This window comes from Oryza sativa, chromosome 8 (assembly GCF_034140825.1).
Source record: "Oryza sativa Japonica Group chromosome 8, ASM3414082v1".
NCBI lineage: Eukaryota > Viridiplantae > Streptophyta > Magnoliopsida > Poales > Poaceae > Oryza > Oryza sativa.
Genome location: NC_089042.1, coordinates 16,714,894 through 16,785,782, shown reverse-complemented (window position 1 = coordinate 16,785,782; position 70,889 = coordinate 16,714,894). Strand labels below are relative to the sequence as shown.

The following is a 70,889-nucleotide window of genomic DNA, read 5'->3' as shown; positions in this document are numbered from 1 at the left end:
TGATCTCGGATCTACAAGAAACCTTTGCGAGCATCCGTGCTTTCAGGATGAAATTAAACCCTGAAAAGTGCACCTTCGGAGTACCGTCAGGGAAGCTGCTTGGCTTCATGGTGTCTCATAGGGGCATCCAAGCCAACCCGGAGAAAGTTACTGCTATCCTCAACATGAAACCGCCAAGCACCCAGAAAGATGTTCAGAAGCTGACTGGATGCATGGCGGCGCTCAGCCGATTCGTTTCAAGACTTGGCGAGCGGGGGATGCCCTTCTTCAAGCTACTGAAGAAGACAGATAATTTCCAATGGGGACCTGAAGCACAGAAGGCCTTCGAAGATTTCAAACAACTCCTCACCAAGCCACCGGTCTTAGCCTCACCACATCCGCAGGAGCCGTTGTTGCTGTATGTATCAGCCACCTCCCAGGTCGTGAGCACAGTCTTGGTTGTCGAGCGTGAGGAAGAAGGCCATGTCCAGAAAGTTCAGCGACCAATCTACTTCGTCAGCGAGGTCCTGGCCGACTCCAAAACGAGGTACCCTCAGGTTCAGAAGCTGTTATATGGTATTTTAATTACTACCAGGAAGCTGTCTCATTACTTTCAAGGTCACTCGGTAACGGTGGTCACATCATTCCCACTCGGCGATGTACTACACAACCGCGAAGCAAATGGGCGGATTGCTAAGTGGGCTTTGGAGTTGATGTCTTTGGACATATCATTCAAGCCCCGCACTTCAATCAAGTCTCAAGCGTTAGCCGATTTTGTCGCCGAGTGGACCGAGTGCCAAGAGGATACCCCCGTGGAGAAAATAGAGCACTGGACCATGCATTTTGACGGGTCAAAAAGACTTTCAGGCACTGGAGCTGGAGTGGTTTTAATTTCCCCGACTGGAGAAAGATTAAGTTATGTGCTTTGGATACATTTTTCGGCGTCCCACAACGTCGCCGAGTATGAGGCGCTCCTTCATGGGCTACGGATTGCAATTTCCCTAGGGATAAAGCGTCTAATCGTTCGAGGTGATTCACAGCTGGTTGTCAACCAAGTTATGAAAGAGTGGTCTTGCATTGACGACAACATGATGGCATATCGACAAGAGGTACGCAAACTGGAGGATAAGTTCGATGGACTTGAGCTCAGCCATGTTCTTCGACACAACAATGAAGCTGCCGATAGACTTGCGAACTTTGGATCCAAGCGCGAGGCGGCGCCCTCTGATGTTTTTGTCGAACACCTTTATACGCCGACGGTACCTCACAAAGATGCCACTCAAATTACGGGCACCCATGATGTCGCTATGGTTGAAGCCGACTGGCGAGAGCCCTTCATACGATTTTTAACTTCTCAAGAGCTCCCTCAAGATAAAGATGAAGCCGAGCGGATTTCAAGGCGGAGCAAACTTTATGTTATGCATGAATCTGAGTTATACAAGAAAAGCCCTTCAGGAATTCTGCAACGCTGCGTATCTTTAGAGGAAGGGAGACAATTGCTGAAAGACATACATTCTGGGATATGCGGAAACCATGCTGCTGCGCGCACCATTGTCGGCAAAGCTTACCGGCAGGGTTTTTTCTGGCCTACTGCAGTGTCCGACGCCGACAAAATTGTGCGCACATGTGAAGGTTGCCAATTTTTCGCCAGACAAATTCACTTACCAGCTCAAGAGTTGCAAACTATCCCGCTGTCTTGGCCGTTTGCGGTTTGGGGGCTCGACATGGTTGGCCCGTTTAAAAAGGCAGTCGGCGGTTACACGCACCTCTTCGTGGCCATCGACAAATTTTCCAAGTGGATCGAAGCTAAGCCTGTTGTCACGATTACAGCAGATAATGCTCGAGACTTCTTCATCAACATTGTGCATAGATTTGGAGTGCCCAATCGGATAATCACTGATAATGGCACACAATTCACCGGCGGAGTTTTCAAAGACTTTTGTGAAGATTTCGGAATAAAGATTTGTTATGCCTCAGTAGCGCACCCAATGAGCAATGGACAGGTGGAGAGGGCCAACGGCATGATACTTCAAGGGATTAAAGCTCGAGTTTTTGACCGGCTTAAACCCTATGCCGGCAAATGGGTGTCACAGTTACCATCAGTACTTTGGTCTTTGCGTACTACGCCCAGTCGGGCCACAGGCCAGTCACCTTTTTTCCTTGTCTACGGGGCAGAAGCAATGTTGCCGAGTGAAGTCGAGTTCGAATCTTTGCGCTTCCGTAATTTCCGTGAAGAACGCTATGAAGAAGACCGAGTGGACGACTTGCACCGACTGGAAGAAGTCCGCGAAGCAGCTTTGATTCAGTCAGCTCGGTACTTGCAAGGGTTGCGACGTTATCATAATCGCAATGTTCGATCTCGTGCCTGTCTAGTCGGCGACCTGGTTTTACGGAAAATTCAAACCACACGAGATCGGCACAAGTTATCTCCTCTATGGGAAGGGCCATTTATTATCTCTGAAGTTACCCGGCCAGGTTCATATCGACTCAAGCGCGAAGACGGCACTCTCGTCGACAACTCTTGGAACATTGAACATCTTCGTCGTTTCTACGCTTAACTTTATCATTGTATTTCCCTATTTTGACTGTCAACATCAAGTTTTCTTCTTGCCGTTGTCAGTCGGGGGCTATTATCATAATAATGGAGTGTGATTTTTTTTATCAATTCAGTTTGCTTACTTGGTTTATCATTGCCTTGTTTGGTTTTTCTACTTAGTTTGAGAGGACTGAAAGTTTTTAATAGCTTCTTTGGGTTTTAGGCTCAACAAAGCTTAGCAAAAACTTTTAAGAAATCAAAAACTTTGCAAGAATCATCAAGCACAGCATAAATACACCAGTATTGTACAAATTGAGCCTCCATGTATTACATCCAAACTCAGTCAGAGTCAGTCCTTTCATCATCAGAGTCATCATTACTCGGCTGGAGGTCGTTGTTGCGAAATTGCTCCACAACATCACTCGCTATTTTGTCAGCCGCAGTTTGCGCACTACTGATAAGATCAAGGGCAGCTTCTTCACTTGTCCCGTCTGCAAATCCATCAATGGTGTCGACTTCAATTCTCGGGTACAAAGATTTTGTCATCGCCAAGGCCATGCCAGCTCCCATACTTCCAGCTTTCTTGATATTTTTGAAATATACTTCCGGAGCAACACTCAGCTTGTCAAATATTTCGGTTGCGTCGAGTGCACTCGGACCACCGTTATTGAGGAACATGGCTTGGATAATTGGTGCAGCGGCATTGGCGACATCATCCCTTGCTCCTTCAAGCCTCTTGATCTTACCAACCAGGACGTCAAACTGAGCTTGAGATTTGATCTTGCGATCTACAAAACACATTTATGATGAGCATCTGTTGCATTATAAGGAGAGAAGCTCAGATTGTTGGCTGGCGTTACCTTCGACTTCCTTCAAGGCTGAGTCCCTTTGCGCAGCCAGTTCTGTCTTATCTCTCTCCAGGGCTTCAATTTGCTTTGCCATCTGTTCCATCCTGGCGGCTTGCGCTGTTTTGAAATTCAGATGGTTGAGGATATAGTTATGCCAGTTTAAACTGATGAAACTGATCTAGAGATTACCTTTTGATGAACCACTCAGCTCATAATTTGACTCTTGGAGCTGAGCAATTCGGTCCCTTAATTCTTTCTCCGTCTTCTTGGCAAGCTCCTTGGTCTCATGCAGCTGGTCCCTAACTGCTTCTAGAGTTCCCAAATGAGGAACCAGCTTTTCCAAAGTTGTGGTCTTGGCCTCATTGCGAAGATGGATTCTCTGCATGATGGATCATGGTTCAGTTCTGCTAAAAAGAAAACAAAGTTACTGAAGGCTGTCGCTCGGAAGACTTACATTTACAATACGAGTGGCCTCTCCAAGCGCTTTCTTCAGCTGGCACACTTCTTCATCTTCTTTCTGACGGTTTATGACTATACCGGCGGCTTGTGAGTTCTCGTCCCACCATTTGATCAAAATAGGAGGACGAGAGTCGTCGGTTGCCTTTATGCGAGGGATTTCTTCTCCGTCATCACCTGACGGTCCTGATGTGTTTCCAAGACATTAGACGGATACACTGAGGTTATTTAAATCGCCATTATTTGAGAAGACAACTAACCTGAAGATGTACCTAGCTGAGCGTGAGGTGATCTTTGTTCTTTACCTGAAGACCCAGCTATCGAGTCGTTACCAGCCTCTGGTCCTTGTGAAGCCGTCGTCTGCGCTCCTACTTCGGGGATCTCCTGATCAGGGCCTGCGTCCGACTGGTTTCCAGTCGGGGGCTCTTGAGTTGTTGCCGTTTCAGTTGTTGCCGACTGGTTTCCAGTCGGCGGCAGGTCACTCGGATTGGCCCTATCTCCCGAAGCATGGGCGCCAGTCGGCTGGCTTTCAGCAGTCGGCTGGTTTTCAGTAGTCAGCTCGGGGTCCTTGGATATATTCTGCTCTGTCATGGCAGGATCGGGGTCTTTTCCAGATGGATCTATATCAGATGGTTTCCTGCAAAGTATTCTTTCAGAATTTAGCATCATTTTCATGAGAGAGCTTACCAAAGTGAAATCATACCGAGAGGTCTTATACCTGGAAGATGTTCTAATTTTTGGCATTGCGCGGCCGGCCAATTTTTTCCTGGGCATGGTGCGCTTTGGGGGTTTGTTAGGCGAGCCCTTATCCCCAGATTTATCATCGTCGCCTTCATCATCATCAAGCACCAGTTTCCTCTTGCGAGGACCCGTCTGACCAGTTGATTTGGAGGTCTGAGGTTGCGGATCCGGTCTGATCGTTGGCCCTCCACCTCCCTGAGCAGTGTGTTGGCGAGGAGACCGGCGCTGAGTGACTGGTGGATCTGACTTCATCAGTGCATATTCCTGAACCAGATGCTTCCATAGTTAGTCAACTCAGCATGAAGACAAAATTATGTTCTGATCATGGTTTGAGGATTTTCGATACATACCTGTGGAGGCGGATTGAACGCATTATATGGCACGACTGGCAGCTGGTGTGAGTAGCTGACGACGATTGCATTTGAGAAGATTTTATACATCCTCTCCTTCATGATTCTGAAATCCAGAGAGTCTGATTCTTCACGGTTAGGATCATACCTGCCGTCGAACTCGAATGCCGTGCGAGATCTCTCCTTGATTGGCGCTAGTCGGCATTTGATGAAGTGCCGAGTAATCTGCTCTCCTTGCAAGCCTTGCTCTTTGAGCTTTAACATGCGATCCAACAATTCCAAGGCTTGGACTGCTTCGTCTCCGATTGGAAGGGAGTTCCAGGTATCTTGGTATACTGGAGGAAGACAAGAGTACCCGGGAAGAGCAGGCTCAGGATTTTGGACATAGAACCAGTTTGCGTGCCAGCCTTTGTTCGAAGTCTTGAAGGGCATGGAGAAATATTTTTGGCTCAGAGTTCCCCTCAGTTGGAATCCTGCCCCCCCGACTACACACGGTTTGTTCTTGTTTGGTTGGGGCTTGAGGAAAAAGATCCGGCGGAATAGGGCAAAGTGAGGCTTGATCCCCAAAAAGGCTTCACAAGCATGGACGAAATTGGCAATATGTACGATGGAATTCGGGTTTAGGTGATGTAAGCTGATTCCATAGAAGTTCAAGATCCCACGGAAAAATCTTGAGGTCGGAAGAGCAAAACCACCGTAGAAGAAATGCGAGAAGACTACAATTTCATGCGTATCTGGAGATGGAAATGCCTCACCGTACGCTGGCCGCCACCCGATGATCTCTTTGGCTGGGAGAACACCATGCGCCACCATCTCCTTCAGATTCTCCTCTGTCGCATCGGACGCCGCCCATTGGCCTTCAAAGCTTTCTCTCTCTTCCGCCATCGATTTTTCTCAAATGTGCTGATTTGATTCGAGGGATGGCTTGAGAGAGGTGAGGAATTGAGGTGGTGGATCACGGGAAGGATTTTGATGCACTTTTCGGAGGTGGATTTGGCCGGAGTTGTGAACCCTAGTTCGCTGGCGCAGCTTTGCACTGTAGCAGGGAGTGGGGAAAATGGCGAGAGTTCCGGCGGGGAAGACGAAGCGTCGCTTGGATATCGGATTTTTCAGTTAAGGGTATCGGAGGTGCTAATGGGCCTAGGCCTGAACAGTACTTCAGCCCAATACTTTTAACAGCGTGGCCCATTGTGTTCCTTAGGGACTTAGGCATATTTTGCTTTGGCAATATTATGCGCACAACAGTGTTGCCCAATGCTGATGAAATCCTTTTTATGCGGTCATATAATTCTTTGGAATTATTGCAATGCAAATTAAAAAGGTGCCCGACAGAAAGGCGTTATGCTGTTTTTGCAAGCTTTTTTAGGCTACAAAAGCTGTTTGGGTTAACTAGGGATGACTTGTTTTTATTATAGTCATTTCCTTGGCGTGTTATATGCCTGTTTTCATGGTAAATAGTCATTGCCTAGGCTATTCGACTTATTTATTACCATAATCTTTATAATGCTTGATGGGTAATCTTTAGAGTTTTTATATTCGGATGCCTGTCAAGTGTGTTCATTCGTGAACCTTTTAGAGTGTAAACCACTCGGATTTCTTTTATTGTGGCTAAAAAGCAGTCGGCTAGCATGCCTATTTAGGCGCCGCGTATGCTTTTGTCATATAATGCACAATTGTGTTATTATTTTGTCTTTCAACTATATGTTTAGTTTGTTAACTAATCACATAGTTGGGGGCTACACCTAATTAGGTGCATCTATTCGATGCACCATGTTTTTTATCTTTTCGCCCTTTACAGTCCACTCGGCAGGCCTTGGCATGAAAAGCTTGAAGCACTTGGATTACTATCTTTGAGAAGGCTATGATGGTCGACTGCAAAGGACTCGGGGGCTACTGTGGAGATTATGGGTATCCCATATCTACACGGCGACGGTATTTGGATTGGGTACCGGATACTTAATGTAGATAGAATATCTTATCTGTATCTCGGGTTTGTTTCTTAACTTGTGTATCAAGGAAACACCCTGAGACTTAGTCGGTTACGACTGTATTTTACCTCTATCTTCATATTCCGTTAGGAATATAGATTATCTTTTGTAATCCGGACTCCTTCCCATATATAAGGGGGGTCCGGGCGCCTCTAGGGGCATATGCTGATTTTTCCCAAATCATACAATCAATAATACACTCGGCGGATTCATCCCCGGACAGGAGTAGGGTATTACTTCTTTTATAAGAAGGCCTGAACCTGTATAAATCCTTTGTCTCCAAACCCATACACTTTTCTAGCTTGATAGCCACCCCCTTTTATTATTGCCGAAATCTAGTTTCGACACTCCGTTTTAAAATGTTTGACACCGTTGACTTTTTAGCACATGTTTGACAGTTCGTCTTATTCAAAAACTTTTGTGAAATATGTTAAATTATATGCCTACATAAAAATATATTTAACTATGAATCAAATGATAGAAAAAGAATTAATAATTACTTAAATTTTTTGAATAAGACGAACGGTCAAACATGTGCTAAAAAGTCAACGGCGTCAAATATTTCGAAACGGATGGAGTAATATTTTGTCGGATCAAATACGTTGTACGATATACTCCCTCCATCATATAAAAATGTAAGGTACAGTCACCGCAAATGTAAAGATTAAAAAAAATTATCACTTTTTTAATTGCCTCAATAGAAACACGCATATACCCAATATAATTAGAGATTTTAAAAGTGGAGGATTTTTAAAAATGAATTTAGAGGAGAGGAATGTGCTAGTTAATTGTATGCATATATGTGCGCTGAAAACATTAAAAAGGAGGGTGAGATTGTACCTTATATTTATGTTGGGATATCGATGGAGGGAATATATACTAGTTTGCCCAATTCTTTCGAAATGATGCAATTCCTTCCAAGAGTAGTTAGTCACTAGTTTGGTACTATTTGATAAACAATTAAACAAACTATGGATGCCTTTGTACATTTTTTTCGGTAAGTATACAGTAGATGCTTTATTTTTCACATTGTCATCATTCTTTTCTTTTCAATTACACTACTTGCAAGTTGGCGATCACGCATGCATGCATATGTAGTTACTAGGATATAGGTTACTTTACTAAAAGCTATATGTGATGGGTTCAGTAATTTAGTTTTCATGCTGATTGGTGGAAGGCTATAGTGGTATTTAGATTCATGACGTTCTTGACTGATCGGAGTGTTCTATTACCACAGGCAAATGCACGTGCATGTGCCACCTGGTCTTGAAGATGTCAAATTGTGACTTGATTGGCCTCTGACTTGTTCGTATGCACACGTGCATGCAGACTTCTAATTAGGTAATCGGCGCAAATAAGCTACTACTCGGGCACCTCCAATGTTTATGACCATAAGTAGCATTAAGGTGGGTCCCACTATTCTTAGGGTTATTACCACAATGTTTGAAGCAAGAGTAAACTTTAAGATGGGTCCCACAATGTACTATTCTAGTAATTTTTTTATCAGCCGTACCAATTTTTCATCCTCATATCTATTTTACCCCATTATTTTATTGCTTGTGGTCAAGCCATAAGCTTAAAGCTTTCTTTTGCATTTAATGACTTATGACTTTGTTTCACAATGTATATGGTCACTATAAAACCTTATGGCCTCTTCTTATGGCCACATTGTGGCTGCCTAGGGACATTTATATTTATACTAGAAAAATGCCCGTGCGTTGCAACGGGTGAAGTCTATTTTAATCTTATTATTGTTATATGGTTAAGTTAAGATGAAATTTAATGTGGAATTTCGCTTGGATATATATTTTTAGAAAATCAAGAGCTCCAATTAGTAGTTCGATCTTCTCAAGTTAGCATGCGAGTTTTTTAAAACATATTTTTTATATGATTCCTTATGTATTAAAAACCGATCTTAAAAACCGACTCAAATACGGATATGTATTTTCAAAAGCAAACAAACTTAAAAACTGACTCATACACGAATGACATACCAAAATATCGGCAAAAACATCTTTAATTTTTATAATAGTAGAGATAGAGATATCCTTTTTAGAAACATAGTACAAACATCAGCACTCACTATGTATGCACACTTACCCTTACGAATACATACACATCCTATCATTACGAGCACATCCGAAAAATTAGACCGTCCGGTATATTTTGAGACCGATGAAGTCACTATGGGTACCCTGCCATGGACGGGTACATCGCCGATCACTACTACTATAAACACACATATACAAACTATATTCTTATGAGCACCTCTAAAAAATTAAATTAGGCTGGTACATCTTTGAGTGCCTCCTGTTGACAAGTATGTCATCCACCACTAAAAAAATAAGGAAAAAAATCTAAATTATCCCTGAACTATCATGGCAGAACAAATTACCACCTCAATTCAAAAACTAGACATTCTTTACCCTCAATTTTTTATACTAGACGAATTATCTCCTGACTGACTCCGGAACGGTTTTGGTCTTATGTGGCGCACATGTGGAAGTCTAGTCAGCATAAAAAATAAAAAATGATGTGACCCACTTGTCAATTTTGCCTCTTCTCTCGGTCACTAGATGTGAGCCCTACCTTTTTTATATTTTTTATTACTGACTGGACTACCACATAAGTTTCACGTAGGACCAAAACTGCTCTGAAGTATATCAGGGGGTAATTCGTCCGGTATAAAAATTTGAGGGTGAAGAATGTCTTACACTAAACTATCTGGTTTAGTATCTGGTTTTTGAATTGAGGGGGCCAGATAATTCGTACCTTCACAATAATTTAGGGATTAATTCGGCCTTTTTCAAAAAAAAAAATGTAAATGCGAGCACCTACGTCAAGTTATTGAACCAGGTGCAGGTACATTTTATTGTATTTTGAGGTGCGCACATACATTTTATTTTACTTCGCTTGAATTTATTTTGAGGTGCACATACATTTTATTTTAACCTTTTTAATACAAATTTTATTTGACAATGAACGATCAACAGATAGCTTATTTTGAACATAACCTTTAGTAAGCCACACCGCATGATAAGATGACGCATCAACTCACACTGGTGAAAGAAGAATGCCATTTTTGGCTTTTCAGAGTGTTTGCGTTGTACTATGTAATTCTCAAAAAAGAAAAAGTGAAATAAGTTGTAATTCTGAACATGAAATCCTTTACAACAAACCTAGGTAAGCTAGCAATATTGGTGTAACAACGGTAACATTTGTTATGAAAAAAAACTGGATATATCTATCTGATATTGTCAAAACTTATACTTTAAATGAAAACTATATACCCTGTCCGTTTTCTAAGTTGATGACACCGTTGACTTTTTATATGATGTTTGACTATTCTCATATTTAAAAAATTTATATAAATATCAGTTATTTTGTTGTGATATATATGTTTTAACATTAAAGGAAATTTAGGTGTGATACTTTAAGCATATTTACACAATTTTTCTAATAAGATGAATGGCTAAATATTATTTTAAAAGTATAATAGCATCATCTATTAAAAACAAAGGTATTAGATTGCCGTGTTTTAACTGTATACATTGTATATGTTGTCATACATTTCTTTTCTGACCATAGAAAAGTATTGCTTCCTCCATCCCAAAATATAATAACTTATAGCGTTTAAAAGTTGTAATAAAATATAAAAACTTATATATACCTTTCTCAACCAATCACAACTTTCTACCTTTCGAATTAATTTTCCACCAATTTCCTTTTCCCAACTATTCACAACATTCTCTTATTTAATTCTACATACTTTCTTATAGGCATATTTAAACCTAAAACTCTTCGCATTTAGGAAAGAGGTGGTATTAAGCAGCTAATGATATATATATGTGTAAACAAGTGTGAGAAGAGCCACCAGTTTCAGAAGACACCAGCCGACTACAGCAGCCACAGTGAATCGAACCAGAAGAAATTAACTAGCGCTTCTGATGCATGCACAGTGGTGTCGTCGATCGATCGATCTGCCCAGCCTCCTCTATAAATAACAGTACGTAGCAACAACACATCTACACCCCTCCAGCTGCTACCTCGATCATCATTTGTGCACTATAGCTAGAGAAACATATTGTAACCAGCTAGGCCAGCCCAATCAATGGCGTCCGCCGCGGCTAAGATTGCCGTCGTCTGTCTGGTGGTTTTGTCCGTGGGGCAGTCCATGATGATGACGGCGGCGGCAACTACTGCCGCCACCGGCGCCACGACGTGCAACTGCGACACAAGCGGTTGCTACAATTGCATGCTGGATGTCGTCACCAACTGGTGCAAAGGCAGAGATTTCAACTGGATGGTGTTCACCGCCTGCTTGATCAAATACTCCAAGGAAAACCAGTGCTTCAGCAAGTAATAGACTTATCGGAGCTAGCCGACATACGCCGATCTATCGTTTGACGCGTACGACATATATCTATTTCTATTATCTATTATCTATTTCTATTATCTATTATCTATTATCTATCTATTCTATTATCTATCTATCTATCTATCTATCTATCTATCTATTCTATTATTTATATCTATTATCTATTTCTATTATCTATTATCTATTATCTATTATCTATCGATTTTGCTATATATTTATCGACAAATTTTTCCCCAAAAATTTGACGGATGTAATTACAGTACAATCGTAGTGTAATTACACTGTAACTTGCATGTAATTACACTGTAACTATAGTGTAACTTGTATGTAACTTTCAAAAATCTTTCCGCAACATGTTATTTCGGTAAAATGGAGGTCGTGGGAACAAATTCTTTCATATATGTGTGTGCTATGATTTGTTTTCTTCCTCACCAAAACAAATCTTGTGATAGATCTAACGATTCAAAATTATGTGAAACTTACAAGTCACAGTGTAGTTACATGCAAGTTACAGTGTAATTGGATATAAGTTACAGTGTAATTACGTTACGATTGTACTATAATTACATCTGTCAAATTTTTGGGGAAAAATTTGTCGATAAATGTATAGGCAGTCCCATTATCTATTACTTCCTCCGTATTTTAATGTATGACGCCGTTGACTTTTTGACAAACGTTTGACCTTTCGTCTTATTAAAAAAATTATGTAATTATAATTTATTTTATTGTGACTTGATTTATCATCAAAGGTTCTTTAAGGATGACATAAGTATTTTTATATTTGCATAAAATTTTTGAATAAGTCGAGTGGTCAATCATTGGTTAAAAAGTCAACGGCGTCATACATTAAAATATGGAGGGAGTATATATATACTACTTAAAAAGTATAAGATGCTTCCTTCGTCCATATAATAAAAAAATCCGCTTCTGATTAAAAAAACACCGTTCATAAGAAAACAGCGTGAAAAAAAAGGCCTTCTAGAAAACGGCATCGGTAAAAAAACCCCGCAAAAAAAGTAACCCCCACACGCGGCAAAACGCCGTTAGGAAGAAAGACGGAAAAAAGAAAAGAAATTTTGATTCCGATTTAAAAAAAACCGTCCCCAAGAAAACGGCGAAAAAAACATCTAGAAACGGCGTCAGTAAAATATCCGGCAAAAAAGGAAAAAAAAAAAAGGCCAGAACACTATCAGCAAGAAAAACGGCGGAATAAAAGAAGAGAGAAAAGCAAAAAAAAAATAGACAAAGAGAATCTTAACTAATTAAAAATTTGGTAGCTTTCGATCATCACATCGATTTTTAGTCCGTACTACCATTTTCCGTCCGTTCGCAACATCGCGCGCACCTTTTCTCCAAATCCCACATAATCAAAATCCAAGTCCAACCAAAAACATAATCTCAATCCAAATCCAAATCCAAATCTAAATCGGAATCATCACAAAATCATCCAAAATATTAAGAGATGTTGAGAGGAGATGGAGGGGCGAGCGGGAGGCCACCGTTCCTCCTCCGCCGTCCCGTCATTGCATCGGGGATCAGCCGAGCCGCCACTGTGTCGCTAGGGAGCCGGGGAGTAGCCGCGGTTGCGTTGGGAAGTCGCTGGCTCGCCTCTGCGCCAGGAAGATGCTGGGAGGGAGAGGGAGGAGCCAATCCTGAGCCACCATGCCGCCGGGGAGCCACCGACTTGCTGGATCTGGCGAGGAGTGGGATGGCAGCAGCACCCCGACGAGGAGGAATTAAAGGAGCCAATGGTTAGGGGGGGAGGGAGGGGGAGCGGCACCGCGGGAGAAAGGAGGGCATGGAGAGGCACCACCGGTGGGGGAGGGGCGTGGAGAGGCGCCACCGGTGGGGAAGGGGCAGCTCGCGGTGGGAGGAGTAGCGTCGTTGGTGGGGAGAGAGGAGGGGCGCCGCTGGTAGGGGACAGAGGCGGCCTGCGGTGAGGGGAGGGAGGGGAAAATGAATTAGGGTTAGGGATTTTTTAACCGCGACGATTTTGATGGATTCAAAATCGATCTGAGCCGTCCATCAAAACGAACGGCTCAGATCGATCCCGTGTTGGGCCAGCCTCCATCTTTAGGCCGCATCACTGCTACGCAGCACGCTGGCCGGCTGGTCCAACAAAGCACTTAGGTTGGACTTTCGGTTGGGGGCCACACGGCAATGAGAGGAGGAGTAGGGGGAGCCAAATTACACTTCCTGTTGGGCCGAATGCTTTCCTACAGGTTGAGACGGAGGGGAGGAGAAGGGATAAAAGCGGGCTGAAAATGGCCTAGAGACCAAGGTTGATTTTTTTATTTAAATAAATGCTGAAATAATGCTTGTACTATCAAAATTAGCTATTAAACTCTAGAAATTTCAATAAAATTCCAAATATTGTAATTAATCATGGAGACTTCAATAAAATTAAATCCAACTATATAATTTTATTTCGCACACTAAACTAATTTAATTATATATCTACCTACTTAAAAAATACCAAATATTTTCGGAAATTTATATTTCAATTAATTACATAATACATATCTTTCTCAAATTTTTCTCAATTTTCTAGTCTTTACAATTCCTGTTGCAACGCACGGACACTTTTACTAGTAAATATATATATATATACATGCGTGTGTGCTTGTATAGTTCTGCAAAAGAATAAACTCGATCACCAGCGTGCGGTGTGCGCTTATATACACACATATATATATATATATATATATATATATATATATATATATATATATATATATATATATATATATATATATATAACTACAATAGGGCACCTTAAGGTGCCACGGATTAAATGGCACCTGATACAACCTCACAACCACTCTGCCCCACATACCGCCACCGACCACGCAGCCCGCATCACACCAGATTAATAGTACATAGTTAAAAGTTAACTCAGTGTTGTACAACATCCATCACATATTTTACAGTGTCGCTATTCTCAATTAAGCAAAATTTTAACTTTATTTTTTTTCTTCAGGCATCATTCAAACCACACACTAGCGGGCGTCGTAGCACAGATCATTAGATGGGGTTATTTTTAAACTCAACAATCTGTTTTTGATTTATTTATTTTTAATTTTCCGACATTTATTCTAAATGTTTAATTAAATGTTTTCCATTTTTTTATTATTTGGATTCAAACACTTTTTTTTATCATGCACGACAAGACAGTTATTATTTAAGTGGAAGGGATTTAGGCATTGTGTGTTTCTTTTTTTTCGGTTACAATGGTGTGCACACATTGAGTTATTATTTAACTCATCGAAGCAACTAGATCACATAATGAGTTTTCAGTTATATTTTAACTGTTAGCGACTTAGGCATGGGTTGTTTATTTAATAATCGATGCGGATGCACGGCGAGTTATTTCTTAACTCGACACGCAATGTATTGTTATTTACGATTCCTTTTTTTCCCTTGCAGCTACAGTGCGAATAGCAGCGAATCTTCAGGGTCTAGTCTTTTCAAACCATCGGAGTTATCGTCTTCCCCACATTTTACGGCCAGTTCTTTCTTCTCCGTCGACCAAGAAGAACTCTCCCTCCTCTCTCGCCGCCTCTGCCCCGGAGATCGCCGGCGCCGCCGGGATTGATTCCCACTGATTTTCTTCCACAAGTCGGCCACAGGTAAATGTGATATCCCCCGATTTTTATCCGTTGTGTTATGGATGCTGGTTTCGTTTCCCCATCCCAAATCGACCGCAATCTAGGGATTCTTCCTAATGTATCGTCGCTCCCTTTAGGAAGGGTGAAGAGGATTCGGTTCGCCGATTCGCAAACCGCGTGTGAAGTTGTGTTCCACAGGCCATGGTCAGCGGCGCAACTTCTTCATCAATGGCTGGAGATGAAGCAACACATAGGAAGCCAAAAAGGAAGCGGCGGGCTAAGTCGGCCGATGAAGACGCATCAGGCGATGAGGTTAGTACAAAACTCAGTCAATCTTTTGCTACCTTTTTTTCCAGTGACTATTTTGGGCATATGTTAATTGATACAAATTTACTCATGTTGGGGATCCATACCGCAACAGGGGAGAGCAGGGTGTGCGTAGTTTGCGTGCACAAATCCATCATACGCGATTATAAGTTATTTCTTTTTACTCTTCTTTGTGTCACAATTTCGGATACCCTAGGTGTATCTATCTACAGCGCTCTGCAATTGACTTACCTTTAATTTGATCAGTCAAGCGCATGGGTATGTGTTGTTATTTTTCAGTCAAATTAGCGATATCCTTTATGCATCAATAGCTTCTTTTTTTTTTTACTATAATGTGTTATGCAGTATATTTCGGTTTTCGTTTGATTCCCACGACCCACCCACGGGCTCGTGCCGACTAGAATGAGGATTGGTCCATCTTTTTGGTTGCAAATATACGATTCTTTTGTTTTCAGTTCTGTCTCGCATGTATGCGAGTAATATACTATATTCACAATTTTTCCTTTTCAGTATACATAACAATAGGCAAATTGATTTATGTGTTTGTCATATGCCGTTTAATTTTTATTTTCATACATGTCAGTGTTATGCACACCATCTTGTGTGTATTCTTTTTTTTCTTTTTTTTGCAAACACTTCATAACACTGCCATTTATAGCCTCGTCTTTCCAGTGAACATATCAGATAAAAAATCACATCCTTTTATTTTTATTTCTAGTGTCGGCATTGATATACTAGCACCATTTTTTTTGGATTTTTATTATTCATGCTTAATTTCAATAGGTCTATATTTTTGTTTGCAGCCACCCGAATCAAAGGGGCCCAACCTGACATGTTGCAGCGCCACGTTAGCGTCGGAGGCTTGTCGTGTGCTGTCCAATACACACCACGAGAAATTGGGGGAAATCGGGCTAGACGCCGTGGCTTGCATGACACTTGAAAGTCTCAAGAAGACCAACCCCGACACAATGTGTCCTTCCATTGATGGTGAACGGAAGATTCAGATCACCCCTCGCACCGTGAAGCTTGTGATGGGGACCCCATTAGGCGGACATGATATTGTAATCCCACCTAACAAGGTTGTGCGAAGCGTGCACGACAGGATCACACAAGAATTGGGAATTGCACGGAATGGTCGGATCTCAGCTAAAATGCTGATTGAAGTGATCAAGAACCAGAAAGACAACCCCTCGGCAGTTCGTTTCTTAGTCATGGTTCTTATGTCCAAGCTCCTACTCCCAACAACCGACTTTTACATACCCAAGAGTGATGTATGGGTTGCCGCTGACCTCGATCGGGTCGCTGCCATCGATTGGTCGAAGGCAGTGTTCCAAGCACTGAGCGATACCATCAGATGTTGGCGACAAAAGCCCACATCGTCAATCACATCTTGTGTTGTATTTTTGGTGGTAAGCTATTCCGTTAATTTCATCTATTTTACTTCTGTTTCTAACAATTTTATTCATTTTATGCATACAAACCTAGGTTTATACTTCCGTCATGAATTTTTTTTATTCTCCATCATGATACTTCTTTTTGTACAGGTTCGGTTCTGTATCTTGACAACATCCTCGACGTCCGAATCAGGTGGGTTGAGGTCATCAATGTCCGATGGTGGAGATGGGCGTGGAGTTGACATGTACCCAAAATCTTCAGCGAACATCGTGTCATCTGCTTCCATCGAGGGCGACAGCAGGAATGGGTCTGGGGAAGGCGGTGGTGGCTCCGACACACGAAACTCTTCGGGGGAGTTCACATACCTCCTCACGGTGCTCCGACGTGGTATTAACGGACGGAGCTGGAACATGTTCTTCGGAATTAGTCGCTTTGGCGGTAGATGTTTGGGCAATCTCATCCATGGGATGAGTTGGGTCTGTGTTGGGCACTTGTGCAGAAGCCGTGATAGTCAAGTTTATAAAAGGGAATGCAAACCTTGCAAACAGAAATCACGGGATCTGATCCGTGCTAATCCAGGGAGTAATCGAAGATATTTTCTAGCGGATTAGTTAGCTTGTACGTACGTACAATCCCGAGATTCGTGGCTACGCATTATCACACAAATTAGCGAACCCCTAATTATATTATAGTTAAAAAAACATCCATCGAATCATGCAGGGTACAAATCAACAAAGTTATTTTTTAACTCAATAACCTATACACCAAATCCACGTCACAACCGTGTATAAGTCAAATATTAACTCCATCACCATACCATCCTTTTAAAAGTAAAACTCTTATCTAACATTAACTAAAAATAAGTAAAAATTTAACTCTTCGCGAACGGAATCATAACCCACCTCCAAATGTACATAAGTTAATTATTAACTTCACACTGGGTTGTTTGCTCGATGGTGGGATTTTCCCACCGTGAGTCGCGTCACGTTTCTTCCTGGCGCGCAGCGGCTGTGAGTAGCGCTAGGTAGCGCTACCGTGTGTGTGTCTATATATATATATATATATATACACACACACACACATGTGTAATATATGTATATATGTAATATATGTATATATGTATATATATATATACATACATATATGTATATATGTATATATGTATATATGTATATATGTATATATATATACATATATGTATATATGTATATATGTATATATATATGTATATATGTATATATATATGTATATATGTATATATATATATATATATATGTATATATATATGTATATATGTATATATATACTCTGTTCGTGTGTCCATGTACCACTAGTCTTGTGTTTAGTTTCTTTTTTTTTAACAAATCGTACGGGACAGTGAAAGGTTTTATATTGATAGTAATCATGCACGTAATAACCACTGTGAATTAAACCATCCATATTGCACTTGCAATGCAAGTTTCCCATGTAATAATGAACACGTATTCACATTTAAAATTCAAAAACCATTATAAAAAACATAAATCATTAACTGATACTATATTGAAATGTAGTCTCGATATACAAATAAATAAATCATACGCCGTCTCCCCCCCCCCCCCCTTCCCCGGTCGCCTTCTCCTCCTCCCCCTGCCCCAGGCCCCAGCTGTTGCCGCCTCGTGGCGAACGCGCGGGTAGGCGTGCTCGCTGCCCCATCCTCCTTCCCCGCATCGTCGCCTCGTCCTCCCTCCGCCCTGTCGTCCCCGCCGGCCGCCGCCACCGCCTCCCAGCGCGGCCTCTGGCGCCGCCTGGCCAGCCCTCCCCTGCGCTCCCCTCTCCCTCTCTCTCCAGGTGTTAAATATGTTATTCGAATTTTAGGCATACAATATATTTGGATAAGTTTTCTAGTACGAGTCTTTCCCCGGGTTCTCTGTTGTTCTGTCAGTAGCAAAATTTCCGGTATTTTTTGCAGCGTGCACATATCCAAATATCAGGAGTCAAGCTTTGCATTGTAGCTATTCTGTTCAAGTGAATTCAATTTCACGTTCAAAAGTGCTACATTCACCCGAGGTTGTGTGCCATGAGATTTTCAGATGTTGCTACGCACACACAATTTTGTGTATATGAGGTTTGTACGGAGTTCAAGATACTTTGTTTTATGCACCCAGGCGTTTCAAGTGGTTCCCAACTCCCCCTTTCGTTTTCCACGTGCACGCTTTTCAAACTGCTAAACGGTGCATTTTTACAAAAAGTTTCTATACGAAAGTTGCTTAAATAAACCATATTGATTCATTTTTTTAAAAAAAATAGCTAATACTTAATTAATCACACGCTAATGGACCGCTCCATTTTCCTTGCGGGAGGGATTAGTTTCCATCCTCCTAAAACGAACACAGCCCTGGAGTTCTGATAAATTTACTCTTTACTACCTTAGAGCATCCCCAGGAGATCCTTCATCCGGTCCTCCATCCGATATATGGTGTACGCGAGATGAAAATGGACCTCCAGCAGATACGGCATCCAGTCCGCCAAATATGGACGATGCGCCAAAGCGAGCAGATTTCGGCCAAATATAGCGATTCTCTCTCCTCACGCCATATCTCAATGCCCACATCTCCTGCCCACATTCGGACTTCCGTCGCGACCTCGCCTCCGTCGTCGCCGTTGCTGGCCGCAAGTTGCTGATGCCAAGTCGTCGCAAGCCGCAAGCTGCCGCCGCCTCTTACCAGCCTGTCGACCGCCTGCGCTGCTCGCCGTGGAGTGTGGAGAGGAGGGTGTAGGCATGGAGAGGGAGAGTACCAAATCTAGAAGGAGCCGTGCGGCCGCCGCCTGCCGCCGTTGCCTCGCGCGTTGTCGTCGCCTCCTGCCGTCGCCGTTGGTGGGGGCGAGGACGGAGCGAAGAGGAAGGGCGGCGCGAGATGCAAGACGGCGGGGGCGAGGTCGCGAGGAGCCAAGGAAGCGAGGACGACAGGCCAGCGGTGGTTGGTGGCGCACTCTAGATGCGCCGCTCCGCCGCCGGCGCCTCTGGATGGCGATGCGCCGCTCCCGGCCTCCCTCCCGATCTGTCTGACTTCTCTCTCTGCACTCTCTTCTCTAGGGTTAGCAGCTTGGGTTGGGCCTGCTGGGGACTTGGGGAGGGATTATGGACTATTGATTGGATGGGCCTTTTTAACTTCAGAAATTCCGAGAAATTTTCCGGAATGTTTCCGACCGATTCCGAGTTCTGACGGAAACTGCGATTATCATATTCGATTCCGTTTCCGAGAAATTCCAAAAAATTTCCGACCGGCTGATTCCGTTTCCGAAAATAGGTCCGGAATCCGGAAAAATTCCGTACCGTTTTCACCCCTAGTAAAGAAGAGGAAATAGGAAATAGGAAATAGGAATAGAGTGAAAGGAAAAGAGTAGTAGTAGTAGTAGAGAAGAGGAAATAGGAAATAGGAATAGGGTAAAAGGAAATAGGAAATAGGAATATTTTTTGCTGTGTTTTTATGTTCATTTCATTTTATGGATGATGGTACGAATATATAAAAAAATGTTTCCCTCAATTCAAATATATCAATTAAAAAACTATCCATTAAAAATATATCCGTTAAAATTTACTCGTTTCAAAATATTTTCGCGATAAATAACACCGTTAAAATTAAGTTAGTTGGAAATATACCCTTAAAATACAAATGTAAAGTTAGTTGGAAAGATATTCCTAAAATATAGGATGATGAGATATGGATGATGTAATATGAATGATCTGTTGGAGTTGGAAGGGATATCTTTTTTGGATGATACTCCATATGGACATTTGGAGGACCAAATATAGATGAGCGGCTGAGGATGCTCTTATGTTCTGAAGGCGGTGGTCTCTGAATCCGGCAGAAGTATGCGCATGACGTCATTAGCAGTCTACTTGTACAACCCAAGAACATTGTCTTGTCACTTGTGCAACATCAGATCCTTGAGAAGCAAAGAAGCTCACCCTCAACAAAATAACCTCAAATTTCAAGCAAATGCCGCAAATTTCACTTCATAATCAACTCAGTAATTTCCAATCTGAAGAGTAATTGACATTGACAGTGCAATCAATGACGGGCCTGTTAGCAACCCATATTGAATACAGCTCTTTGTTTGGTGGAGAACATAAGAAGAAGAAAAGAGAGATAAGTTCTATAAGGGTTCTAGAACTACAGGGGGTGGAGGTAGAAGTTGAGTTTGAGAAGGAATTGACAAGCAACCCATTGTAGTACTACAATCACGATTTTCACGTGCGTTGGTTCCGCCCGTCTAGAACCCAGCGTCTGCGAAAGTCACGATTTTTTCGTGCGGGAGAGGCACCCGCACGTGTGGGCGCTTAAGCCACCCACACGGGAAAATAAAAAATCAAAACAAAAAAAACCGTCGCCGCCGCCGCCACTGCCATCGTCATCGCCCGCTTCCCACGCCAGATCCGCCGCCCGCTCCCGTCGCCGACCGAATACACCCTTCCCCTCCGCTGGATCTGCAAGGGGAGGGAGGGGAGGGGAGGGAGTGGCCGCACGCCGTCATCGTCACCCGCCGCTGACGCTGTCGCCTCCGCCTGCGCCCACCACCGGATCCGCCGCCCTCATCCCTCCCCTCCGCCGGATCTGCTAGGGGAGGGAGGGAAGGGGAGGGGAGCCAAAGGGAGAGGGAGGGAGGGGCCACTCGCCACCATCGTCGACCGCCGCCGGATCCACCGCCCCCATGCCTCCCCTCCGCCGGATCTGCAAGGGGAGGGAGGGGCCGCGCGCCGCCGTCGTCGCCCGCTATCGCCCGATTACGCCCACCACCGGATCCGCCGCCCCCATCCCTCCCCTCCGCCGGATCTGCAAGTGGAGGGGAACAGAAGGGAGAGGGACGGAGGGGCCGCTCGCCACCGTCGTCCACTGCCGTCCCCATGCCTCTTCTCCGCCAGATGTGCGAGGGGAAGGAGGGGCCGCGCGCCTTCGTCGTCGCCCGTCGCCATGCTGTCGCCTCCGCCTGCGCCCGCCGGATCCGCCGCCCCCATGCCTCCCATCCGCCGGATCTGCAAGGGGAGGGAGGGGAGCTGAAGGGAGAGGGAGGGAGGGGCCGCCGCGCGCTATCGCCCGGCACCGCCGCTGTCGCTGCTGTGAGGAGAGGAGAGGCCGGGAGGAGAGAAGGAGTGGGAGAGTTAAGGAGTGGGGATGAGGATTATTTTTGCGTGCGGGGCGAGTAAAGAGGCCCGCACGGCATTTTCGTGAGCAGTTGAGTAAAGTGGCCCGCACGGGATAATGTGTTTTCCCGTGCGGGCGACAGCCTGTTGCCAGTCCCCCGATTATCCCATGTGGTGACAATTATGGCCAGCCTAGAAACAAACAGGTCTAGCGTCCAGGAAAATATTTCATGTAGTAGTGTTGGCCTCTAGGTCGCCGCCGCCGCCACCGCCGCCGCCGTCGTCGGTTCTTCTGTTGATCAATGCCCCTCGATGGTTGCTGCAGCTTTCGTTTTGTATTCTCTTGATCCAAGCCTCCACGGGGCATGGGGGAATTTATACAAGACTCGGTGCTGTTGTTGCACTTCTCCCATCACATACACCCAATGAAGCCATGCTACTCTACTCATTCAATTTCAATCTTAAAAAAATAGTAATTAAGAATGTATTAGTACATGAGGATATTGTAGGCTGCGATAAACACATATAGTACACGGATTGGATAAGTTAAAACACTATTCGAAGGTATGAGCGGTGCTCGGGGTTAACTACTTAGCTATGGGAGGGACGGACCGGGTATTGCTTGGGGTATGAAGCGTGATGTAGTTCCAATTGAAAACTAATACCCTTCTTCTAGCATAGTACATCATTCAATAGAATACTTAACAATGAGCCTAGATGGTATCAAGCATTGTGAAAGACTAGATGATGCCCCAGCGCTTTGCTGTGGGATATATGTTAGATATTGGAGAAATGATGGAATGATTTGGATTGAAATATTATAAAATGATTTGAGAATGATGATTTAACATGTGTATGATTAGTTTTAGAATGAAATAAATTGTAGGCATAATTATTATATTCTTGCATGTTAAGCTTTGTGTGCTTAATAGGTTGATGTGGCACGCTTGCATGTAGGTTTTAGGAGTGATAATAAATACTATGCTTGCATGTTGAGCTTTTGGTGTTTAGTGGGCATTAGCTTTATTGAAAGAAGTGATTTGAATAAACAATAGCAAAATAAATGAATCACACCTTATAATCTTCATGGACTATGTACATTGTTGATACCATTACATATCGTGTTTTGTTAATTTGCTTCCAGAGTATATATACTATATCTAAAAGATAGTGGTGGAGGTGACCAATGACATGTGGGTCATGATGTCTGATTACATATCGTGTTTTGTTAATTTGCTTCTAGAGTATATATACTATATCTAAAAGATAGTGGTGGAGGTGACCAATGACATGTGGGTCATGATATCAGAGTACTTAGCTATTTTTTTCCTTACTTGTGTAGAGTAGTTATGTAGTCTGTAACTCGATTGATTAATCTTGTTTCAACCAAGTACTTCCTCCGTTTCATATTATAAGATTTTCTAGTATTGTCCACATTCATATATGTTAATGAATCTAGACATATATACATGTTTAGATTCATTAACATCTATATAAATATTGGCAATGTTAGAAAGTCTTATAATATGAAACGGATGAAGTAGAAACTAATATTTTTTTAACAAGGACATTACTGCTGTCACACACAGGTATTTAGCTAGCGTTGCATATAAAACATAGTTTACAATGATAGTCCCAAAAATTTTGCAGGTTTGCCTTATGGAGGGCAGTCGGGTGTCGTTACTCATTCTAGTTGCAGCACAGTGTGAGATCGTTTTGTATTCGAACTAGCATGTTTTTTTCCTATTCGATCTAATCTATGTTTGGAACACATGAATTTCTCGTAGAATTTATGGAAACTTTCATTTTAAATAATCCTACTGGACATAACTAATAAGAAATTTTCAACGATCTGATGATGCCATCGTAGTACTAGGCAGAGTAGTTATCATTGATAGGTCACAGGAGTGCTCAATATTTCGACTCTAATATGTTAGACTACCGTTGACAAGATGTAGAGATCAACCGAATGAAGCAGCCATTAAAAAAAGGGAATATGTAAAGCGATTTAAAAGCCTAGGCTTACACTACAATGGAAAAAAAAACATCTCTAAATTCAACTTTCAAGATTCAAATTTGGTCGCGGTTAATAAACCAACAACCAGATAATGAGATCCACAGCAAAACCAAGACAAGTTCGTCAAAGGAGTATAAGTTTGGATTCACTCAACATAGAGCCTTGCCCTTGCTATGGTATATTGTTGATGTGCAAGTGAGCTGCACATTCTCTCAACATCTGGCATAGAAACCACCTTTGCGCAACTACAAATTGCCACTGCCTTTGTATCCTTCACCTAGCTGAAAAGGATATGAAAATAATAGGTTAATCCCCTTCCATAAGATGTTTCTAGTCCACTCCAACTCGGTTTGCACTAAGAATTACCTGGTTTTGACACCATACTTCCCTTAACTCTGTTCTTCGCAAGGGATGCAGACCATCTTGGCGGATGGGGATATAGACTAGTTCCAATAGCTTCATCTTGGATTGTGCGAAAGAAAAGAAGCCAATCCACATCTTGACTATCGAACGAACAAACTGGAGTACCATTTACAGAAGCAATTCCAAGTGGAACCAGGCTTTTGTAAGATGTTTCTTGAGCAAGATATTTCAAAACCTACACAGTTCAAACGATTTTTCAGTCAGTGATGAAGAAGGGTATAAAACACCTTATGTTTTAGTTTAGTAGTGGATAAACTGTCAGTATATCACACATATTACCAAGCTGTCTAGTCAATATCATTCAAACTTTTCAGAAAAAAATTAACCTGTGCTGCCCACTTAGGTAAGGTCATCAAGACTTCAAAAGTGGAAGCTCCAGAAGCCACGGACATTGAAGTCAACGGCTCAGCTGAAGATGGCCCATCCTCGCTAACCGAGACAACACGAACTAACTGGCGGCTCTCAATAAGTTCTTTTTTAATATGCTTCTCCAAAAGCTACATAATGCCATGAAACAACATATGACATTGCAAATATCAAACTGAAGACTAAAAAATGCTCCATAATTACAAAAACAATACCTTATCATCAAAACAGGTCTGTGGACTGCCAGAAAGAAGCAGTGACACATGGGAAGAACTAGATGTTGTGATATCACAACATATTGTAACCATCCCGTCCAACAGAGTTGAATCAACATGAAGAGGAGGAGCAGCGCTGCAAAGAGAAATGTTGTGAGCAGAAACAAGCTAAAAATTTTATAGTAATCGTGCAAGCAACCATGCATAACTGCAAATAAGAATAAGAAGCATAACTTTATAAAAGTTAAAATATGATTACAAAAGGATACAGGTTAAATACTCTACGGCACTTTAGTTTACATTTTACAAGACACACCAATAAAAGCATTTATAATTTATGTTACCATTAAGTTTTGTCTTTAGTCTATAGGAAATGTTACCTCAGTTAACCTTTAAATTATACTAGCAGCAAAATACAAGTTAGCTCACTGAGACAACATCAGTTTGAGCTTTAAATATTTCTGTGGCATAGAAAATTATGATATGATTACTGAAGCAAGGACACAGGCACAAACATAACACACACATGAGCAATAGTATTTAAGATACAACAGGTTGTGAGATATTGAATATGTATTATATAGCAGCGGAAGATACCTGACTCTATCCTGGAGTTTGCACCATCGAAACTGAAAAAAGGAGAGAAGAAAATCAAACATTAACAAGGCCCTACCAACAATTTTACTACTTGCATAATTTTTCTTGTCCAATTTAATAGAAAAAAATGGACAGAGAATATGAAAAGTATGTGCCATATTATCTTGTTCCTAAATTCATGGTACATAAAATTTACATACAATGGTACTAGCAAAATACCATTGTATTGCAAAAATCAACAAATATACAAGTTCCAATTTTAAAATTTGTATATATTTCATGAAAAAACAAATACATTTGCAATCCTACATCAATCAAAAAATAAATCCACAAATCAGAAGATCCTACCAAACAAAATAGGAGGTGGTGGGAAGGCACACCCACCAGTCACCACCACCACTACTAAGTTTTTCGATGTGGGTATGCTGCATAGTCTAAAATGAATATTTACAACTCAGAAAGTGAGACTCCAACTAAACTACATCGAGCTTCATTCCATCACCATACAAGTATGGACTTTAGAACCTAGCCCCGGCCCACCAGCTTGTATAAGGTGCTTAGCAATACTGGCCGGTGGCCACTAGCATGTTACTTATGATGCAGCAGTATTTCTGATTTGTAAGTTAGCATCATGTACTTCATTACTCCAATAACCTAGCACTTCTACAAAATAGGTCTTTGGGGTAATACTCTATTTAGAACTCAGCACTAATTAATTAGACATAGAAAATAAAAGGCAGCAACACATGGTAACTAGAAGAGGATTTGACACATACTTCAATATTGAGAAGAGCATTCAAACCATCCTCTAGTGAGTTCAATAGAGATGAATCCTGTAAAAGAGATGGAAGTACAATCATTGATTTGGAATAAGAAAAATGCCATATTTTAGAAGAAAAATATAGGCATGATCGCTTAAACTTACAAGGGTGCAATGTGCTCCACAAATAAGAAGCTTCAAGTTCACATCTTCATCATATATCTTTATGTCTGGAAAATATTCCGAGGTATCTTCTTCCTCGGCTATTTCGTTTCCAGGAGGGGTGATATATATCCTTGGAGCATCCCCAAGTAGATGAGGCCCAAGCATAAGACGTTGCACCTCATTATTTCTTACACAATACAGTTGAAAAGTAGCATATGCAACCTGAAATGCATCCCATGCATGGCTACAGGAGCTACAAACAGGAATACACAATTATTGGATAAAGAAACAAAACTTAATGGCTTACAATATATTCAACAAATGCAAGACGGATATGATACCTCTGAACAACTGACATCAAGGAATGGCGAAAATGAGATGCTGCATACGATGATAATGAATATCTCCAATACATTATATATGAAATACCCTAGCAATGAAAGAGTGTGAAAATTGCAAATCTGAAATTAGAAATAAGATTCCGAAGTATAATAGCACATTAGGAATTGTATTTTGGGTGGGGGGGGGGAAAGCTTAGTAAAACTACCCAAAAAAAATGTAAATTAGTAATCAGAATGTGGAAAAATGGACAGTGATTGCAGACATTAAAAGCATGTAATTATATAAAATTTCCATCAATAGAACCACACTATGCCAATCAAAACAAGTTATAACACATGCAGTTTAGTAGTAATTGTTTTATGGAAACTAATCTCTATAATACTCCACAAGAAAATGATTTTTTAACCAATAAATAGGGACATTTGGATATCGCATCGCAACAAGCAGATACCCACCTGTGGCAAAAGGAGATTTGCAGCAATAAGCAATCTACAAGCTCAAACGTAAATAAGAAACAGCTAATTGAAAATATCATAAAACAGACTACCTTCGATTGAAGAGATTGAGCAATCTTTTCTCCACTTGGAACTTCCAAATAAACCTGTATTATAGCTTAAAAGGTAATATGAGTAGCTACAAGGAAGAAGACTAAGGAAAAATTGGAAAAAAAAAACTTTCACTAAACTAAACAGGAAAATAGGCAGAGAGGAAGGTTAAAAAGAAATTTAATTGTTAGTAGCTACAAGTCAGACAAATATATCTGGAATATATAAACAAGGTTACAAGAGTTAAAAAAAACAAAAACCAAAATATGTAATTTTAAAGGGCCAATTAGTTAATCTCTAAATTGGCCCTTAAAACACAATCAACCTCAATAACAAAGGGAGCCTGGATGCATGCATTTATGAACTATTCCCTCTGCATAACTATATCGGCCGTGTATTTTTCTCGCATTAAACCAAGAAACCCAATGAGATAGCCTAAATGCCCATATTTATGGCTCCATAAGAGTATTGATGCAATTGTTGCCTGGCTCTAATCCCAGCTGCATGCATGCATGAATTAATCGTATTATCGATCACTCAATTAAAAGATCAATACCGTATGCTAAGAGCAGTGATAACTACATTAGCAAGCACTCTAGCACCCAAATTATACAAATTGGCAAACTTCATCAGCAAACACTAATAACTAAAATGGATCAGTAAACCAAACATGTAAAGAAGCATATTGGCTATATAGACTGCAGCGCTAAAAGAAGCATAGTCCAGGTGCTATTGGGAGCTGAAGCACCAAGCAGCCAAACATCAGTGCTCTAAAAATCGGTGCTAGGCGCCTATTAGCCGCCTGGGATTAGGCATTACATTGTGTACTAGACGGCTAGCCATCCTTAGGTGCTCTTGTGCGATCTAATTTAGTGTTGTACTGTCTAATTTTTATGTAATATGCTTGCTAATTTCCTAGGCGCCAGCCCTGCAGACACTCTAGGGCTATTGTATTGTCTAACATTTGCTAGTTTAAGTTAGACATGATAAAATGTATAGTACATAGAAAATCAGCAGAGTTTAGTGCATACAATGGTAGGAAAAGGCGGACGAATGAGTGAACTAAGTATCTGTGGATCAGATACATCAGCATCGCGCCAGACAAGTGTACCAATTTCTTCTTCGTTGTCAAGCTGCTGACCCCGGAGGTACATGAAGCGGGGTTGCAAAGCACGTTGTGCCTCCAGAAATTCATCAACTGTAGGGTTAATCAGCGTGTGCACCTGCATGCCCAGCTTTCCAAGTTCAGAACTGACAAACAAAATATATGTACTTAAGAGCAAGTTTAATAGTAGATCTAACTACTAGATATAAGCTAATCAAAAAGTAGCATTAGGGCTCACATGTGTAACAGATTAGTTATAAGGTTGTCTCTAATTTTCTTCTCTCTCTTTTTCTCATTTATATAATTAATGCATTTATCGTAGACAGGGGTGGAGCTATCAAAAATATCATTGAGGTCACTCTTCACATACCATGGTGCAAATGCCAATTCTAAGAGTAATTTATTAGTTCCAAGCATATTTAATAATATAATTAGCAAAAATAATTGGTGTCATCAGTAACCATACACTGGATCCGCCCCTGATCTTAGAGCATGTGTATAGCTAACTTTTTATACACAAGAGCTTAACACTTTTTATTCTCCAGGTTATCTCTCCTCCACATAGGTTTATACTAGATGGATTATAGCCTACAATTAAACTTGCTCCTTAACAAAAATAAACAGCAAAAGGATACTTACCTCCAACCTCCCGGACGAGATCAACTCCGGGAATGGGTACGATGGCCGCTGCTGCTGGGACCCAGGCACCGGACAAGGTGGCGCCCGCTGCTTGCCTACCTTCCCACACAGCACTGCAAGCACCGTGCACTTCACCCTTGAGCCGCTAGGGAAATGAGGCATGGTTGAAAACCTGCAAGGGTTTGCACCCATAGCAACAGCAGATCGATCAGACCTCCACAATAGTTCTCCACCCGAAACCAACAAGGAACACAAAAGGAACCGAGCAAATCAAACGAATACCCCAGATCGGATCGAGCAGCGAAAATGGGATCGAGCAGAGAAAATCGGATCGAGCGGATCTAAGCTAACAGGAGACCAAAACCGACTGCCACAACTCGGAATCGGGACTCCTGAGCCGCTAGGACGCCGGTGGAAGCGCTCGATCCATTTGGTGGTGGCGGCGGCGGAGGAGGAGGAAAGGGTGGAGCTGGGATATGGGGGCGAGAATGCAACGGAACCCTAGGTTTCCTCTCGGTCTCGGATCATTTAATAGAGCCAAAAATGAAGGGGAAAACGCCGATTAATCCCCAGAAGCGAAGCAAAAAAGGCAAAATCGTAACGGCAAAAAAAAAAAAAATCGATTGGCCGGGAGGGACGAACCGCTCGAGGCACTGGAGATCGAACGATGCACGGAAACGTGATTTTCCCCAATTCCTCACATTTGCTACGGCTGCTGCTGGCCTGCTGATGCTGATGCTGATGACGACGACGATGATTCATAGCTTGCGGAGAGAAAAACAAAAAACATGTCGGATTAAATTAGCTTTCTCGCAGCAGGATTTGGAAGGAGAATTGGAGAGAAAAATTAAAACCGAATTTGTTCTGTGCTTTTCTGGGCGCATACCTCGATCAGCTTTGATTATCTGCTGCTGCGGCTGCTACTGCTTTTGGGTTTTTTCGGCCGCATCCATTTCGATCGGATCGGATGCGTCGCAGGCCCGGGTGTTGTTGTGTTTGGCTCATGGCATTGGCTCCGGAGGAGGGATTTTGGGAGGAATCGGGATCGCACGGCAGGTCTCCGGGCGGGAGACGTGCGAGCGGAGGCGCCATGTTGGATTGCTTCGAGGGGTGATGGTGCGTCCAGTACTCCAGTTCCTGCATGTTCGTCCGGCTCTTGATATTTCGATGACAAGAGTGCGAATGAACAAATGCGAGCGGAAGGGAGATGGGGATGGTTGATGCGCGGGCGGTCGCGCACCAGCTCGATCAGTTTCCCCCTCTAGTCTTTTCCCTCTCTCTCTATAAGTATATTGATACGTATATACACGTACACATACAAACTTTATACTTCCTCCGTTTCACAATGTAAGTCATTCTAGCATTTCCCACTTCATATTAATATGTTTAGATTCATTAACATCAATATGAATATGTGAAATGCTAGAATGACTTGTATTATGAAACAAAGGAAGTATTTTACTAGAAAAGATACTAGTGCGTTGCAACAGGTGAAGATTATTTTAATCTTGTTATTGTCATACAGTTTAATTGCTGTGAAATTTATTGTAGAAATTCGCCTGGATATATATATATATATATATATATATATATATATATATATATATATATATATATATATATATATATATATATATATATATATTAAAAAAAGCGAACTTATTTCCAAAAGCGAACTTAAAAACGGACTCATACACGGATGATGTACTAAAGTACCGGTAAAAACATCTTCAATTTTTATAATAGTAGAGATGTGTGTATAGATAAAATAAACCGAAAGATACTTATATATTTAAAAACTGAAATAACTGAAACAAAACCGAAAGAAAACTGAAAAAAGAAAAGGAAAAATCGACTCTTCCCACGCGCTCCATGAGAGAGAATCTGACTTAGACCCTGTTTCTTTCCGCTTAAGATTATTATAATCTAGATTATTGAGTTAGATTACTATAAGCTAGATTGTTATAATCTGTAGTAGAATAACCGGTTAGTTGTTTCTTTCCTAGATTATTTGGGTTTGCAAGTCTAAAGAGGGAGTGGGGTGACATGGTGGGTAATTTTTCACCCAATAATCTAGAAAAAGCTCACCTAAATGAGTTTATCATATTATAATAAGCTGGGCTCCAGATTATAATAAGCTACTTCAATAAGTTGTCTGTTTCTTTCAGCTTACTCCCAATAATCTGGATTATAATAATCCCAAGCTGAAAGAAACAGGGCCTTATATGCGAGGGCCGACTAAATAGCTTTTTTCTTTAACTTATTTTGAAACTAGTATGGTGACTCATCGTTATAATTTTTCTCACATAATAGCATTTTTTTCATATTTTATTTTTAAAATATATTAAAATGGTAATAGGATTTTAAATTACTAGCAACATGTATGTGCGTTGCAACGGATGAAACTAATATTAATATAAACAACAAATAAATACTAAAATTAAAATTTAAGTGTCACAACATAACGTTACGGAAGAATTTAATTTTTTGGCTAAATTTCTTATTGGCCACATTTGGACAAAAAAAAATCAAAGTGCAAAAATATTCCTAAATGGTAACTCCGTTGGGCCAAGAAAATAAAGGAAATAATTCCTGCGAGCCTGACCTGAAGGCCTACGAACATTTTAATTGGTCGATCACGGTTGACAGGGGGAGCAGGTTGGTTTTTCTTTGGAGTTCATGTCTAGGGTTTTCCCTGCGAAATTTTTTATATTTTTTTAGATATTTTTATGTTTTAATTTTATTAATAGACCATTCTAAAAAATATTTTTAAATCTGGACCTTTTGGCCCGCACGTGGCCAAATAACTCTGTCACGCCGCGTGCAGCGGGCATGACAATTTTATCCTACCACGCCAGCGAGAGCGGCATGGCCAGATAACACTGTCAAGCCAACGACGCCGGCGTGGCCAAATAACGCTATCACTCCAGCGGGAGCGGCATGTCACGCCCAGAAATTCACTAGTAATTTCCAAACTTATTTGTGCATTAAATCCTCATCCAGAAATCAGCCGAGGTACACAAACTGACAATTTAATATACAGATTCATCAAGTTAACTAAAACGATAAATACTTACATAAGAGGCACTTAGTCCTCACCACGAAGAAAACTGCAGCGGAAAATAAAATCTAGCGAAGCTCCGGCTCCACTCCCACAGGCAGCTCAACTAGGGTATAAGCCAAACATCTTCTCCTTCGTAACTTTTCTTCAACTGAGGTTTGATTGATTATTACAAGGTGAGTACATGGAATACTCCGCAAGCCACACAGCAAATATGCAAGTGCACAAGGATACCAAAGGATGACATAATATAGGGCTCATTTGCAAAAGCAGCATTTAGCAAACATTTAAGAATTGTAAAACAGTAGAGTAATTAATCATCAATATTAATCAACACTGAACAGCACACCCATGCTGCACAGGCCCAACCATCCTGAACAACCATACCCGGCTGTACAGATCTATCTCCAAACCAGGAATAAACCATTCAAAACCAGGAGCTAATCAAATTATTACCAGTTATAGCATCATTTATTATGATGAAAAGTGTGAGACTAATCACGAAAGACATTGTTAGACCTGCCTATAACCGCGGGCACGGCTATTCGAATAGTTTTACTCTGGCCAGAGGTGTACCACTGTACCCACAAGACACGATTCCACACATGTTACCATGCCCTGAAGTACCACCACGCCACTGCAAAGGGGGAAATCGTGACAGTACCCTTCGCACAACACAACTCAAAGCAGTGCACCGTTCCTGGATCATAATCACCCCCTTATAAACACAAGGCATGGACTCCCCAGCGACCCCCGTGGGCTTATCTCCGCCACTTCTCAGTCTGGTGCCCCGCAATGAACCATGCTATACAAAAGATAAAGTTGTTGCCCATACTGGCTTGTGGTTTGCACGGTTAATGTTTCACAACCGAAACTCGTGAACCAGTCCTTAATTGTCATGAGCACGACCAGCAAAACCATGTGCTCACAACCCACATTTATCAAGTTTTAGTTGGCAAATTAATTAATTAACCAATCATGATTAGCCATCGTGAGCTACCATTATCATGTCCATCATTAAGTAGTAGTGAAACATTAGTTATCCCAATAGTGTGCTAATGTTTCTAAGCATGGCTAAGCAATTATATCTAATATATCTAGCTGAACCAATATATAAAGCTCAACTAGTCAAATTGTAACCCAAGGTATCAAAGGACAGAGTAATCAATACAAAGTGGCCATAACAAAGGTATAGTTTCACACCAACCGGTGACATTCGAAAATAGACCTTTCCAAAAAATATTTTCAAAACTGAACCTGGCTGGCGTGGCAGTGTTGTTTGGCCACGCCAGCTACAGTGGCGTGTCAAGCTTTTTATGTCACGCCACGCTCGCTGGCATGGCCAAACAACACTACCACGCCATGAACTCGTGGCGTGGCAAAGTTATTTGGCCACGCTAGGCGGGATGGCATGGCCAAAAGGTTCAGATCCTAAAAATATGTTTTGGGAAGGTCTATTTTTAAAATTAAAAAAATAAAAAGGTTCAAAAAATAAAAAAAAAGTTCCCAGTTTGGCTGGCCGGTTCAGATCTGGGAAATAAATTTTGGATGGGTTTATTTTTAAAATTAAAAATTAAAAAGGTTCATAAAATAAAAAAAATTCTTTCGCTGCCGAGCCAAGGGTGGCGCTCCCATCGTATTGTTGTTTGTCGTTGCCACCACAAGGTGAGAAAAAGGATGCAGCCAGGTTTTTTTCCTGGACGTGATCTTTGGTTCCTGTGAGCCAACCTATCTGATCGTGTTCTCGAGGTTCACAGGCAGGAAGATCCATTGGATTGGTTTGATTTGCAATTTCTGTAACTTTACCTATCAGTCTTACCAAGTATAATATATAAATTAGCTCTGTGTTGCTGTTTGGAAATATTCAGAGAGTTTTTATTGTGTTGGTAGCTATTGGTACCGTGAAAGAGAGGGATAAATCAGGGCGCTTGCTGTAGAGTGCTCATCAGAGATTCACATTCGCGGAGTTCTCTAAGGGTTCAAGTTAGGGATATTAGTGGTCACTTCAAATCTAGAGAAGCTTATAGGGATGTTGAGTTGAAAATAGGGCACCTCTTCCTAGGGCTTTGTTCGGTGAGGTTAGGGGTAATCGAGACCCAGCTCGTTAGAGGTCCCCAATGGAGAGTAGGATTCATATGATCCCATGTCTCCCCTCTTATGCAAATCAATGTATTTCGTGTGATTTCCTGCTTTGTGGTGCTAATATGTGTCCTCTGTGAGGTTGGCAAGTGTTGGGGTTCCTTGAGAATCAAGACTTTGTCTCGTGAGGCAAGAACTCCAGAAGTTTTGGAAAAGAACCACTGAAGTACCGGGCAGACCTCTCTGTCTTCGGTTGATAGCTGCCGAAAAATTTCTGTCCCCCCCCTCTTCTAGGCTACACCTTGGATTTCAGGTGCAGCTTCTGTACATAAGATTATAAGTATTATGGATGGCAATGCAGGAAACAATCAAATTTTTAGGCTGAAGAAGATACTCCGAAGACTGCTTTTAGATGTTCTGGAGCAATTGGCTTATACGAGTGGGTTGTTATGACTTTTTGGGTTAAGACTGCTGGTGCTACATATCAAAGATCTATGAATTATATATTCATGATCTCATCGGCTTGTTGGGTGAATCTATATAGATGATGTGATTGTGACGTCTAAAAGTGTTGATGGACACTTAGCTGATTTATGAAGGGTGTTAGATAGGACAAGGAATTCTAAAAATAACTCCATTTATACGGCTCTTAATCCAATTTTCGCTAGCGAAGGCTAAAGAGGACCACATGGAAAAAAACCGCCCTATATATCAAATAGCTCCGCACCATCTCAACTTTCCCCACATCCCAACTTCACGACTCCTTCTCTTCTCTCAAGCCGCTCCTCCCTCCTCCTCTCACCATACATCTTCACCTGTGGAGCGACAGCGATGGCGACGAGGGCAATGGGAGGCAGATCTGATGGTGGTATGGGAGGAGGCTGGTCGCGGTGGCGCAATAAAGAGTGTGGCGGCGGTGACCCTCCCACTCCCCTCTCCCATATCCAGCCTCCAGGTGCGTGCTCTCGACAATAGCGGCTCCCTCCAGCCTCAACATGCTCTCGGCAACGGCGTCCGTGGTGGCGATGGGGGTCAAATCTGGTGGCAGGATGACCGGAGACCGTTGACGGTGGAAGTAGTAGAAGTGGCACTGACGGTGACTTCCCCACTCCCCTCCCATCCTATCCCTATCCTAGATCTGACCATAGGGAGGCGGCCGCCGGTGGCGGTAGCTCGTCCACGGCGGCTTCAGCAGCCTCCAAGGTCATCGTTGATGACAATGAGTAGTGTTGATGTTTGCATGTTTAAAATGCAGTGAGAAATCAATGTAGTGATCTTGGATGTCAATTTGAATATGGATTGGATTTGAATCTAGCTTTCTAGACGTGGATTTAAAATTTGAAAATGCAACAATGTCTCTAGATGTTGATTTTTTTTTCCCAAAAGGATATCGCTGGCGGTCCTCTTAATTAGTTGTGTCTCCTGCGAAAATTGATTTTGCAGGCGATCTTCTTAAGTGTCTGCAAGCAAAATTCTATTATCGCAAGTGGATTTAAATTTTCATGGGTGATCATATTAAGTGGTCGTAAGCAAAAATCTATTATCGCAACCATGAACAAAAATCTATTGCCGGCTAGTAGTACCGCCAGCGAAAATCGGTTTAGGCCACCATGAAGAACACTCTTTTAAGTAGTGATTAGGAGTTTGTATTAAGGAAGCTCTTCGAGTCATGCATCGAGAGAATTTTAGTCCCGTGAAATTTCCTCCTCACTCGTATCGTAAAACTTCCTCCCTAATTTCATGGAGTCATCAACTGCGTTAGGGGATCGAGCAGAATCAAAAACTGATCGAGATCGATATTATCTTCGTAGACCAAATCACAGTACCGCACGTTACGACGTCCAGGGACCGCGTCAGTTGGCGACGGCGACGTGACGGAGTCGACTCTATCGTCACCGAATTGATCGATGGTGGCCTTCCGGAGGATCCGGATCTCCTACTCCGACCCGGACGCCACCGACTCCGACTCCGACTCGGACTCCGCCGACGCCGGCGACCACGATATCAGCAGCCGAAGCAGCAGGACCAACGCCGCCGCACGCCGGAAGGTGATCGTCATCTCGCTGTCCAGGAAGAAGGGAAGATCGTTATCGCAGTCCGGTCGTCATTATCGTCGTCGTCGTTCCGAAATTCCGGCGGCCGCGGCGAAGGCGGTGGAGGCGGAAGATTGGCCGTCGTCGAGCGACGGGATGCGTCGTGGCGCCGTAGCGGCGGCGAGGTCGGCGTCGGCGGCCGCCAAGAAGGGTTCCCGCGGCGGCGTGTACCAGCGCCAGCCCGGGCGGTGGGCGGTGGACTTCCGGGACAGCCAGCTCAAGGTCCGGCAATGGCTCGGCACGTTCCCCTCCGAGGAGGAGGCCAGGGCCGCCTACGACGCCTTCGAGGTGCAGGTCCGCGCCTCCCTGTCCCGCGGCGGCGCCGGCGCCTCCTCCCCCGCCGTCGCCATCGCGCCGTCACCTGCCCGCGTCAAGATCCAACTACCGGCGCCGCGGCGTGCATCTGGCCGCCGGAAGAAGACGCAGACGACGGCGACGGTGACGACAACGACGACGACGGAATCATTATCGCAAGTGACGGCCTCATCAGCGTCCCCGTCGTCCAAGGAGGCGCCGCCGCCGTCGTCGTCAGCTTCTGCCGCGACGCCGCCGCCGCTGAATCCGCCGCCGTTCGTCGTCGATACATTCCTGGGGGAGGATGACCACCTCGCCGCCGACGAGGATGACCGCTTCGGCTTCGGCCTCGCCGATCTTGGGCACCTCCCGCTGCCGTTCTTGGATGACAACGACATGGACTTCAAGCTCAGCGACAGCGACGATCTCTCCTTCCTCTTCGATATCGGCTTCATGTGACGTACGTGACAAACCCAACACCAACACGTACGTACACTTTTGTTGTGATCGATCGATTCTTCATCGATAGATCGATCTCTGCATGCCAATCCATGCATGATCGAGTTACATATTACATTAATTGTAAATCAACCAGGTAATTCTTCCATTTACCTACAATCAACTGTAAACTGTGTAACATATTATTCATCTCAATCAGTAGTAGTAATAATTAATTCTGCAGTAATTGGAATCATCCTCTGCTGAATTATATTATCTATGGCTGAGTTGACGACGACGACGCGAGCTGTGACGACATATAAGCTAGAAGGAGCCGGGGCACTCGAAGGTGACGTGGCAGCCGTCGACGGGAGTGAGCCGGACGACGTGCCGGACGGCGGTCATGAACGCCGGGAGCCGCGCCGCCGCCTGGCAGACGCACGAGTTGTCCAGCGACATGAGGCGCCGGCAGCACGCCGTGTCGTGGGGGTCCTCCCTGCTCTCGTCGTCGTCGTCCACGTTGCGCCGGTGCCGGTGGCGCCGCCGCCGCCCACGCCCCTCCTCGTCGCCGCCGCCTCCTCCCTGCTCCTCGCCGTCGGCGTCGTAGTAGTAGTCGCCGTCGTCGTCATACTCGTCGCCGCCGCCGCCACCGCCGCCCCGAGACTGGAGCCCGTGCCTGCGGCTCCCGCCGCCGGTGACCGACGTCTCGTTGAGCTTGAGCGGGCGCGGCGGCACGAGCGGCGGCCTCATGACCCCCGGCAAGGTGCGCATGCTGCACGCCTCGTTGGCGAGGTTGAACTGCGACCGGCACAACACCTGGGCGCTCGCCGTCACGGCGAGCAGCGGAAGCAGAAGCAGCGCCATTGTTAGTGCTGATCTCTCCATGCTTGCTTTGTTCTTGTCTTCTTGTCTTTGCTGATGATCCAGTGAGCTACCAGTCATCATATCAAGCGGCTTAAATAGCCACGGATCCTACTAAACTGTCTCGTGATTTAATTTCAAGATGCATGGAAAATGGGGTCAAGGAGAATCAGTGTTTTTTAGTGTGATTTTCAAGATGGATTCGAGGAGAATCAGTGTTGTTTTGTGGATCGCAAATGCTTGTTGGTAGAAGTTAGGAGGAGAGGAAGTTTTCCTATGACATTAGATTGAAATTTCCCATGCTTTTCTTTGGCTGTAATGACGTTTTGAAGAAGATTTAATTCCATCTTGGAAACAAGAACACGAAGGCTAGTTTCGAATGATATTCAGCTTTCAAGGATGGAAGATAAGCATTGCTCGACACGTGAATTATGTAATCAATTGATCAATATAATAGTTAGTAGTTTAGTACCAGGTTAGTTTGCCTTGCTGCTGCATAATGTATCTTTGGAGGTCAAAAGTAGGTAGATTCAGAGACTTAATTTAATTTTGGCGTGGATTAACACCAAATCAAGTAATTGTAAATTCGCTATGGTTCCATTTTTCAAGCATTTTTCAGAGTAGGCATACAAAGAATATGGGAACATTTTCATTTCCCAAGACAATTTTACAATGGTGACAGGAGAAATTTTGTCGTGTGGCACCATACATCTCAATTATGAAGCTTATTTTCTAGTTAGCTTTAGCAAGTTATAGATTTTTTTCACCAAATTGCCATGAAACGCACGACAACACATATTAAAAAAAACTAACATTTGGGCAAAATACTTCACATAATATCACCACTACAGAAATGATTTTTCTGAACGAGATCCTCGTTAGATTGCAGACAGACCATAACAACCCGCACCTGTAAAAATCGAGCAGGCATTTCCGCATACGACTCCTTAATAGGCCCGCAAAAATTCATTTTTGTATGCGGGTCTCTTTAGGGGCCGTATGCTCATTTTGCATGTGGACCCTTAAGAGGTCCGCATAAGAAAATCATTTTTGAATGCGGGTCTCGTAAGGGTCTGCTAAGTCTGATTTGTCTCATCTTCCCTCTCCACTACTTCAAAAAAAAATTTCACAAGCAGCCTTATCTTCTCTTCTCGGTCCTCTCTCTCTCCACCACTTCTCCTCTTCTCCTCTTCCCTCTCCACCACTTCAAAAAATTTTCACAGGCAACCTTATCTTCTCTTCTCGGTCCTCTCTCTCTCTCCACCACTTCTCTTCTTATCCTCTTCCCTCTCCACCACTTCTCAGTCCTCTCTCTATAACCTCCTCCTCTCCTCTCTCTCTCTCTCTCGGCAGCCGACGGTGGGCTTGGCGCCCGCACGACCGGTGGCGGCAGCTACTAACGACGGACGGGCGGTGGTTGGGCGGGTGACAGTGACAGCACTACGGAGGGTTGGTGATGACGGATCCACCGCCCTTGACCTTGGGCGGGGGCGATGGGGCGGGTGACAGCAGGCGCGATGGCGAGCGGCGGCAAAGGCGAGAGGAGCACGATGGCGGGTGGATTGGCGCGTCGACAGGCAGACGAGCGGCAGCGACGGCCGTCCTCCGCCCGGATCCAGTGGCAGCGACAAAAGACGCGCGACAGCAGGCGAGTGGGTGTGTCGGTGGGTGGTAGCGAAGGGCGACAGCGCATGACGACAAGGACTCGAGGTGACGGCGGTGGGCGGCCGGAGCGGGCGTCCGGCACGTGGTGGGATGGCTAGAGTTTTTTTTTTTTTTTTGCCAAAAAATATTCCGCATGTAGTTGGCTTAAGGTTTCGTATGCGAAAATTACCTTTTTGCATGCATATGCGCTAACCACATAGAAAATAGGGATTTTCGCAGACATTTTCTCGCATGCGGGCCAGACAACCGCATAAGAAAATCGATTTTGTCTATTTGGAAAATCATTTTTTAGTAGTGTGTACAAAGTTATTCTTTTATTTTTCTTTCCAGATGATTTTGTGAAAACAGAATTAATTAATTTCTCAAACAGAAGACAACGAAACTGAGAGCTGCAAAATTACCCGTACACCCATGGGCGAGTAAGGAGTCTGGCATGCGCGCGAATTGTCTCGGGTATATGTCGTGGGCGGAAGAACCTAACCGCAACCACTCAAGGCGCGTCCTTGAGGAGGCCGAACTTGTAGGAGTCACGGTCGAGCGGGTTGTGGAGGAAGAGATCGGCGTGCGGGTACTGCGGCGCTAGCACATTCCACGCAATAGACGGTCCGGTGAGCTCGAACCGCTGTGCCGCTCCGACGAGGCAGACCGCTATCCGCCCCTCCACGACATTTGTGCCACCTGCTGCAGCTGCTAGCTTCCTGTGGTCTAACTTGGGCGGTTTCTCGTTGATTTTGACGAGGGAGGAGGAGAGGAGGATGAGGAAGAAGAAGGCCGCGGCCAAGAGGAGGGTGATGGTGAGACCATGGTGATCCCCCTTGTGCACCACTAGCTGGCCATGGTTGGAACTTGGAATGGCAAAAGGCTAGCTAGCTTGATTAATTTGCTTATGTTGACGACGATAACAGTGTTGACCTGTGTATATTAATTTATATGCTGTTGTATTGCTATTTAATTAGATAAAATTACTAAGTAACACTACTGGAGAAACGATCTTCGATCGGTCGGCCAAATTTTACAATAGTCTCGGTTCTCTTATAAACCAGGACTAAACGTCATTATTTAGTCCTGGTTTTTAAGGACAACAGGACTATATGATCTTTAGTGTCGGTTCGCCGGTTGCTAGAGGGTGTCAGGCCGGATCTTTAGTCCACTAAAGATGCTTATAAGCTGCATGTTGGCGAGAGAGCGTGCATGTGGTGGTTCGATCAGAGCTAACCCTTGTGCAATCATGTACGTGTTCATCGTGCTTATTTTCATCGTTCCATGCGTGCAACGCGTTACTCGTGCTTAATTTCTATTATAAATTTAGACTAATCTAGATTTGGTCGGTGGATATTAGTTTTCACTAGAAAAAATACCTGTATGTTGCGATGGGTAAAAATATTTTTAGATTCTTTAGTTTTGGACCAAAAGCTCCCTATACATTTTACTCTTTGCTTTTTGAACAAAAGCTTATTCCCTTTTTTTTTCTTTTCAGTTTCAGCCTAGACCGCCACCTCCTTTGCTTAGACTGCTTCTCTTTGACCTAACCCACAAGTAGAGCTGTAGCTCCAGCTCGTATAGCTGACTGTCGTCTTCAACCTCTGGAAAATGGTGAAAACATCTCATGTTCATATAATGCCAGAACTGATCCTCCCCATCAAATCCGGTCAAATATTTCTAGATTTTCCAAAATTGGTTGATGGCTTTTATACAATCGATCTGCTCTTTCCTTTTTATCAAAATCGAAGCGAATCCGCAAAAATCGGGATAAAAACATTGACTTTTAAATAAAGACTAAATCCGGTGAATTAAAACAGAATTGAAAGGTAAAAATGGGAAAAATGATAAAGGAGTAACGGGGAATCGATTTTTGCAATTAATTGAAAAATAAGGTGACGAAAAAAAAGAGTAAAAAAGCAGCTGATGAAGAAAAACTGAAAAAAAGGAAAAAAAAGGAAAAAGAAGGCGAAAGAGAAGGACAGAAAAAAAAGAGGAAAAACCGGCGAAAAAAGATGGACGGAAGAAAACGGAAAAAATGGAAAAGGAAAAAGGAAAGGAAAAAAGGGTGAAAAAGAAAAAAAAAGAGACGGTCGGATGGAAGAAAACGGAAAAAAGGGAAAAGAAAAAAAGAAAGGAAAACGGCGAAAAAGACAAAAATGGGAAGACGGAGAAAATTTTTTAGCTGAAGCCTTACGTATTTCTGGGCGTGGCTGATGGGCGATCGCTCGCCCCATCCCCTATATATTCCTCTCCCCCTTCCTCCTCCCCTTCTTCTCTTCCTACTACACCATAAATTTAAAAAAAAATAAAAAAAATTAGAAAAATTTATGTATAGAAATACTATATATAAAAAATATTTGAATTCAAATTCAAATTTGAAATGGAAAAATATTTGAATTCAAATTTAAATTTGAAACGGGTATATAAACTTTTTACTTATAAATTTTGGGCCTATAAACTAATATTTGAATTTAAGTTCAAATTTGAATCGGGTATGTAAACTTTTGACTTATAAACTTTGGGTCTATAGACTAGATGTACAGAAATACTATATATAAAAAATATTTGAATTTAAATTCAAATTTGAATCGGATATAATTCAAACTCCAATTTGAATCGGATATAATTCAAATTCAAATTTGAATCGGGTATGTAAACTTTTGACTTATAAACTTTGAGTCTATAAACTTTAGGTGTATAAACTTTAGATGTATAGAAATACTTTATATAAAAAATATTTGAATTCAAATTTAATTTTTTTTGTGGAGATAATTCAAATTTAAATTTGAATCGGATATATAAACTTTTGATTTATAAACTTTGGGTCTGTAAACTTTAGATGTGTAAACTTGAGGTGTACAAACTTCAGGTGTATAAATTTACTAAAATAGGAAAGTAATGCGGTGCAAAAAAAAAAAGAAACCACGTGAAGGAGATGGGGGGCAACCCGATCGCTAGGGCCGATCGATCCCCATCAGGAGTTTCGCGTATTTCTTAATTAGGTACTAGCAAAAGTGTCCGTGCATTGCAACGGAAAGAAAAAACGAGAAAATTTAATTAAAACATATTAAATTCTAATTTGATGAAATATCGCAGCCATCGTTTCACTAACAAAAAGTAATTTGTGAATAAAACTTTTATATACGTGTTCTTAGCGATCAATAAAAAAAATCTCAAAATCAGCTCCAAATTTAAAATTGAAAATTCAAATTTTGGTTGATAAGAAAAAAGCACAAGTGAAAAGATGAGGCCCTATGACTGTAAGCTTTTTAACCATTATTTCTATATTTGCTGAAACTGAATTCTACCCTATTATTTACCAATTGATTTTTACATCCTTATTTCTCATTGATCGGTCAGGATTGTCCCAATCCAACGCCCGACGACGCTCCCACCTCCCTCACCCCCTTCCTCTCTCCGCCCTCCCAGAGACCCGGACTCATCCTCTCTCTCGCGTTCATCCAAAAAATCATGCTGCCCCACCCTCACACCAACTGCACAGCGACGCCTCCTCGCAACCCCTCCGCCCACGCATCGCGCCGCCGTCGATTTCTGCCTCGAGAGCATCGTTGCACGCCGCGTGTCACCAGATCGGCGTCACAGTCGCCGACATCGATCTCGCTCCACTATCGGAGTCACAAACATCGGCAATCAACCCGAGGCTCAGCGGAGTCGGCGATTTCGCTGCTTGCAGTACCCTGATGCACCAGTGCACCACTAGCCACCAATCCACCAGAGGCTCTCTTCATCTCTTTTATGCTAAATGCAACATTTGTGTGCTACCTTGAAAACAGTAGTAACTAATTATGCTAAATGCATCATTATAGAAATAATGATTTTTTATTATACTGGTAGGGATTGCCGATACTTTCCACGAGTAATTCTTTTCGCTTTTTCTTCCGTTCTATTTGGTGTTTTTCAGGGTTTTCTTACCTGTCAGGAATGTCAACAAGCCACGGTGCCCAGGCATATATGCACATGCATAACCAGGTGAGACCAAGGAAGCTATAACCTACATTAGGGATTTTCTTTTTTTGCAATTATACACTTCTTATTATGCCAAACATTTATCAAACTATCGCAAATTGTATATTTGGTATCATTGGTTGTTTTCCGTTTATATGACACATTGTAAACGGAGAGATATGTGGCATATTAAACTTCACATTTATATGGTCTGTTTAATATGCACAGTGGGAAAACATAATAAATTGAGATAATCCATTGTATGCCACTGAGTTTGTCATAGGTCTACAATTTGCCACTGATTTTGTCACGTTCTATAATATGCCATCGATTTTTGCTTAACTTCTACGATTTACCACCGCCATCCGGTTAGTCTCCGTTAGTACTGTACACTTTCATCCAAATGACCAAAATACCCCTGAGACAAAAACTTTCAAATTTTGGATAAAAATTCTGAAATGTCAGACTTTAAGTTTTTGGACAAATTTTGAATGTTTACAATCTTATGTTTATAATATGGTATTTCGGAATTTTTGTCCACATTTTGGAAGTTTTATCCTAGGGGTATTTTGGTCATTTGGACAAAATTGTACAGTACTAACGGAGACTAACTGGACGGCGATGGTAAATCATATAAGTTAAGTAAAAGTCGATGGTATATTATAGAACGTGACAAAGTCAGTGGCAAATCGTAGAGCTATGACAAACTCAGTGGCATATAATGGATTGTCTCTAATAAATTTGCAATTATATGTGTGGGAACGAGCCTCCCACGTGCACTGTTACTAGTTGTTACTCCCTCTGTCCTAAGCTACTTTGATCAATAATATCTATAAAAATAAGATGTTTTAAATAATAAGATTTGCATATTATGATAGTTTGTTTAATTATAAATATAGTAACGTCAATTTTACATGATTGACTTTTTTTTATTTTTTATTATTAATAGTCAAAGTTAAAAATGTTTGACTTACTATTATGCTAAAAATGCTTACATTTTGAGATGGAGAGTATGTACGAACCACAGTAATCGAGTATTCATGGTCTATGTGGTATAGCTAACTCATGTCACAAATATATATTAGAGCAGTGGCAACGTGATATACGTATGCAGATATATATGGTCATTACTTGGAAGCTTTGCTTGAGATTATATTACAAACCAAAAGCCTTACAAAAGAGAGTTCCGCATGCAAACAACGTGCATGCTAATCTTGATGGAGACTATCTAGTGAAGTACTAGCTTCAGGCAACTCATCGACCCAGCACGGTGTGTATGGAAATGCCTGGCTTATGTATTCATGTTGGGCGAAGTGGTTATAGTGTTTTGGGTATAAGTTACCCAAATGTTGAAGCTTTGAGCTATTCAAATGATAGGCCAATCCTTTCCTTGATATAGAATTCAGAAAGATGACCTCTTTATAAGGATGAAATCCAAGCAACTCAAGGTAGTCGCCATCATCGTGCTCTTCACAGTTACCTTGATTTTCTACAATATTATCATCATCGGAATACCATTCAAAGTTATTTTCCGCCGGTGCATCATCATTTGGAGAATGAAAATGAGAGGGATCATAGTTCCCATTGTATAACTCCCACTCTCCTGGAAACTTTTGACTATAAAGATGGTAGTTAACATCTTGTAAGATCTACGGTCCGTGATCTTGTTTACTATTATTCAGGCGTAGTAGCATGGGCTTAAGGTTGTTTTGGTGCTTCAATACCCACTTAAACTGACCACATGATTTATTGAGGATCCAAATTAAAAGGCAACAGTCCAGCATATGAAGTGATGCGAGGTACACTCCTTTCTCTGATTTTCCTATGTAAATATATGGTGGTTGTTTGCTCTTGTAAATTTTGGGATGCTTGATTACTTGATAGGTCGTCCCATCAGACATGATACCCTACGAAGAACAAAATAAACATAAGAATTTATATTAACAAATATGAAAACGGAATACAAGTTGAAACTAAATAAAAATATTAACGCTAAAGTTAACATCATGACAAAATACGAGTTCACGTAGAGTGCTCCTCGCCAATAGACAGTACCACACTGCTCCGGCCGGCACAGCCTCTGAGCGCTAGCCACGGTTCCGGCTGCATCCCCTTCTCTAGAGAATGATCTCTCCTCCCATCGCCCTGTCGCCGATGAGAAGACATGGAGGACGAGCGGCGATGGTGGCCATTCTGATTTCTTCAAGACGGGATCCATCGTTTTTACGTTGTACCATCCGACGTCAACAAATTGGATGTTAAAAACCTCATAGTGCGGCGATAAGGTAGTGTCGAAGACGATGAATTCTTTGTCAAAGAACCCAGATTCCAGCTTGGCGAAGGTGCGGGGCAATGGTGGCAAGCGCGCCCACCTTCGAGTGGCCGGGTTTACCACAAGGAGAGAGAAAAGCAAAAGGAGGCCGTTGCAGTGGTCCCCGATGTCGGGGCTTTGTTCTTCGGGTGGCAGGAAGTCGAGCATGCCCCTTACGGTTGTCGGTGACGAAGATGGACGAGAGAAGAACTCCGGGAACGTGAGGGCGTTGAAGTGGATGAAAATGCCGGCGAGCGACAGCGGGAGGGCGTAGCAGCCGGCGGGAGTCGATGGCGGAGCGCCAGTCCGTGCAGACGCAGCGCGACGCAGCGAGGCTTCGCGGGGGCAAGCGGCGGAGGATCTCGGCGAGCACGTCCTCCGGTAGCTCCACCTCGCGATCGTCGTCGCCTCCCGCTGCCGGCGGCGGCTCTTCCATGATCTCCATCGAGGTACGTATTGGTGGAAGGAACGGGCGGCAACTACTGCGGGTTAATTTCCCGTTTTCTTTCTCTCTGATCTGTCTTTTCTTGGTCGCACAGATTGTGCATTGCATGGTCGACTAGATAGGCTCTGTGTACAGGCTGAACTGGACACCGATCCGGATTGGATTGGAATGATCGTGTACGTGTACAGCTCCATCGGAAATAGCGACAGTGTTTTGTTCGTACGTATGACGAGTACTGCTACCTCTCACCTTAATTTGACTTTACATATAACGGTTGACCATTCGTTTTAGTCAAAACCCAAATATAAATATGTAGGAGTATAGTACAAGGGCTAATACTACAAATGGTTTCTCAAATACTCAAATGTTGTGGTTATTGCAATTTTCTTGTATTGATTGAAGTGGGTTGGAGCGGTTGCTTGTTGGAAAACGCCTGCCGAGTGGGCAGCGCAAGCGCAAGGAGGAGGAGAGAGAGAGCCGGCAAGACCTCATCCTGGCTGCGTTGTTTGCGGGAGAGTGATTGGCATGATGAATCACACGAAGAAAGCTAGTAAGCAGCAGTACAAGATATTTAATAATTTGATCCTTCCCAAGTCGGGCTCCCATTATTTAATATATCTTAGCCCGCTTATGGTCCCATATATCTGTTTACATCTAAATTTGGCACCTAAAAATAAAATAGGAAAAATTGTCAAAGTTTGAAAGTCCGCCGGTTTTCTTCTAAGAGGGTTGGTCTGACCGCCGTATGTCGGCCGGTCAGACCGCTGCTAGTAGACTAGTCAGACCGACAGTGTGTAGTCAGTCTTACCGGTAGAATCCGAGTCCAGTTCTGTTTTTGTCGGGACTCGAGTTTCCTTGCTCGGAAAGACATATTTTGGGTTTCCATTGGTTTTTAGCCCGAGTTGGACGTGGAGGAGAGCCTGTAGAGGGCAAGACCAACCCCTATATAAGAGACAAGTCCGGTTCATTGTAAAAAGACAATCAACCATCAATCAATCGAATCGTTCTTTTACTTTTGCTTCTAATTCTAGTTTAGTTTGTCCATCTTTGTTGATTTGCGCTGTAAATCATCCGCCGTCGCTGCGAGAGTGCGACACATCTTTGTAGGTTTATCCTGAAAACCTTCCGTTTTGCCCACGAGACGGGTAGTTATCTATCGTTCTATCTAGATCGGCTCCGGTAGCCAGTTTAGTTTATCAAAACCCATCTTGATTTAGCTTTTGCTAGATTGAGGTGGTTGGCGACTCTAGGATCACCGCAAAGCTTTAGGTGCTGTGATCGTGCTTATCAAATTGTCAAAAAAGTTACCAACAATATCATCCTCACACGTGTTAGTTAAAGTAAATTGGAAACTAAAAAGTGTCCAATTATTGAATTTCTCCGTGTTTCACATAGCTCGAACAAACAAAAAATATCTACAATGATTACTTTTTTAATATATAACGCCATTGAATTTTTAAGATACGTCTAATCATTCATCTTATTAAAAAAATATAATTATTATTTATTTTATTGTGATTTGATTTATCATCAAATGTTCTTGAAGCATAACTTAAATATTTTTATATTTACACAAACATTTTGAATAAGATAAATGTTTAAATGTTTGTAAAAAAGTCAACGACGCCATATATTAAAAAACGGGGGTAGTATAAGGGGTGTTCCGTACTACTGTGGTTACCGGACCCGGGTAATTTTTAATACTTGGATGTTTTAGCTTATATTAACTATATTGTATTAGTTAAAAATTAAAGTATTATATGTGTTATGACAGGTTAAGGACCCTGGATAATTTCCGTTCTAGGTTTGCCACTGTGTAGTACTCCCTCCGTCCTAAAATATAAGAAGTTTTGGTTGGATAGAACACATCCTAGTATGATAAATCTAGACTGACAATCTATCTAAATCTGCCATGTGTCCCATCGATTCAAAACTATTTATATTTTAGGATGGAGAGAGAGAGAGCATGTAGTGAGAGGATAGGAGATCATGAAGGATATCACAAGATCATGCCGCTAGACACCGTAGACCTGTGCTGGGCCTTGCCCATGGATGGGCCTACTCTACAATCCGGCCCACTCGAGCCAGCCCTATTAGTCTGCCTGGGTTGCACGAGCCTAGGCTGGGTGGTAAGGGCTTTTACATGTTTGGAGGTGTGCTAGGCCGGACTGCCTCGTTCTAGAGTGGTGGAAATTGATGAGTTCACATAACTGAAAAGGTAAGTTCCTCTAAAAAAAGTAAAAAAATAGACTGAAGAGTTGGTCATGCATTGTTTGATTAATTAATATTATTTTCTCTGGTTCTTACTCTCTCTGCTTTATATTAGAAGACGCTTTAAAAAAATTTTAGTCAAACTTTTTTTTACGTTCTACTAAATTTATATTTAAAACATAGCAATATTTTCAATATAAAGCAAGCGCACTATTAAAATATATTTAATGTTAGATTTAATAAACTAATTTAGAATTTTAGATGTTGCTAAAATTTTCTATAAACTTAAATAAATTTAAAGGTTTGACAATGAGAAAAATTAAAGTGTTTTATAAGTGAAAAGGAGGGAGTACAACTTAGTGGTGTAATATTTTTAATGGCAACCATATTTAACATCCTCAAATTTTAAACTAAAATTTGACTGCATCATGCTGGCTTTTGATTAAATTTGTTTGGTTTAAAAATCTATTTGATTCTTAAATTGGTTCAAGTATTTATTTCTTAGAGCCCTACTAATTTACCCTAATAATTCCCTTTATTCCAAACCCTAGTGAATTTGAGCAAATTCTCTCAAATTTCAAACCATAGATTATTTTCTTAGTTCATCGAAGATTTGCTATACTTCAAACCCTAGTGAAACTCTTTCAAATTCATAGATTAAATTCATTCTTTTTATAGGAAATATTCAAAAATTCTGAAATTCACTGTTCATCGCACACAAGGTGCTCGATGAAATGTCTAGCCCAACTAGAGCAGCCCAACTCCTACCCAATCTTGTGCAAAGTCTAGATTTGGTCCTAGGGGACCACAACCCACTCAAAACCGTGGCTTTCTTTGCCTCATCCTCCCCTTCACGCGCACCGCCCGAGCATCCGACTTAGCCACGCGCCGTGTCGCCGCGCGTCGGCCTCAGGGCCGCTTGCGCGTGCCTGACCGCCTTGGCGCACCGTCGCCCGTCCGACGCCCTCAGCCCACCGCCGCCGCACCAATCTTGACGACGACAAAGCCGGGACGACGACCGCCGCAAGAAATCGCCGCTCGACGCCGTGCGCGCCCGTCCAAAGCTGCCGCCGAGTACGATTTCGCTTCTACCCAGGGTGAATCGCGCCAATTCTTGCCGCACGGTTAGATTGAAGATAGACGGTGGTATCTCCTCTCACAATTCAAACCATTCACCCCTGAGCCAGCCGTTTTCACCCTCGCCGCCGCCGCGCGTCGCGCCCGGATTAGCGCCCTCACGTCGCCAGCTGATTCCAACCGCGGTCAAGTCAATACTTCATCGGTAAGTATTCGAACGTGGCCTCCCGCCACTCAAATCGATCTTTCCCGCCCTCTCTCAGCCTTTGCCACCTTTGCCTCATCCAAATCCCAAGCTCATCCATGGCGATGACGGTGTCCGAGCTCATCCGCTCCTCCTAGCCCTATAAATAGGACCCCAATCCCTTCCTTGTCCATCATCCATCATCAACAATCAAAGCCCTACAACCCCGAAGCTCTGCTTCGCCAATCCACCCCATCAACCACCATCCCTCGTCGGTCGAACACCTTGTGCGCGATCGACTCCACCCCTCTCCATCCATCCTCCGCCCTAAATATCCCTTAGAACACCTTATATCAACCATGTTCTAGCATAGTAAGCCCTAACCGAAGCTCTGCGTCGAGTTTTACCTCGCCGCACCAACCCGAGCACCGCCGCCCCCGCGCTGCTCTGTTCTTCACCGCCGCGAAGTTTTTCTGGCCGCAATCCGTCGTTTCAACCGATCTCGGTGAGTTTTTCCGTTTCAACCATCTACATACTACCTAGATTCCATTTTAGCAATCCCTTTGCACTACCATGCTCCCCTCTAAGCTGCCGATGTGAGCACGGCCGCCGCCTATGGAGGCGCTCGTCGGCAACTATTCTCCGCACCTTGCCAAAGGTCGGCAAGCTGCCGGAATCCCTCTAGACACCTCGTAGATGCTCTAGAACCCCCTCCCCTAGCCATGTCTAACTCATATCACCTTGATCACCATTACAGCCTAACCGTACCACCGCCGCCCTAGTCGCCAACCCATCCACATACCAAATTAGCTCCTCCGCCGCCGATCGCCGTCGCCGGAGATACCTAGCTCCCTCCCCTCTTCGGCCGCAACCACTTTCCCCCTCCATCGCCGCCGTAATCCCAAACCCTAGCACCGCCGGCTGCATTTGGGGAAACGGCCGAAGGTAGAAGAAGAGAAGAGAGAGAGAGAGAGAGACTGACAGGTGGGACCCGCACACAGTGCCATTTCACTTTTATTTGATTTTTAAACTTTAGAAGCTCATATCTTTTAAAATATAGATCCAATTCCAATGAAACTTGGACCAATATTCTTCTAAAATCATTCTCTATCTTTTGAGCCCCTTTTTGCTATTTTTGCATTTTATTTTATTTTCTCTATTTTTCATATTTTTGGATTTCATTTGAATTCCTTTTAAATTTGAATTTTACATATGTCTAACCCTAGGTCTTGAGGATTCTTCTGACTCAATAGATAATATCCATCAATCTCAGGACATCGAGCAAGGCAAGTTACCATATACCTTTTGATCATTCAAGCCTATATTTTATAAATTATTTACTTATAGCCTTCTATTCAATATTCTATTTTCTATGCATAAATCAATCATAGAAACCCAGATAATTTAGTATTGCTTATTTTGCTTACAATCTGGTTAAAATACCCTATACTTAGATTGGGACAGTACGTAAGATTTGGCTGATTTCCGGGTGGCTAGTACTGTCTCAATCAATATAAGTTTTACCAGATACTTATGTTGAACGAACGAGTACGACCGCAGTTTCTAGAATAGGGACAGACCTAGTTATTATGTTAATTAGCAATATGGCACCTCTGTATAGTGGTTCTTATTTTTAAGTCCTCGTGCAGGAGGCAACTATAGCCGCGAAGGGAAACTTTAACCATTACCATGTACAGGTAAATGGTTTGTGATACTCGAGTATAAACTATATGGTATATTTCTAAACCCTGATCGAGATGACGTGGTGTCATACGATCAGTTCCCCTTAAATACCTTGGGAACGCCAGAACTCCTCTTGCTGCTGTTAACATTACATTCAGAGCATATGAGGATATGAGTTCATGGAACAGGTGCCACAATTGTTAATGACTTAATACTGGACCATGACTAAAGCCGATGATTATCAGCAAGTCATGGACTGCGGGTAAAGCGTACATCTGCTACAGTAGAATATCTTTGAAACTATTCGAATAGCCGTACTCATGGAGTTGAGTACTGGGACTCATATGGTACCCTGGTTAGAAATCTAAAGTTTATATGTTTTATAAATTCTTGCTATAACTTTTCCAGATTGTCTAGTACTGCTTTTTGCAAAGAACCCTATTATATGTCAATGCATAACATATTCCCATGATAACTTGCTGAGTATTGTAAATACTCACCCTTGCTCTTATAACCCCTTTTTCAGATCTGGGTCAAGAGGAGGACCCTTATGACTATTACTACGAACATCCCGATAACTTAGAGAATCCCTAAAGGTTATACCTCACTAGTCAGAATGTATAGAAACTTCTGTTGTGTATTAATTAGTTAGGTGAGTACCTATTATTGTAAAACCCTTAGTATTGTAAGACTTTTTAACATATGCAATGAAGAACCGGTTATATTGTATGTATCAATATTTACTGATCCAGGGATTGATTCATTAATCTCAGTCGGATTCAAGTTATTAGTTTTGGGCTCCGACACCATATGTGCCTTTTTCCTCTATAATTATTCCATCGCAACACAGGGCTTCTCAGGTCTCAGCTACACTGGTGGAGAAACTGTTTGTAGTCTCGGTTGGTAACCCCCTTTAGTCCCGGTTGTCCAACCGGGACTACGAATCCGGGACTAAAGATAACTATCTTTAGTCCCAGGTGAAATAACCGGGACTAAAGATCGATATTTATTCCCGGTTCGTGTTACCAACCGGGACTAAAGATTGATCAGCCACGTGGCCGGCCAAACCATCTTTAGTCCCGGTTTGTGTTACCAACCAGGACTAAAGATCGGTGCACCATTTTTTTTTATTTGCAAGGCCCTGTTTGCTGCATGGTTGATTATATATATATATACATATATATGCATAATATATAGGCATATATATATATATACATATGTTACAATACATATATATGCATAATATATAGGCATATATATATATATATATATATATATATATATATATATATATATATATATATATATATATATATATATATATATATATATATATATATATATATGTGTGTGTGTGTGTGTGTGTGTGTGTGTGTGTATGTATAAATCATATATTACACAGACATATGTATAATTTAAAGCACTTAACATTTTATGTGCATATATATATGTTACCAAAATATATATTAACACAAAAGTAAATGTGTACATATATAAATATATATATACATGCATATATAGTACAATTCATTTGCTCGGTAGCTATAGCTACGACTTTGACGCCGGTGTTATGTCAGAAGAGGAAGGACCGACGTTATGAATTGTCGATCCGTCGTAGTAGAATTCACCGTCGAGATTAAGGACTTCTTCGTTGATGAATCCCATCAGTTGTTCTTGAACAGCCGTGATAAAATCCTTGTGTGGGAGATTATCCCTCATGTGAATACGCTATCGTTCGAAAAATAATGACGTATGAATATATGAAATTAATAAACAACTTAACAAATCGATACGCAATGAAATTTTGAATGGTTTATGTATACGTACATCGAGCTCTCGTGTTGTGCATATTTGGTTTGATAGGCAGTGGGCATACTCGCATACGTAGTAGCCGCATAAGTTAGTTCCCTGGTCCTGCTTTGCACACTACATGAGAAACGATGAGAGATTTAATATACTCTTTATATTAACTGTAATTAGAGATTCAATCCAATATAATTTTGGATCATGCATGTACTCACTGGAAAATCAAACCTCCGTCCAAGTTTTTCTTTCCAAGTCCCGCGGACCAATTGACGGAACCGATCCCAAGCCCTACATATGCAGTTGCAAGCTATGATTAATTAATTATTACTTGAGATCAACATAATAGCAATAGATTCCCCGCGACTTTGGAATAGATGGCATTATATTACCTGTCTATCAGTTTGAAGACCTTATCAAAAATCTTCTCCTCTTTATTCATTGAGTCGTACACAGTGACTCTGCATGCGTCCAAGTCGAAGAATAACAGGACCCAGTGGAATCTGGAATATGCGTGAGAAGAGATATATATGATCAAAAATGTACATGCTATATGTATGGGAACAAAATTTGTTCGAACGACAATAAAAACTCACTCTGTGTTGTACGGCAGTAGTATGTACGTCTTGAAATGTTGCTGCGTTAGGAGATGGACGAGATTGTCCTCTGTGTCTTTCTCGTACTTGTCGATCATTTCGGTGTTGATTTTCCGAGGGTCGATGAACCCAGTATCGTAGACCCTCCGCCGTCGGGCCCTTTGAATCTCCATTCTACAACGATGAAAGGAAAGTATTATTGCTTACATATATGCCAGGAGCTAATTATTGAACGAAACAAATCGAACTCAAAGATACTCACAAAATCCATGCGCTCAGAAGAGAGACGTCGAGGGCGTCCAACTGGTACAGATCGAAGAGATCCTTGAAATGGATCCAGAGAACATCTTCTCCTTGCAAGAAGTCGGGGTTTCTGATCCTCGCTCCGAACATCTCTCTACCCTTGGCACTCATTTCCATGTACCATTCATGGAATTTGTACATCTGTGTCGGTAGGGACTGCAGCTGTTTAGGTTTGACAAGCGGTTTACCGAGTTCAAACTTGTATGCCACTTCCGCCTTCGGGATTGGTGCTCCTCCAACCAACTGATCCACAGTTAGACCGGTGTCTGAAATGAATTCCGTTATGCCAAAATCTTCGCCGGTCACCAACGGCTCGACCTCTTGGTTTGGTTGTTCTCCAAGCTGAGGGACTGGTTTGGACTTCTTGTGATAGGCTCTCTGAAGTGTTCGGTCATAGTCCGATATCTGTAACGCCTCCTTGTTTGTTGTGGACATTCCCTTGAAGAAGTTCTTCACGCTCGGGTCAATAGGTATCTTCTTTTCAGGACTCCAAGGCTTGAGTTGCCTCTTCACCTCTCCTGCCACATAAGCATCAAGCTCCTCTTGACTGCAATCGTACGGTGGCTCCTTGTCTTTGGTGGCGTCAACTTTCGCCTTCTTTGTTGCCCTTGTGCGGGCAAGCAGTGGAGCTTGGCGAGACCTTGTCTTGGGAGGTGCAGGCGAACACGGTGGAGGCGGAGGAGCTAGAGGAGCCGGAGGAGATGGTGCAGCAGGAGGTGGCGGAGGAGCCGGAGGAGATGGTGCACGAGACGCCGCTTGTCGCCCAGGAAGGATGATGTACTGCTTGCGCCATAGTATGATGGCGTGGCTTGTGTCTCGTAGATGCGTCTCACCGTCTCCTCCTGGGTAGTCCAACTCGAGGTCCTCGTACGCGGCTTCCACCAACTCAACTTCGACACTCGAGTATCCTGCTAGAATCGGCCTGTAGTGGTAAGTCCCGGAAGGGTCCGTTGGGATGGCCATTCCTGACGCCACCTTCACGTGATGAGAGGTTATCTATTAGTAATCAACCTAAGCAGCAACTTGCGGAATGTACAAGTCAAAAATCATCAAACTATGAGCATACCTTGATTGATAAGTTCTTGAAGGGAATATGCAGCTCACATGGTGTCCGCTGCGTGATCTCATCAACGGGGCAGGTGGTTTCGTCCTGGGTTTGCATGGCGTCCATGCTCTGTGATCCGACCTGCCCCGTTGAGACGCAGCTGCTACGATTGCCTGATGGGCTGACCATTGCAGGATGAATGTACGGCTGGGGATCCTGGGACCGATGTGCGGCCATACGTTCATCCACCTTCCTTGCCACCTCCTCTTGCATGCTGAGCTCGTAGCTCGATACCCTGTACTCAAGATCTGCAATCTTCGCCTCGGTATCTCTCTTGCTCCTCATCCGACTCCTGTACGTGTGGATGTCCTCCTTAAATCCAATCTTCCAGGGAATCACACATTTCCCTCGTGTTCGTCCTGGATGCTCGGGAGTCTGTAGGGCGAGTAACAGCTCATCCTTCTCTCTGTCTGGTCGGAATGTGCCCTGACAAGAGGCTACCACTGCGTCCGTTAGTCGACTGGCGGCCTCGTGTATCTGATCGCTAAAGACAAGGGAGCCATCAACTAGATTAAGCGTTCCACCGTGAGCATAGTACCAGAACTTCGATCGATCCGGCCATTTAGTGGTGGCCGGTTCGATACCCCTCTCAATCAAACTTGCCTCCATCTCCTCCCACTTCGGCATTGCGACGCTATATCCGCCTGACCCCAAGTGGTGATGGTACTTCTTCTTGGCGGCATTTTCTTTGTTTCTGGCCATCATCGCTTGCCCTTGTCGCCCTGTCTTGTAAGCAACAAACTCATCCCAATGATCCCTTAGCTTTGGGAATACGTCGAAGTTCGGTGTTAGTCCCTTCAGGATGTATTTCTTGTAGAGATCTCCCTTGAAGCTCTGGAACTGTTCCGCCATTTTCTTCAGAGTCCACTGTTTCACTATGTTCTCCGTACCCGCGGGTAGCGTGAACGTCTCAAGCATTGTGGTCCACAGCATCTCTTTCTCTGAGTCCGGGACAAAGCTGTCATTATCCCTGCGTGCCCTTGTTCTGTGCCAGTACACCGTGCTGACAGGCACGTTGTCCCTCACAACCCAACCGCTGTGGCGTACAAAATTCTTGGCTGCTTCTGCCGAGGCACTAGGTCGGCCGTCTTCGTCCACCTCAGTTATGATGTGCCGACCCTCTATCTTCTTCGCGGCACCTCGTTGTCCGAGTGCCCTCTTCTGTCCAGCGGAGGGATGACTTCCACTAGCCTCCTCCTCATCGTTCCCCTCCTCGCTCCCCTCCGCATCCCTCTCCACGTTCCCCTCCTCGTTCAAGTACTGGTTTGGATCCTCGTTCCCCTCTTCTTCGTTCCAGTACTGGCTGCTTCTCTCTGCGATTGTATCGTATAGTATCTGTTCCTCATCGCGATCAGCCATCTGTGCATACAAAAAATACTTGTTAGGTATATAGGATGTATTTGCTAACCGTAATATTAAAACTCTACTAATCTTATATTAAATCTCTAATAATCTTATATTAAATCGCTACTAATTTCATATTAAAATTGTAATAATCATATATATATGCTAAGTATAACAATCTTATATTAAATCACTGCTAATCTTATATTAAATCTCTACTAATCTCATATTAAATCGCTACTAATATTATATTAAAATTGTAATAATCATATATATATGCTAAGTCTAAGAATCTTATATTAAATCTCTAACAATCTTATATTAAATCTCTAATAATCTTATATTAAAATTGTAATAATCATATATGCTAAGTCTAACAATCTTATATTAAATCGCTACTAATCTCATATTAAAATTGTAATAATCATATATATATGCTAAGTATAACAATCTTATATTAAATCGCTACTAATCTTATATTAAATCTCTACTAATCTCATATTAAATCGCTACTAATATTATATTAAAATTGTAATAATCATATATATATGCTACTTCTAAGAATCTTATATTAAATCTCTAACAATCTTATATTAAATCTCTAATAATCTTATATTAAAATTGTAATAATCATATATGCTAAGTCTAACAATCTTATATTAAATCGCTACTAATCTCATATTAAAATTGTAATAATCATATATATATGCTAAGTATAACAATCTTATATTAAATCGCTACTAATCTTATATTAAATCTCTACTAATCTCATATTAAATCGCTACTAATCTTATATTAAAATTGTAATAGTCACATATATATAATAAGTCTAACAATAATATATTAAATCTCTAACAATCATATATGCTAAGTGTTACAAACTTATATTAAATCGATAACAATCTTATATTAAAATTGTAATAATCATATATGCTAAGTCTAACAATCTTATATTAAATATCTAACAATCACTTCTTTACATCATTTGCCTGCGCGAATTCCTTCGATGGCTAGCTACCACTTCGGCTTGAGGGACGACGACGATGTCTTCTCTGCAACATTATCAGGAAAATGTATTAGTCTAAACGGGCCAAGTTACATATATAATCATATATGTATTACCAGTAAATCGTATTAGTATAAACGCGTTCGTTCTCACACTTTTAGTACAAGTGCATACACGTTCGTAAGCGTTTCGTGCACGTTCGTTCGCGTTCCGTAATCGTTTCGTTCACGTTCGTTCGCGTTCATTAACGTTTCGTGCATGTTCGTTCGCGTTCATTAACGTTTCGTTACGTTCGTTCGCGTTTCGTTACGCTCGTTCGCGTTCGTTAACGTTTCGTTCACGTTCGTTCGCGTTCGTTAACGTTTCGTGCACGTTCGTTCGCGTTCGTTAACGTTTCGTTACGTTCGTTCGCGTTCGGTCACGTTTCAATCACGTTCGTTAACGGTCGGCAATGTTGGGCGCGCGCGGCAGTAGCGTGGCGGCGCGGCGGTGGCGTCGGGGCGCCGTGGGCCGGCCCGGCGGCGTGCGGGCGTGGCGGCGGCGTCGGGGCCCGGCGGCGTGGGGGCGCGGCAGCGGCGCGCGGCGGCCGCGGCGTGGCGAGCTCGAGGCGGTGGTGGCGGAGTGGCAGTGGCGACGGCGTGGCATCGCGGCGGCGTGGCGAGCTCGAGGCGGGGGCGGCGGAGTGGCAGTGGCGGTGGCGCCGTCGGCGGCGGCGGCCGCGTCGAAGTCGGTCGTTGGCCGTGGAGAGAGAGATATATCGAGATCGAGATCGAGAGAGAGAGAGGCAGCGGTGGCTCTCACCCAAGAGATGCGGCGGCGGAGTCTGCGGCGGAGGCGGCGAGGACCGCCAAGCGACGGCGAGAGACGACGGCGGTGTCAGCGCGGGGTTGCCCTAGGCACGGTGGCAGCGAAGGAGAAGCCGAGATCGAAAAACGTCTAAGTGTTGGTGGAGAAGACGAGGGCGCACCGGGAATATATACCCCCGGATCTTTAGTCCCAGTTGGTGAGACCAATCGTTGATGGTTACGAACAGCAGCGCTCGTAGGTTAAACTCCTTCTGTTTGTCCTCATCCCACACGGGGACACCTTCCTTCTTCCACAACAGTTTAAGATCTTCGACCAGTGGTCTTAGGTACACATCGATGTCGTTACCAGGTTGCTTGGGGCCTTGAATTATAATCGGCATCATTATGTACTTCCTCTTCATGCATAGCCACGGGGGGAGGTTGTAGATACACATCATAACGGACCAAGTGCTATGGCCGCTGCTCATCTCTCCAAAAGGATTCATGCCATCCGTACTTAAACCAAACCGTATGTTTCGTGCGTCCTTTCCAAAGTCTTTAAATTTTCTGTCGATGTTTCGCCAGTGCGAACCATCGGCGGGGTGTCTCAGCATCCCGTCCTATTGACGCTCTTCAGCGTGCCATCGCATCATTCTAGCATTCCCCTTGTTCCTGAACAAACGCCTTAGCCGTGGTATTATAGGGAAATACAACATCACCTTAACAGGAATTCTTTTCTTCGTTAGCTGCCCGTCAACTTCTCCTGGATCATCTCGTCTAATCTTGTATCGTAGTGCTTTGCAAATGGGGCATGCTTCTAGGTTCTCGTACTCCTCACCGCGATACAGGATACAATCATTCGGACATGCGTGAATCTTCTGAACTTCCAGTCCTAGAGGGCAGACTATCTTCTTAGCCTCGTACGTTGTCTCGGGCAATTTGTTTACCTCCGGAAGAATGTTCTTGACGAGTTTCAATAAATCGCCAAATGCCTTGTCACTAACACCATTTTTTGCCTTCCATTGCAAGAACTCCAGAGTGGTATCCAACTTTTTGTGCCCCTGCTCGCAACCTGGGTACAACGACGTTCTGTGGTCCTCTAACATCTTGTCCAATTTATGGGCCCCCTTTTCACTTTCACAATCCTCCTTGGCGTCCTGCAACATCTAACCAAGATCATCCGCAACGTTGTTACCATCAGCATCCCTTTCCTCCTCACCCGTTTTATTTCCTTCAAATCCAGCGTACTGAGCAAAGTCCGGAATATTGTCGTCTTCCACTTCATCTTCTTCCATTTCAACACCTTGCTCTCCGTGGGATGTCCAACAATTATAGCTTGGCATGAACCCCGACTCAAACAAGTGGAAATGAATAGTCCTGGATGCAGAATACTCCTTCCGATTCTTACACTTATTGCATGGACAACAAATAAAACCCTTTTGCCTGTTAGCTTCAGCCACTCTCAAAAAATAATGCACACCATCAATAAACTCTTTGGACCGACGGTCAGCATACATCCATTGCCGATCCATCTACATGATATGAAAAAAAATCGTACACACATAATTATTCGTACAATAATGACAGTCATACAATAATTATAAAATAATTACAAACTCTTTCAACAGTCACACAATAATGACATATCATTATTCATACAAAAATTATGAAATATTACACTGAATAATTATATATTTACTATTTATAAAGTTTTAAACTAATATTAATGTGTTGTACTTATTTTAATTTTTCATTTTACTTTGTTTTCTATTATTCAAGATTAACTTTCACTATATTTTCCTTCTCAGCTATTTTATAAAACCTTCTTTAGCAAATAAACTAAATTTCTATATATTCTTTCTTCTCCACACAAATTTTCTCTCTCATCAACTAACAACAAAATTTTGGAGACAAAAAAGTGTGCAAAACATAGCTCCAAATGTAATATGAAAAAAAAACATTGGAGGATAAAGTTGCTAACCTTTTAGGCACCTCCGATTTGTATATAATCACCAAAATAAATTCACTAGAAATTTTGGCATGACCTCCCCTCTTTTTTGAAGAAATTTTGAAGCTTGCTCGGGCTGGAGGAGGAAGAAGACATATATATAGGGGTGGGACTTTAGTCCCGGTTGGTGTTATGAACCGGGGCTAAAGATCGCCGGGATCTTTAGTCCCGGTTAGTAACACCAACCGGGACTAAAGTTACAATCTTTAGTCCCCGTTGGTGTTACCAACCGGGACTAAAGATACCGGGGGGGGGCCTGACAGGTCCTGACAGCATTTGAACCGGGACTAAAGATGATCAAATATCAAATATGCCCGTTACCCTTTTTGTTGCAACTGGGACTATTGTGGAATTAGCCCGACCGACGAAAGATGGTTTCTCCACCAGTGCTAGTATATACGAGCTACCAGTATTGCATTAATTAATAGGGAAGACGTATGTGACCCTCTATTTTTTTTTCATAATAACTAACTTGACCAGTAGATATTGCTACAAAATGCACTCATCAAGGTTAAGAAAAGATAAGAGCCAAACAACCTAAGATTAGAGAAAAAAAAACAGCTCCCTCAATATGAACATATTTATTATTTGAGTAAAAGCATAACAACACTAGCTATCTAAACCGATAGCAATTAGGATTAATTTGTTCGGACTCCAGATAGCAATGATCAATTAGCATGATCCCAGGGTACAAGGTTTGTGTTGTTCTGCCAGCTGAAGTGATCATCAGCAGCCATGCCCGAATTCCAGCTGTACAAAGCAGAATCTGGAACAGTTGATGCAGGTTCTAGAGTGCTGATGTTATTGGTCACCATTTCAGCAGTTGAGGTTGTTGCAGTTCCCAAGCTGTCAACATACATGGCATTCTGAGATGCAGAGCTGATCATGCTTTCCTGGCTCATCTCACTTGGCTCCCATCCTGAATTCTCCATCAATCCCTCTGCTTGATTGATATAGCCTGCAAATAATAAGGTCCAAGGAATCAATGCATGCTTTTTTGAAATTAAAAATAAAGCTGACAAAGTCAGGGAGCTACAGCAATTTCATTACTTGGCATGCCTGAAGAAATCATGGGCTTTTCATCATGAAATGGAATTAAGCTTTTATCAACAAGTGCCATCTCATTCTGCACTTCCTCCATCTGATCCCACTGTTGGTATGCTTGGCTGACCAATTGCTTGATTTGGACCTGCAATTGAGATCAAAGCAAATTTAAGGTAATCTTAAGAAATTAGTAAGACAATCAAATTTCATTGACCATACAGGGATTAATTAATTTGGTGGAATGAAGGAAGTTACCATTTGGTGTGGAAGCAGTTCATGCAAAGAGCACATCCGACCGCCGAATCTCACTGCTAAGATCTCTCCTACGGGGTTGAATTTAATCTCACAACCTTCAGATTTGAAAACATAGCATTTCCCTCCCATGTCACATGATTTTGCTTGCTTCAATGTCGCGCTCCACTGCCGATCTGACATGCCAACAAGCTGAACAGTGTGTGCACAACAGAACAAATTAAAGCAGAAATAATTTGTATTATACAAATTATGAACTATAATCCCCCAAAGTGTTTGAACAAAATTGAAACAGGAGAACCTACACTTTTAAGCTTGTTGGGATTCATGGTGTTAAGCTTCAAGAAGTCCTGGACGTTCTTGATCCCCTCGGCCTCCAATCTCTTGTCGATTGGCCCATCTTTGCCTATGTTCCTCAGCCTCCAGACGTTGTCCGTCAGCAAAGGAGGGAAATGCTTCTTGTACACTGCAGGTAAAAGGAACTCTGTGATTAATAATTTGTTCCTTCTATTGTTGTACTTAATATGATCTGTTCATCGAACTTACATTCGCCTCGATGATCTTTGACTGTGAAGCTCTCACTCACTGCCTCTTGGATCCTCAATCCGCAACTGTCTGTCAGCATGACAACGCGCACACCGATTCTGAACTTCCTGCTCCTGATCCAGCTTGAATTGTCAGTGAATGATACATCATCAATCACTGCAACTCCATGGTTGCTCATGGTCACACTGACTGTACCCACTAGCAATGGCCTCCTCCCTTCCCGAGCCTTGACGATCGCGGTGCTGAATTGATCATCAGTCCACCTAGCGCCGTCTTCATCGTATCGGAAATCGCCATCTAGGACAAGTACTTCCAGTTTTATTGCTGAATATCCTAGGTGAGTGTTTGATGGTGTTACAATGAGGTTGGTCCTTGTGTCAACAAGCTGGATTTCTATTGGATTGTTGTCGATGTCGACGAGCTTGTTGTTGGTGAAGATTGGTAGCTTGAGCTGCTTGGTGAAGACAAGCTTCAATGGAGGTGAGACCCCTACATCTTGGATTTGTAATGGAAGAGATCTGATAGAGATGGTTTTATTGTCAGATTATGTGTTGAATATGTTTAACAAGTACTATTTCCATGCGTATTGCTCAAAACTTGTTTTTGTACATCCAAATTTGCAGAATAAAAACGTTTGCCATTTGTTTCAGTAATCTTACAAGGTTTCATTATACTAACCTCTGGCCTTGTGCTATATATATGCATCTTGTTTTAATTCAAAACCTCGCAATTAATTTTCAGAGATAGAGAGAGATTGAGAAATTTTATTTCACCATACCTATGTGGTAAGTCATGACCATACTGGGGAAATATGTTCCGAATTTCCTCACGCACCTAAGAAGGTAAAAAAGAAAAATCATCCAAAAGAAAAAGGGTTAAATGAATGTTCATATATGTGCACTAAAAACTGAAAAGCATAATGAAATTCACACATACAAGAGAAGGAAATGGTATACAACTACAAGAAGAACAAATAGTCATTCATATGTGTGGATGCATAACAGGTAATGTAAGTTTTATTGATTCTAGACAAATTTATTAAAATTCGCTTTCTCTACAATCCACAGAAAGTGAATAACTTAATTTGAATCCAACGTCTCACACATGAAAAATAATCATTAATTATTTCTCCATTGAAAATGACTAATAAATCGAGGCCTAATACATGGGAAAGGGAATTGCTAAAAAATTATCGCGAATTCAAATGTGACTATAGTATACTTGTACTGTATAGCATAGTTGTAGTGTATAGATGAATTAATATTAACTTACCACCCTACGAATGACCGGTTCCAGGTTAAGAACAATTTGTTGAATTGTTTCCGCTGCCACTGCCCTTCTCACCACCCTGCAGAAAGAGCACACAACTATCACACACCCAGTTCGCTTCAAGTAATTATTGAATTTGTTCGAAGTTCCAGTTGAACTAAATTAAAATAAGCATGCATAATATGCAAATATAATAGATACAATACTGTTCATATCTCTACATATCCAGAGTGATCAAGAGATCGAGATTATGATTTATATATCTCAATGGACAGGAGAAGAAGCATGGAACTGAATCTTGCCAATAAACCGTAATCAAATTTGACGAGGCTTGCAAAGTGATCGATCGATCAACATGAAAATTTGACGAGGAAAAAATTGAAGAGAAATGAGTTGAACTAACGATCTGAAGGAGAGCACAGGGCGGAGACGCCTGGCGCCATGGCGTCGCTGCTGATGTTCCTCGGCCGAACCGCTGCTCCCATCCTGATCATCGTCGTCGACCTCCTCCTCTACCCGTGGCCTTCGCACCGACATCGATCGATCTTCAGAACCAAGAAGTAAAATCGATCATCTGCTTGCAGGGCGTACGTGCAAGAACAATATTTTCAGAAATAGTTACACGAGCAGTAATATGTAACTAATGACTGAAAATAAGCTCGATTGCTAATTAACTAGACGAATATTTATACACACAATAATTAAGATGAGATAAAAATGAACGCAACTGAAAGTACCTGTCTGCCGAACTGAACAATTAATCAAACTATATGGCTAGCTAGCTAATTAAGCTTAGCCATAATTGCACACTAACTATATAATATGCTCGAGAGAAACGGTTTGTTGGTAGCAGTATATATAGGCCATGGAGATAGAGGGCCCTGGTCATTTCCTAGGAATTGTAACAGAGGAAGTGAAGAAGTTGCTGCAAGTTTTCTCCTGCAGTCGACAGAAAGACTGTGGATGGATGAGAGACAGGAGAATGTTCCGGGGAGGCCGCAGGAAGGTAGCTGGAAGCTATGCCTCGCCGTCGCATATGCATCCCAATTTCTCGCGTACTACTAGTAGTAGTAGCCTGCATGTGCGGCTCGCGAGAGGAAGTAGCTGCAGCTTTTGCAGCAGTTATATTTACCATTTACGTTATATATACTCCTTGGTTCTACTCCATTTTTATAACACCAAATTAGTTTCATTAAAAACTATAATTGAATATATTTTCATAATATATTTATTTTAAGTTGAAAAGGTTGCTATTTTTTTCTACAAGATTAGTCAAACTTGGAACAGGTTAATTTTGAAAAAAAATCAAAACGACTTTTAACTTGAACTGGAGAGAGCAGAATATAAGCTTTTTTACTTATGAATCTGAATATGTCTATATTCTTTGTAAAAATTACTACTCCCTCCATCTCTAAATGTTTCACGCCGTTGACTTTTTTTAAACATGTTTGACTGTTCGTCTTATTCAAAAAGTTTAAGTAATTATTAATTCTTTTTTCTATCATTTGATTCATTATTAAATATATTTTTATGTATACATATGGTTTTACATATTTCACAAAAGTTTTTGAATAAGACGAATGGTCAAACATATTTAACAAAGTTAACGGTGTTAAACATTTAGGGAATGAGGGAGTATATATTTTGGGATAGAGGTAGCATATCCATTCCATTATAAGTTTTTTTATTTATTTAGCAAACACTAAGATTAAAAAAATCATTTCAGTCATCTAAATGGTTAATTTTTTTATAAAAAAGAGTAAATTTAAGCATACCTAGGTTTTATGGTCAAAATTGCAAAAAAGAAATCATAGGTATTATTACATGAGCCACTTAACCCCAAATATTATGGTTTGAAAGTTTTACAAAATGCCACCTTAAGCATTTTGAGCACAAAATTAATATATAAAATTTTTAATGGTGAAGTTCTTTACTAAGGTTGATAGTTTAATTCTTTCCTATTTTCAAAATTTTGTTTAAAATATGCTGACATTTATCAAGATTTTAATTAAGGTGGGGTTTTATACAACATTGAGACATTATGTGTCATACATCATATAAGCATTGGTTTTCTACAACTTTAACCATAAAAACACGAGATTTTCCGAAATTTTTTAGTTAAAAGAAAATAGAATTGCTTAAATTCCTCCTTGCCAGCACCTGATTGGCGCAAATTGTATGTATTTTGATGCATGCATTGTAAGAACCTGTGGCATATAAATGTCTATATCGTGGTATGAATTCCCAATTTTATATGTCTACAACGACAAAACTTTACTTTGGGTATGTATTTTGTAGACAACGAAACTTTCTTCGGCTGAGTTCTTATCCCAATTTTTCCAACTCACATCTCTCGTTTTCAGCACGCACGCTTTTCAAGCTGCTAAATGATGTGTTTTTTTGCAAAAATTTCTATACGAAAGTTATTTTAAAAAACCATATTAATCATTTTTAAAAAATAAGTTAGTTAATACATAATTAATCGTGCAATAACGTGTGCTCTGTTTTGCATGCCGGGGTGCCGAACACAGCCTTTGAAACTTTTTATTACCAAATTAAATACTCCATATAGCAATGACGACTGGGAGCGGGATGCATGGTATAAGCACTAATCAGTCAAGAAAGGTGCTGGCAGAAACGCGTTACTAGCTAGTACGTGTGAGTCCGGCCAGGAGCATGGATGCAGCTTCTTGGGCATGACGGAGCAAATACGTATACGTGTAGCATGGATGCGACCGAGCGTGAAGACTCGGTCGGTCGGTCCGCCGTGTTCATGTTACATGCGGCGACGGTTTCATGACTAGACCACGACCACCACAGACGACGGCATGGTCGTAGGTTAACTTCCAGGGCCCTTCTGTCAAACTAACCACTCTGGGACGAGATATACGTAGTGCAAAACCTAGGCAACATACTAGTATAGTAGTAGTGGTGTAGTAGGAGTACTACTGTACGCACTTCCACGAACATTCTGGCCTTTCTCGGTCACATTTGGATTTTGGAGATAGGGCCTTTTTAATCCCTGGCAAGTTTTTTCCTCCTATCATATCGACTGTTTGGACACATGTATAAAATATTAAATATAGACAAACAAAAAAACTAATTACACAGATTGCGTGTAAATTGCGAGACTAATCTTTTAGGTCTAATTGCTCCATGATTTAATAATGTTGTGCTACAGTTAATATTTGCTAATGACGGATTAATTAGGCTTAATAAATTTATCTCACAGTTTACAGGCGGAATCTGTAATTTGTTTTGTTAATAGACTATGTTTAATACTTCAAATGTGTGTCCGTATATCCGCTGTGGCATGGTAAAAATGTTCACCCCTGAATCTAAACACAGCCATAATGCCAATATCATTAACGTGATGTATCAATCTTAGCTAGGTTGAATAATATCATAGATAAACAAAAATAATATATAGCTTAAGTTTTCCTTCGAGAAAAGCAATAGCAGAAGTTCGCCGAGAGCTGACAAAATTCTAGATCGGTATGCGTGTTATCCTATGGAAATGTAAATATACTCAAATTAAGTTGAATAGAAAAGTTACATTAAAGTTCGAATTTTGATTTAAAAAAACTACTTCTTCACATACTCCCGGCCCTTATCTCCACTAATCACAATAGTCTCTTATTTAATTTCTCAATTTACTTTTCCACCTCAACCAATCACAATCATCTCTCATTAATTTCACTTTTTTTTATATCCATAAAAATCTCCGTGCAAGTTGAAACTATTCGTGTACAAATTTAATTAGGTAGCTAATAAATAAGAAAAAGACTTTCTCCATTTCAAATTACTCACCATTTGTTGTAGGTTTATCATAAATAAAATATGTGAACATTAATTTTTGAAAATTCGTGTAGTTTAACAGCATATCAATTATATACTAAGAAAATATTTCTAGTGGTGAATCTATAAATAAAAATATAAATCTTATGATATTAAATCTATATAGAAATTGGTATTTACATATTAAAATATTTAACTTACGACAAACCTAGAATGGACGATAAGTAATTGGAAATGAAAGGTAGGAAATAGTGTTTTTTTTTAATTTCTGCTTAACCTTCTTTCAATCGTGGTCGCTTCGAACGGTTAATTTTATCAGATATGCAATTTCGTTGTTATTAACCAGCTAGTTGACAGGCGACTGGACGGACCGACGAAGAACGCCGCATGGTCAGTATCTACCGACCAAAGCTAAGCTTCCACCACTTTTCTGCATTCCTCAATCTCTAACGAAAGCAACTACTGGTACTAGCGTTTTTTTCTACATCTCAAAAGTTACACTTTGGCATGACATCTCCTTAATTTGGAGAGACTTGAGTAGACCACGCCACCATTTAAATTAAAGTGCGTTGATCGCCGGTCAACTAAACAGTGTATGAGTATGACATCAGACAGCGACTGTTAATTGATTAGCAAACAAAATACATCAAATCGAGCAAGCATTCAGGTATACTTACTACTCTAAATCTATTATAAGTTACATCCACCTAAAATCCCTTACAATTTAAAATAAAGGGAGTACCTGACGTTCATGTTCCTAGTTTTCATCAGCGAATGATGGCATGATCAAATCCTAGCCACGGCCCCACCCACCCTGATAGAAAGATTTGTTCTTTTAAGAGCAGGTACAATAGCAAGCTATAAGCCAGCTGCAAACATATTTTAAGAAGATAAATAAGGAGAGAGAAGAGCAGCGGGATACAGATTTGTAGCCAGGTGTAGCACGGGCTCCAAGACGTAATGTGTGTATGACAGGTGGGACCAGATATTAATAGTGTAATATGTAACTATTGTATGAATGAGCTATTAGATTGGCTATATATGAATTGGAGCTATTAGTTGGCTATACTATTAAACTTTCTCTTAGACCTGAAACAACTAGAATTACATATGTTAATTTATTTCGAGACAGGTCAACACATGTTAATTTGAACTTGTGGAACCATACAGTAATAAATCTCCTACAAGATTTTGCAACTGATTTTGATCGATACCGTTCCGTCCCAAGCTAGCCAGTAGCAATATCAGTTCAGCTGTTTTTCATGTGCCCGATCCTCTACTTTAGCCCTAACTTAATGCAGCTTGACTTTGTACCGGCAGTCAAGGTCAAGGTCAAGTATATATGTAGATAGAGCTAATTTAAGTCTACAAGTAGAAAAGAAGAACCAAATTAACAAATCTCCCTCTCTTTCTCGGTTAGCAGACCAAAAGAAACTGAACGTACAAAAGTTCCATTCTTCTATCTTTTTTTTTAAAAAAAAAGTAAAGTAAAACCCATGACAAAAGCTCCATTTTTATTTTAAAAAATTTATCAAATCCCATGCTTTATGGTAAAAAATTAAAAAAATCGCATGTATTATAGCTTGTAATACATATAATTGCATGTTTTAGTTTTGTGGTTCAAGTGTTACATCAGTCTTGTTGAAATCTCAATTAATTTTAGTGTGTCGGAAACAATACTAGGTTTTGAAGTAGTGAAGAGTTAAAATAAATAACCTAATAAAGAAATCAAAAATATATTTTACACTCAATACTCTAAAATTTTAAGTAAATATAACTTCAAAACTCCTGTCACCAGAAGTTCAGAATACCTGAACTTTGCTAAATAAAAATATGTTCTATAATCCAGGCCAGGATGGGCCGGGATGGATAGAAGCATGCCCGTATGGGCTGGAAATTGCAATAGGAATAAGTTCACTTTAGGTCCCTTAATTTGTCAGCTAGTCTAAATTTCGTCCCTGTTTCGCAATACCAGATATGGCACGTCCCGCAACTCTCAAAACAGTATAAATAAGGATCTAAGGCAGTTTGGATGGCGGTTTCGGCTGACGTGACACTTATGTGGTGTTGATATGGCACTTCAAGCAAAAAGAAACCGTTGGACCCACGTATCATCCGGTTAAAAATAAAAACAATACAGTGGGACCCACGCTATCAACCCATATCTTTCCCTTTTATCACTCTTCCTCCTCTCTCATCCTACCCAACCGTGCGCCCAAACCCGCGTGCGCTCTTTGGAGCGTCGGAGGCGACAGTGGCACGCCCCTGGGGTGCGCCTGACCGGCCATCGCCGTCGCGCTCTTCGGCGTTGGGTTCCTCCTCCTTGACCCGCTCCTCGACAGCATCCACTCCCGTGACGCGCTCATATCCTGGTGACAGTGACTCGTCCATCCTTCATCCACACTCCTTGTCCACGCAGTACATGGAGGAACCGAGCGAGTTTGTACACTAACCGTCACCGGTGGTGAACGAGTAGAGGTTGCTTGTGGCAAACGCACCCTTGGCAGCCCATCCAAGCGTCATCTCTGCGGACAACATCGCAAAGAAGGGCACGGACACCACATATGTGTCCCTCCAGTAGATGTCGGGGTCGTAGTTGAGCGCGCGGGCACGGATGCGACCAGTAGAGGTCAAGGAGGCCTTAGTTGGGTGCGCGAGCGAGTTTCTCAACGTAGACCCTGAGGCCACGATCGGCAATTTGCTGCTGTGGGAAGAGGAGCAGCAGGGAGGTGGGGCGCAGGAGGAAGAAGAAGAGGGAGCGGAGGAGCATGGTGGGGACGGGGAGGCACGCCATGGCCGTCTTCCAAATCTCGCTCTGCTTGCTTCAGATGGAAGGAGCCACCATGGTCTCGCTCATTCTGTTTGCTTCACCTACTCTCTCCCGCTGCTCCCCTTTTTCACTTCCACGACCATTCTCCTGGGGCTTTCCATCATGAAGTTGGATGTGGACAAGAGCGGCGACAACGCGGGGGCAGCTGGTCTTCTGTTGCTTCTAGTGGCGCCCGCTGTGTCCGTCATAGGTATACTGCTTTGGCTCGCGCGTGCGCGGTCAAACCTCGAGCCCGCCTGTCCTCACCCTCAGCTTCCTCTCCCCACGCCCGACCATCTTCGTCTCGAGGCATGTCGTCCCCCACCGTGCGCTCGTCCGGTGCAACACCGCGTTTGCCAGCCGGCCGCCTGCCATTGTGCCTTTCTGCGTGCTCACTACTAGCCAGTGCACCGTCAGCTCCACACCGTGTCCCAACATGTGGGTTACTCACTAACACGTGGGTCCCACTTTTTATCTAACTTGAAGTGCCCTGTCAGCGCCACGTAAGTGCTATGTCAGCCAAAACCGTCGTTCAAACTATGTTGAGACCTTATTTGTATTGGTTTTGGAAGCTGAGGAGACATGTTTTATCTAGTATTGCGAAGTTCAGACTCGGCGACAACTTGAGGTACCTGAAATGAACTTATTCCATTGCAATATACGGGCTGAACACGGACAGATGGGCCCAGAAAAAAAAATATCCCACACTCCAAACGGACATCCGCCTCTCATTCTCCGTCTCCTCTCCCCAACTCCTCGCCTCGCCATGGCGCCACCTCCCCTGCACCTCTTCTCCCCGTCCCCGCGGCCGCCGTCGCCGACCCCGCCGCCGTGGCTCCACGGCCCGCATGTCCCCTCGACGTCCGTCTCCCCGCCGGACCCCGCCACCGAGGCCCCTCCGGCTCCGAAGCAGCACCGTGGGCCCAGACCGGCGCCAAGAAACCCCGGCTCCGCCAAGCCCCTCAC

The 70,889-nt window shown here is 42.3% G+C and overlaps 7 protein-coding genes across 11 annotated transcripts in view; 3 read left to right on the top strand and 4 right to left on the bottom strand.

Annotated features, from left to right (window-relative positions):
• Positions 1-14,762: 14,762 nt before the first annotated feature.
• On the top strand, positions 14,763-17,287 carry LOC4345379 (uncharacterized). 2 transcript variants are annotated; one of them, XM_066303648.1, is made up of 4 exons: positions 14,763-14,905; positions 15,026-15,196; positions 16,015-16,620; positions 16,756-17,287. In XM_066303648.1, exons 2-4 carry the CDS (start codon positions 15,086-15,088, stop codon positions 17,215-17,217), a joined length of 1,179 nt encoding a protein of 392 aa, XP_066159745.1. In that variant the 5' UTR covers positions 14,763-14,905; positions 15,026-15,085; the 3' UTR covers positions 17,218-17,287. The 2 variants fall into 2 exon arrangements, with proteins under 2 accessions (XP_066159745.1, XP_015649268.1); XM_015793782.3 differs by having other exon boundaries at positions 15,022-15,196.
• A 6,477-nt stretch (positions 17,288-23,764) lies between these two features.
• On the bottom strand, positions 23,765-30,093 carry LOC4345378 (AT-rich interactive domain-containing protein 4). Of its 3 annotated transcripts, none has more exons than XM_015792932.3 (13): positions 29,792-30,093; positions 29,548-29,669; positions 28,906-29,077; positions 28,193-28,384; positions 27,164-27,217; positions 26,616-26,704; positions 26,275-26,527; positions 26,126-26,182; positions 25,350-25,381; positions 24,753-24,888; positions 24,498-24,668; positions 24,115-24,346; positions 23,765-24,029 (listed from the first exon to the last, which is right to left on the bottom strand). In XM_015792932.3, the coding sequence occupies exons 3-13, from the start codon at positions 29,065-29,067 to the stop codon at positions 24,022-24,024; spliced, it is 1,386 nt and encodes a 461-aa protein (XP_015648418.1). In that variant the 5' UTR covers positions 29,068-29,077; positions 29,548-29,669; positions 29,792-30,093; the 3' UTR covers positions 23,765-24,021. The 3 variants fall into 3 exon arrangements, with proteins under 3 accessions (XP_015648418.1, XP_015648417.1, XP_015648419.1); XM_015792931.3 differs by having other exon boundaries at positions 29,607-29,669; positions 29,792-30,037; XM_015792933.3 differs by lacking the exons at positions 29,548-29,669; positions 29,792-30,093 and adding an exon at positions 29,188-29,408.
• A 1,560-nt stretch (positions 30,094-31,653) lies between these two features.
• Positions 31,654-37,111, top strand: LOC107281942 (ethylene-responsive transcription factor 3). The gene has a single exon (XM_026019980.2). The coding sequence runs from the start codon at positions 35,953-35,955 to the stop codon at positions 36,889-36,891; it is 939 nt and encodes a 312-aa protein (XP_025875765.1). The 5' UTR covers positions 31,654-35,952; the 3' UTR covers positions 36,892-37,111.
• Positions 37,077-37,792, bottom strand: LOC4345377 (uncharacterized). The gene has a single exon (XM_026019981.2). It carries the CDS (start codon positions 37,753-37,755, stop codon positions 37,195-37,197), a length of 561 nt encoding a protein of 186 aa, XP_025875766.1. The 5' UTR covers positions 37,756-37,792; the 3' UTR covers positions 37,077-37,194.
• Positions 37,793-45,237: 7,445 nt separating this feature from the next.
• Positions 45,238-46,100, bottom strand: LOC136351625 (putative F-box/kelch-repeat protein At1g15680). The gene is made up of 3 exons (XM_066303841.1): positions 45,833-46,100; positions 45,400-45,798; positions 45,238-45,251 (listed from the first exon to the last, which is right to left on the bottom strand). Exons 1-3 carry the CDS (start codon positions 46,098-46,100, stop codon positions 45,238-45,240), a joined length of 681 nt encoding a protein of 226 aa, XP_066159938.1.
• A 14,667-nt stretch (positions 46,101-60,767) lies between these two features.
• On the bottom strand, positions 60,768-64,144 carry LOC107276160 (protein SAR DEFICIENT 1). Of its 2 annotated transcripts, none has more exons than XM_015793436.3 (9): positions 64,054-64,144; positions 63,720-63,890; positions 63,320-63,395; positions 62,826-62,881; positions 62,048-62,565; positions 61,807-61,967; positions 61,505-61,693; positions 61,256-61,394; positions 60,768-61,163 (listed from the first exon to the last, which is right to left on the bottom strand). In XM_015793436.3, the coding sequence occupies exons 2-9, from the start codon at positions 63,851-63,853 to the stop codon at positions 60,874-60,876; spliced, it is 1,563 nt and encodes a 520-aa protein (XP_015648922.1). In that variant the 5' UTR covers positions 63,854-63,890; positions 64,054-64,144; the 3' UTR covers positions 60,768-60,873. The 2 variants fall into 2 exon arrangements, with proteins under 2 accessions (XP_015648922.1, XP_015648923.1); XM_015793437.3 differs by having other exon boundaries at positions 63,720-63,861.
• A 6,498-nt stretch (positions 64,145-70,642) lies between these two features.
• Positions 70,643-70,889, top strand: part of LOC4345375 (chloroplastic group IIA intron splicing facilitator CRS1, chloroplastic-like) — a 3,771-nt gene continuing 3,524 nt past the window's right edge. Inside the window, exon 1 of the mRNA NM_001422543.1 lies at positions 70,643-70,889. This exon is cut by the window's right edge and continues 508 nt beyond it. Within this exon, the coding sequence (NP_001409472.1) occupies positions 70,690-70,889 (200 nt within the window). The 5' untranslated portion in view covers positions 70,643-70,689.

Coding starts and splice junctions, on each gene's coding strand:
- LOC136351625 (XM_066303841.1), bottom strand. CDS start 46,100: ATGGAGATCATGGAAGAGCCGCCGCCGGCAGCGGGAGGCGACGACGAT. Junction 45,799..45,832: donor CATCTTCGTCACCGACAACC/GTAAGGGGCATG, acceptor TGCCACCCGAAG/AACAAAGCCCCGACATCGGG.
- LOC107281942 (XM_026019980.2), top strand. CDS start 35,953: ATGGTGGCCTTCCGGAGGATCCGGATCTCCTACTCCGACCCGGACGCC.
- LOC4345378 (XM_015792931.3), bottom strand. Junction 27,218..28,192: donor GTCCGCCTTTTCCTACCATT/GTATGCACTAAA, acceptor GCTATAATACAG/GTTTATTTGGAAGTTCCAAG. Junction 24,669..24,752: donor AGACCTGTTTTGATGATAAG/GTATTGTTTTTG, acceptor GGCATTATGTAG/CTTTTGGAGAAGCATATTAA.
- LOC4345377 (XM_026019981.2), bottom strand. CDS start 37,755: ATGGAGAGATCAGCACTAACAATGGCGCTGCTTCTGCTTCCGCTGCTC.
- LOC4345379 (XM_066303648.1), top strand. CDS start 15,086: ATGGTCAGCGGCGCAACTTCTTCATCAATGGCTGGAGATGAAGCAACA. Junction 15,197..16,014: donor AAGACGCATCAGGCGATGAG/GTTAGTACAAAA, acceptor TTTTGTTTGCAG/CCACCCGAATCAAAGGGGCC. Junction 16,621..16,755: donor CTTGTGTTGTATTTTTGGTG/GTAAGCTATTCC, acceptor CTTTTTGTACAG/GTTCGGTTCTGTATCTTGAC.
- LOC107276160 (XM_015793436.3), bottom strand. CDS start 63,853: ATGTCGGTGCGAAGGCCACGGGTAGAGGAGGAGGTCGACGACGATGAT. Junction 63,396..63,719: donor CCTGTGCTCTCCTTCAGATC/GTTAGTTCAACT, acceptor CTCTTTCTGCAG/GGTGGTGAGAAGGGCAGTGG. Junction 61,968..62,047: donor CAAAGATCATCGAGGCGAAT/GTAAGTTCGATG, acceptor TTTTACCTGCAG/TGTACAAGAAGCATTTCCCT.